This window comes from Scleropages formosus, chromosome 24 (genome assembly GCF_900964775.1).
Source record: "Scleropages formosus chromosome 24, fSclFor1.1, whole genome shotgun sequence".
Taxonomy (NCBI): domain Eukaryota; kingdom Metazoa; phylum Chordata; class Actinopteri; order Osteoglossiformes; family Osteoglossidae; genus Scleropages; species Scleropages formosus.
This window is the reverse complement of record NC_041829.1, coordinates 9,567,797-9,636,452: the sequence shown is the minus strand read 5'-3', so window position 1 is coordinate 9,636,452 and position 68,656 is coordinate 9,567,797. Positions and strand designations below refer to the sequence as shown.

Here is a 68,656-nt window from a genome sequence, read left to right as displayed (position 1 = left end):
CACCTACGTGATGAGCCTGACGGCTAATGACGCCGACGACGACACAACGGCCAATGGCATGGTGCGCTACCGCATTTTGTCACAGTCGCCCCACAGCCCCATCCCCAACATGTTCACCATCAACAGTGAGACGGGCGACATCGTCACCATGGCTGCCGGCCTGGACCGCGAGGTCAGAGTTCAACAGGCAGCGGCCGTGATTGGGTAGCATGTAAAATAAGAATAAGGGAAAGCATACTTTTATCCTAATATATTCTGTTGATTATCTTCTATTGAACTTTATATTCCCAGTATATGCGCAGTTGTGTGTCTGCAAGAAAAGCTCTGCGGTGCCTAGATGTCTTTGAACCACCCTATGTGTGACGGTGTAATCGCTGCGGCTCGTGGGCAACCGACAGAGGAGCACGCGCAGAAGTGTGTGCTAGGAGAGGGCCTTCACGATGCACAACACCCACAGAAACGCAGTTGTGACACACACTCGTGCGCGTGAGGACAATGGGTTGTAACTTTGCGGTCTGATGTTTTTTGCTTTAAATCCTATTCTGCTGTGATGCCCTTCATCAAAGTATTTACCCTGCATTACCCGGCTCCACAAATGGGTAAGTCAGTAGTGTGAATAATAACAGTAATGTGCGGACGCTCTGCTAGTACTGTAGTAAGTGGGTTCTGTCCCTCCGCAGAGCTGTTGAGGCACAAATGAAGACGCACGGCAGCCTGTGTTTGATGATGCTCACACAGGGCTTCTGTGCCTCGGCCTCCATCTGCCGCTACTTCGCACACGATCGTAAACACGCACATTAGTCTTGGGGTTGTTGCGTAACCCCTCAGCGGTTATGGCGCCATCCTGTCAAAGGGTCTTTAGCCATAAATTCTTTATTTAGATGTTTCATTAGGTCGTTCGCTGTCAGGGATTAAATCTGGCGGATTCTGAGGCCGAGCGTCTGCAGAAGTAATTAAATTTATATTTATTCATTTCTGCAATACTTTTCGCCAAAGTGACGCACAACTCAAAGTGCAGCAACGACTGGCAATTCACTTTAGATGCAGATACGTCATCAAAGCTCGGTCAGTCACTGGTTTGTTGTTTTTACCTTGACCAATGAGACAGTGGGGAGATCTAACTGGTGGAAACAACCTTCGCTGAAGCCAGCCCTAGGGTTGACATTCAGCCCTCGGACTTCCCAGAATGCATTGCTGCAGGCGCGCCCAGCTCGGCCATCGTTGTTTTGATCACAATAATACTACCTGCTTTAAAGGAACCTGGGGGTATTGTTCAAATCTGATGTGAAATACCCTAACTTGTAATTTTACAATTTGTTGTGAATTTGGAAGGAGTCTGAAAAATTTTTCTTTCCGTTATGTATTTTTGATTGCATTTTCACTTTCTTTTGATTAATTTTTTATCGCAGAACGAAGGCGACCAACCCAGTCAACAAATCTCAGTAAAGCACCAAAGCAGAAAGGAGAGGGACCGCCTTAATTCACCTCACTTCCATAGCATTGACAGCTGTTACCCATGTTTATGGGATAAATTGGTCAACAATTGGCATTGAATGTTTGCTGAGAATCAATTTTTATTTGTTTTTAATTTTTTTTAGCCCATTAAATAATAGTCTTACAAAGTATTTTCATGTACTATAGCTGTATGGCAAGGACAGTGGTGCAGGAATGCAGATATAGTACCATGGACAGCGGTGCCAGGTAGCAGTTAGTGTCATGGATACCACTAAAGGAGTGCGCTTTCGGAAACCTGTCAAATGCATATTCGTCATCTCCCAACCAGCTTGTTTGTGAAGGTGGTCGGGTTGCCAGAATCGTAAGGCATTTCCTGCATCACGTGGCACTGTAAAAGTCCGTCACTGCTGAGAATGTGTGCAGTCTAGTTCCTTTTTAAAGTGCCAGTGCTACTATTAAAATGATGGATGATCTCGCGGCGGCGCAGACCTGACAAGACCCCCGTTAGGCAGTAATAAACGGGCCTCTTACTCATAACCCCCTCCCATCCGTCACAGCTCTCGCGTTACACTTTGCTTTACATTATTTATTTGCTTAGCAGATGGCTTCACCGAGAGCAGCTTGCACTTTTCCTGCCTGGATGTATAATGAGAGTAATTGTGGGTTAAGTGCAGGGCCAGCTGCGGTGAAGGTGTAACAGAAGCTGTCCTTCTGGAACTAGAAGCTGCAGTTAGTTCTGTAGTTAAGCGCACGTAACTGACGAAACTGTGTGTCTCCGTCCAAAATACGGGCTCTTGAAAACCTGGCTTTGGTGTCACCTGTTTAGATGGATGCGGAGCTTGTGTGGGTTCAATCAGGACGGAAACTCTAATTGTGTCGGCTGCCCAACTGAACCTCGCAATTGGGACAGGAAGTCGGTTCGTAGCAGATTTTATTTGTAACTCCGAAGCTGCATTTATCACCGAGTCAAAATCCGTGAAAAGTCAATAATACAGATACGTCTCGATTTATTGACAGATCGTATTGTGTGGAAAATCTTGCATGGTGTCACGATGAATAAAAATGCTTCGTCTCTGCAAGCTCCTGTTCAGTAACGATCGTTCTCCGATTCATTCCATGAACGTGTGCAATGTTACCGGTCTCGCTAATGATCGCTGGCGCTCAGGAACACTAAACGTGAGCTGTGAACGCTGGAAGTGAGTTGAACTAATCTCAGCCTCACACTCCTACTCTGTTTTGCTTCTATTTATTACCGTTTGTCATTGCGAAAAGGAAACGTACTTGTTGTGCTACAGACAGATTTTAGAAAAATAAACAAAATGCTTTTGTTGTCTGTGAAAATGCCCTAGATAAACAGGAAGCCGGTGTATTTAGAAAGAGCTCAGGGGTAGAGAAACCTTTCCCTCCTTGATTCCGAAGCTTTATTGTACTTTATACCCTGACCTTTGTGCTCATTTATTTAATTGTGCATCGATGTGTTCGTGAATGGGCGGAACTGAACGCAGATCTTTTGTTATGTTGCTGGGGCTGGTATCCCTTGCAGAAAGTGTCCCAGTACACAATCATCGTCCAGGCCACGGACATGGAGGGCAACCTGAACTTCGGACTGTCCAACACAGCTACTGCCCTGATTTCTGTGACCGACGTCAATGATAACCCGCCGGAGTTTACCAGCAAAACGGTGAGTAGCTGAGCGAGCAAGTGTGTGGGGGGTGGTAGAACCCCAAGGGGAAAGAGGGCACTTTGGACCGTGCGCGCCGTCTTCCGTGCGTGCGGCAAGTACCTCGACTTGTAAACGAAAGACGATAAGTTCTTATCGGTCTCACGCTGCCCATGTGTACACCTGGTCATTTTTTGCTGTGTCAATTCAGGATACTTACTTGGCTCAAGGCAGCAGGAGCAGGGTTGTGCGCATGTTTGACATGCCACCTTACAGTATACAGAGACCGTTCGGGTGATCTGGTCAGGTGGATTGGTTACTGGTGCGACAATGGAGCGACTGGAAAATGGCCCCATCGTCGTAATGTCAACATAGCGGGAGAAGAGTAGGGAGAGTAGGGAGAGCAGGTCCAGCATTGCGCTGCGTGACACGGCCAATTGCTGCGTACGTGGTGAGCCACAGGTTCCATTCATCCATCACCCCCCCACGAAACACCCACATACAGAACGGCATCTGGCACGCCAGACTAATTGCTGCTGGAGACGGGGGCAGCTGTGGCTTCACCAATACTTATTTCCCACCCACAGCTCAGGGGCAGGCCTGGGCAGACGCCGGTCTCCTGCGGTGATGGTGCCCACAGCAGCTACGAAGCCTGAACGGTCACGTTCCGATCTCCCCCGCCGGTTCTGACCTAGAACTGTCTGCTAGACTTTAGGCAACTTCTTATTGCTTTGGCAGCAGCGCAACCGAGGAACGACTTCGGTTTCCCTCCTTTTTTCCTACCAATCCGTCAGTTGTGATATTCTTAACGCCGTGGTTAAAGAGCTGACACACTGTGGCCTGAAAAAACAGCAGCTTTCACTCACACGGTTACACAGAGGAGATGGAAAAGGTGGATGAGTCATCTGAGCTGCCATATGTGTGTCTGTTTGATGTCTTAATTCCCAGGTACGCTGTGTGTTCCTGGCATTTGCTCTTTTTTGTAGCATTTATTTATTATATTCTCCAAAGCAGCTTACCAAGATTTACCCACTCATACAGCGGGGTAAATTTTACTGTATGAGCTCAAGTAACTTGTCTACAGAAGGTGGGATTCAAATCCAAGTCCTTCCAGTTCAAAAGCAGCAGCTCTAACCACCATGCCACCTGTTGTCCACATCTCCTTGGAGAAGAGCTAGAGTTCGTGAAGCCTTCCAAACCCTGTTCTCGGGTTTTCGTTTCTGGTCCTGCTTCAGGCTGCTGTGCAAATACGTTGTCACGCGGTGTCCACACTGTAAAACGTTAGAATGCGAAGGGCTCGTGCGCGGCTTTTTTAATGCGAATATTTTATCGGATCCTGCGTGTCGAAGTGTGAAATGCTGCGCAAAATATCCGACGTGTTAATTACGTTTCAACCCCTGAAGGATTTTTCTGGCGCTACTGTTTTGGCTCTACCCCTGCCATTGCATTCTCTGCTCCAAGCATTCCCAGGATCTTTAACGCTATTTTGGAACTTACAAGGAGAGCAGTTCAGGTAATGAATGTCGCAACCCCTGGCCTGATCCTGCCTCCTGCGCTCTGCTGTCCACCCTTCTCAGAGCTCAGTGCTAAGTCATGAGACTGAACCTCTGGCCTGTTTTTCTTTTCTTACAAGTTGCCGCTGCATTCTGCCGACTTTTTACCCCACCTGTGGTGGGCAAGTATGCCCCTCGCTGACACTACCGGGAAAAAGAACCAAAAACACCGGTGTTTAGCATTTAACGATGGTTGTTGGTTTACACATGGTAGTCATTGATGTCACTGCTATAAAGGCTGTTTAGGCTGAAATGTTGGCAGGATTTCATAGTGATTTTTGTCAGTTGGTGGGGTTCCGGAGAATGGCTCTCCTTCAGCTCTGCACGTATGCATGTATGACACATGTAAGGGATGTAAATGATCAGCCCCTTGCACCCACAGTGTCCTCGTCTCTTGCCTCTCAGTTGCCAGTGATTCACAGGTTGCTTCTGGGAAAGCTGGCAAATTAAGGTTGGTATCGTCTCAGGAGTCCTCTGGCCGTCCTCCTCTCTGGGCATCCTCACGCTGAAGTGGTGCAGCGTGCCATCATTGCGGTGCCCACATGGCCTTTCGGTGTGCTTCTGTTACCGGGGGGTGCCAGGTGTCCCAACAGTGAGGGAGAAGCCAAAAAAAAAGAGCACAAGTTTGCCCGTTCAAAATCCAATCTTTTTTGTTATCGTCAATTTACATGAGACCAGTCTCCAAAGTATCCATTCCTGTTTGAATGCTAGGCTGTGTACCTTGAGTCACCATTTATTCTGACTTCCATAATTCACAGAAACAGCTCTGGAGAAACAACAGAACAAGGAGCTTAACCCCAATGATTCTCCTGAACGTGTAGCTGTGTGATGAATGAGCCACTTGGGCCGTTTCCTTTCTCCGTGTTTGTGAACAGCGGAATCGGCCGGGAAAATTGAAATTAAAGAATCGGCACGCAAAGATGATCTACATACTTAATTTGTTTACCATTTGTCACAGCAGTGTTGCTGTGGGGGGCTTGGATTCAATTCCAGAAAGATGATGAAGCTATTACCGCTAACAGCGGTCGGCAGACACGCTCATCAGCATGCGGTTCGGTCGTCGCAGGAGAATGGAGACCCACCGCTCTGAAAAGGGTCCCATGTGCCAGGCGCTGCCGGCCACCCCGGGAGAGGTTGCAGCGTAATCGGCATCGTGCCACGTTTTCCGGTTCCGCCGCCGCTATAGCATCGTGCTCAGTGTTAACTTTGGTCGGTTGGTGTCAGTTGCTGCTCGTGTGTCCGGACCCAACTTCTACAGTCGGAGCGACACCGAGAACGTCCTACAGTCTGGTAATTTATATTCTAACAAAGCTCTTTAAAGTCGTGAGTGCAAATCCAAAGAAAAGAAAGAATCTGCAGGCTGTGCTATTTGTGCAAGATTAGGGTAAGTACTGAGAACAATGGCGCTACAGCAGAGATTCAATCCCAGGACCACTGAATGCACAGTGGTAGCTCTAAATTCGGTGTTAAGTTGTTACAGTTAAATAATTTACATTTTAAAATCTTAAAAGCACATAATGAAAACCTTTTTAAATTCCCCCCCCCAAGACACCCTACAATATTGTCTTTTATTAACCACTTTGTCCTTACCCATTTAAACTACTAGTTTTTACTGTATCAGTTTGGGGTAAGTACTTAGATCATGGGTGCTGCAGTAGGAGAGGGATTTGAACCAAAAACTCTGTGATTGCAAAATACCATTCATATGCACTACACCACCTGCTGCCAGTGCTTTGGACTCGCAACCTTCCCCGCCACAGTAACAGCTCTCACAACAAATGCTGCCTATTGCCATGTTATCTGCTGTCAGTCTTTTCCAAATGAGCAGCGGATAGAAAATAACCGTAAATAGTTATAAAAAGGATTTATTTTACTCTAGTAAATAACAAAATGCAGTGTATCTCATGACAACAGTTCTGCAGGTCAACAAAGGGACCTGTGGTTCAGATGAGCATAAATCTGTGCAAGAATCAGAGACTTCCCATGTGGACCCCCCCTCCCCCGCTGTCCTCCCCATGCAGTTCTCAGGGGAGGTGCCAGAGAACAGGGTGAACATTGTGGTGGCCAACCTGACGGTCACCGACCTGGATAAGCCACACACCCGCAACTGGAACGCCGTGTACCGCATCGTCAGTGGGGACCCCTCGGGACACTTCATCGTCCGCACCAATCCAGTCACCAACGACGGCATGGTCACCGTGGTCCGGGTGGGTGTGTCCACAGAGCTGCCTTGTCACTGTGTGTGTGTGTTGTAAAGACTGGGGCCGCAAGGAAAGCAGGTAAAGGGAAGGATACCACCAATGAGGTATCAGTTTCTCAGTATGTGTAACACTTGATCATATGCAATGGCTTATGCTTTATTAGCAACACACTCAGTCTGTAATGACTCTGTCAGTCTGTCAATCCCGCTGACGAGCGAGCAGGAGGTCCTGTCCACCCCCCCCAGCCAGGCTGCAGGTTGTGACGACAGTAAATGCTCACTTACATTTTGCCCACGTCTCCAGCTTGACCTCTGACCTGGTGATTCAGTGATGGGCAACAGCAGAGAGACACAAATGGGCATAGAAAAAGTGAGTCATGTGACTGTGTTTTTCCGTCGGGGCCAGCTTTCAACAGCGTCCCCTCACATCTCCGCGCAGAGGTCGAGTCCTCGGGACCGTTCTTTGGGAAAGCTTTGTTAAAGCACTTGTATCCAACCTCCTCGCCTTCGCCGACCAGCAGATGCTGTGGTTTTGTCAGCCTGTTGAGTAGACGCTCCTGTAAACCAGTTCACATTGCAGCCGTATTACCCCTTTATACACAAGTGTAATTTTTACTGTGTCCTTTCACTCTAAGTACCTTGATTGGGGTGCTACAGCCGGCAGTGGTATTTGAACCGCCACTTACTACCCTGTAAGTTGCTAAAAGCACCTGTATGTATCGAGGGAGGGGACAGCTGGTAGCATTCAGAGCTGCTGCCTTGGGACCCAAATGTCACTGGTTCAAATCCCACCTCCAGCTATAGTACCTTTGCACTAGGTACTTATTCTAAATTGCTCCAGTATTAAAAAAAAAATACTGAAATATGCTGCTTCTTACATGTTTACATTTATAAATTCAGCAGATGCTTTTTTTTTCCCCCCAAAGTGACATACATCTCATAGAAAATACAATGTGTACATTACATTAGCAGAAAAACTTAGATGCAGACGCGTGATTCTGAAGTACAGTTAGTTTACTTTCCACCATATCAACCAATGTACATCACAGAAGTAGCTGTTATGAAGGTTTGTCCAATCGACAATTCTTAATCACATTTCTAATTTTTTTTCTAAACATTTACATTACACAAGTAGCTGCGTGAAAGTTTGTCCGTTATTCAACAGTAATGATCTCAGTTATAGAGCATGAAGATTTACACATTACATGAACTTAAGAGATGATGGGAGAAGTGAGTCCAGAAAGAGGTGAAGATGTATTATGAATACATTACATATGTATTCAGTCCCTAGATTCCGTACACATTAGTGGTTGGTAGAACCGCTAGCAAAATGAAACATTTTAAAATTAACAATTATGTCAGTGGTTCAGAACAAGACACTGCGAGTGTTGTGTTCTCATCCCGATAGAACAGGGAACTGAGAATAATTGTTTGTCAAACAAATTAACAAAAAAATAAGAAATCGCACATAGTGAGCTCTTGCTCGCTTCTTGGGCCCAAATGTGTCCTGTTCACTTCCTTATCCCTGTCCTCTGTCCCGCCCTGGGTCAATGCTGCCACCCAGCCCGTGGACTACGAGATGAACCGAGCCTTCATGCTCAAGGTGGTGGTGTCCAACCAGGAGGACCTTGCCAGTGACATACAGTCATCGCTACAGTCCACGGCTGGCGTGACCATCTCCGTGGTGGACGTCAATGAGGCGCCCTTCTTCCCCTCAAATCCCAAGGTGGTTCGCTTCGAGGAGGGCGTCCCCGCCGGTACCACGCTCACCACCTTCGCCGCCACGGACCCCGACCGCTTCGTGCACCAGATGGTCAGGTACGTGAGCGCTTGTGAAGCTGGAGGCCCGTCCGGGGCGGTCGGCTAGGGGGTGCCATCGGCTCCCTCTTGGCAGATCAGCCGGCCACAGCACCACCTGCTGGAAACTCCTTGACATTGCAACAGTAGTTCTTTTCCTGAGTGAGACCAGCCCCCCCCCCTTGGAAGGACTAAAATATCATGTGCCAAACCAATATCCAGTGCTGCGGATAACCAAATTGGATGTGCAAGTAGTCCTCGACCTAGGACTTAAAATTCAAGAACAAAGTAGCAGCTCATGGTTTTCTTGGAAATGATGGGCATCCTTCCATGACTTAGTCAAATGCACCAGAATAGTCTGAATCCAGAGAGCTTTGTTAGCTAGAGATGGAACCCAGAGCCAGAGGTAGACGAACACTAAGAAAAGAACCATGTGGCGTAGTGGTTAGAGCTGCTGCTTTCTTTAGTCACAGAACCCAGGGTTGGATCCCACCTCCTGCTGCAATACCCTTGTTCAAGGTACTTTCCCTGAACGTGAACGATACAAATGAACCCGCCATACAAGGGGGTAACTGGTGTTGGATCATTCTGGAGAACAGGAAGTGCAAAGCTCATCGTGTTTCTAACTCCATCCCTCCTCGTCCCAGTGTGTTAAGCCCCTGAGGTAATTATCTCACTTGAGCCTTGCGGAAGAGTGGGAAGCGAGGATGTCGAACGGCAAGAAGGTCACTTTGTTACAAAAGTTTTTGGGTTTTTTTTCTTTCCCCTCTCCCCCCGCCCCCCATCTTCCTTGTAATGACTTAATCAGCGCCGTGTTTAACGATGTGAGCAATGACTTTGGAAATCATGTCCTACAAACTGCCCTTGTTCCCTTGCTGCCAAAACCACCTCCTGAAGGAGCAGGAGCCTTTGAATGTTAATGTCTTCTTTGCCGCGGTTAGAAACCTTGCGCTTGAGAGCAAATGGGCTTCGCTATTGTTGCCGTGACTTACATATGAATCCTAGACATTACTTGTTTTCTCAGTCGATTTCAGCCATTGAGTCTCTTCACAAACTGACCAGCTTGAGTTCTGTGATGTGTTTTGGTCATTGTACTCTATTAAGAATTTGCATTTGGAATGAGTTGGCTCCTCGTGTTCCATCTGTTCGAGTTATGAATTTACAAAGATACAGACATTTCCTAGATTATCTTTAAATTCCATTTTCCACACTGATCTAACTCTAAAATCTGTCTGTAACAGAATGACCAAAGCCTGTGTTTAACCACCAAATCAGTAAATGGCAGTAAAGGGCTCCCAAGACAGAACAGGAGTATCAAACTGCCTTAATTCAACTCACTTCCGCAGTGTTTACAGCTCACCTCTGGTGCTCCTCAGAGTGTTGGGGACCAGTAACAAGATCAGGAACGTTTCACATGTTTATATTATGAATCAGTCAATAGTTGCTGTTGAATAGGAGTTCATGGAAACCACATTTTATTTTCAGTGATTTTGAATTATTTTTAATTAAACATAGCTTGAAATTAATTAAAAAAAAAAAAAAAAATTAACCATCTTCAGGCAGATGTTGCAAATTGGGGTAGTTGGTAGCGTAGTGGTTAGAGCTGCTACCTTTGGACCCAAAGGATTCAAGCCTCACCTCCAGCTCTAGTACCCTTGAGTAAGGTACTTACCCTAAATCGCTCCAGTAAGATTACCCTACTGTAAAATGGGTAAATAATTGTCGGTAAATTAACATTGTAAGTTGCTTCGGCGAAAAGCATCAGCTGAATGAATGAATGTAAATTAGCATCAGCTGCTGCACATTCTTCCTGTTGCTAGTATTAATTGGGCCCCGAGAGGGTTAAAACACATTCATACAAAATGCTTTATTTACTGTTGCTGTTTGCAAAGTTGTTAGAGAACCTAACCAGGGACTTGTATTGATAAACATCTGTATTTTTGACCTGGCGCTGATTGTTACTGAGTGGTAAAAATGAATTTTGGAGTTATGAACCAAACTAAATACAAGCAAATATGCGGTGGCCCTCGTGTTCTCAAATGGAGGAATTGGCGTATAGTAGGTTGCTAGTCCGAGCGACTCTGAAGTTGGCTGTTGTGGACTGAGAACGTGTGCCGATCCCCGTTGTTTGCAGGTACTCGAAGCTGAACGATCCTGCTAGCTGGCTGAGCATTAACGTCACCAATGGACAGATAGTCACTACAGATGTTCTGGACCGCGAATCAGTCTTTGTGAAGAATAATGTCTACGAAGCCACCTTCCTGGCAGCGGACAACGGTGAGTTCCCGCCCGCTTCCCCCTGGGCCAGCCCCCGCCCGCACTGGCAAAGCTGGCTGCTGGTGGCCAGCTATTTGTGTGTGAGACGACATAAAGGAGAGGTGCCCTGTGTATTAGTATTGGAGTAAGTGATTTGTGTAACTTCGGAGTCTGAAACCAAAGGAACGCGGGTCCCGTGCTTGTAGCCGAGACACGAGTGGGACTTTTCCGAGGAGAGCCGCTACGGCGTTTATACCAAAAGGAGGAAAGTTCGGTCCAGAAAATTAGGGTTTGCCCAACGGTAGCACAGCTCGTAGCACTCGTGTCCCACAGTTCTTGAGCCTTGGGTTCGAGTCGGGCTGAGTCGCTCTGGATTTTGCACGTTCTCCCCATGTTCGTGTAGCTTTCCTCCAGGTGCTCCCGTTTCCTCCCACAGTGCAAAGACACGTGTTTCAGGTGGACTGGGGACTCTACATTGCCCATAGTGTGTGTGTGTGTGTGTGTGTGTGTGTGTGTGTGTGTGTGTGTTACATTCCTGTGGTGTACAGATGGGTGAATGATTGTAGGCAGTTTACTGTAGTGTGTCTAATGCTGCAAGTCATCTTGGGCAAAGCGAAAACACTTGTTAATATTCACTGCGCAGCACTTTGGACAAAGGCATCTGCTAAATGAATAAATGTACCTTTAATGAACATAGCTCATAGTTGAATAATTCCTCAGCTGCATGTTTTGCTGATGTAACTGAGTTTAGGTCACCAATCTTTAACCGAAATAATTCATCTTTGGCTTCTGACGTTAATTCTATTTCATCCAATAAGTATTTAATGTGCTGCGCTAATTGGAGGATTATTTTCTATTATAGTTCTATTTCTCTGCTTTCCCTGTGTAATATAACTAGTGAACAGCGGTTGCGATATAACAGTCATCACAGGCTGAGAGTTGTGTCAATCCCCAGGAAAGGACTACGGCGTGTGTCATATGACTCGACAGCACACGCCCGCGATGTCGCTGCATACACCCTCTCTCTACAAGGCAATTAACATGACGACTTATTCATAATCCCGCCGTCACCGTGAGGGAATAAATGCCAGTGTGCCGTACGCATTTAGTCTCCGCTGCTTGCCTCTGGATTATTGATGTTGCTATATTGATAGTGGCGCTTGTTGAAAAGCTTCATTTTATCCCAGGGTTTCTGTTGCATAATCCAGGCCTGTCTGCACTTGGCCAGAATGAGAAGGCGCTCCAGGGATGATGGTACCACGCGAGTCTCGTATGCATCTATCTCCACGTTCGACTGAACTGCAGTGATTGGTATTAGTGGCAATCTGTGGATGTGAACATTGTTAAAAGAACATTTTTCCACAAGATATTGAGTGTCTTATACAACACTTTAATCAAACGACAGACAAGAGATGGAACAAGACAGATTTCTTATGCTACTTTAAATTCCAAACAGTGAATGCAATGTGCATACAAATATGGATGTTTCTACAGTGAGGGGAGAGCAGTGATTCAGCTTTGGCAGCAGCAGTCTAGTTTATTTATTATAAAGCAGTTTATTCATTTGTCTTTCAGCAGATGCATTTTTGCAGGGCAACTTAAAATTGGTACAAAACGTTCCTGTAAAAAATGTAGGTGCTTACAGCATATAAATAGGACAAGTGGCCCTAACCAGGTACAGAGGAGCAATGACAGAGCAGCGCTGTTAGTTGGCGCAGTTGATAGTCCAACAGCCGTCATTAGAAGTGGAAATGATATGTTCATTGAGCTTATCCTTTTATAAATAACTTTAAATGTCAATCTACTTTTGATTCACCCATTTATATTTGAGTAATTTTTACTATATTAATTCAGGATTAGTGGCTCTAGCCCCTACACTACCTACTGCCCATGAGGCATGAAATACAAAAATCGAGAAAAACCCAGTAAATCCAAAAACAAAATGGGCTGGAAGGAAATTCCGTAAATTCCAGTATCAGCTGCATGTTTGGAGGCGGGAAGTGGCAAAACCTCATCCCGTATCTGAAGCATGGTGGAGGGAACATAACGGTCTGTGGGGTAGCTTTGCTGCCTCGGGAAAGACTTCTAGTCATTGAGGGAACAACAGTCCAAGATGCATCAGGAAGTTCTATAGGAGAACGTCAGGACTCCTGTCTGTGGTGTGAAGCTCAAAAGAAGGTTGGTCATGCACTGATGACCCTGAACTTATAGAAAGGAGTAGATCCACAATAAAGTGGCTTAAACAGAAGTAAGTCCTGAGCTCAACCCTGCGGCGGTGCCGTGGTGTGATCTGAAGCAGGCCGCTCAGGTGGGACACCCCAGTAGCAGAAATGAACCGAAGAGGAGTAGTCCGGAATACCTCGTCAGTGTTGTGCTCGTATGATCAGGTCCTACAGAAAGAGCTTGGCTGAGGTTATTGCCGATTCATCACTAAATCGGGGATCAGATACTTTATCCATCCTTGACCTTGAATATTATCTGTATTCATGTTCCTAGGAATAGGATTCTATTTATTAAGTTTCTCTGGCATTTAATTGTTATGAAATAATGTTATTGCATCTTAATTTTAACTGTGTAAACATGTCCAATAAAAAATGAAGATGTGCGGACTCTCTTTATTATTATGACTTTGATCAGTTCACATTGTAGCAGCAATTCCTGTAGAAATCCAGATCAGTTCATAACCTGTTTCTCACAGCTGTATACTCAGCAGTGTTCAGTTTTTACTGTCTTTACCTTACACTAGAGACTGTTGAGAGATGAGACTCTCATTGTCTCTGTGCCACAGGGTCTCCCTCCACCACCGGCACAGGCACGCTGCAGATCTACCTGATTGACGTGAACGACAACGCTCCGGCACTGGTGCCCAGGGAGGCGCAAATCTGCGAGAGGCTCCGCAGCCACAGCAATGCCAACGGAAACAGCATCAACATCACGGCATCCGATGCCGACGCCGACCCCAACGTGGGCCCCTTCATCTTTGAGCTGCCTACCCACCCACCCAGCATCCGCCGAAACTGGACTGTGTCTCGCTTGAATGGTAAGGGGCAACGTGCTCTTTTGACACGTCAAGTAGAGTATCGGATGATGTATCGGAAGTCGGGCCACGGTTTCCCCATCAAGCCGATGCTTCTTCAAGGTGTCGCTCCCACGTCTGTGATGCAGCACCCTCTGCCCGGTGTGCCCCCTGCAGGCGACTACGCCCAGCTGAGGCTGCGCATCCAGCACCTGGATGCGGGCGTGTACGACGTGCCTGTGGTCGTGTCCGACTCCGGGAACCCACCGCTCTCTAGCAGGTCCGTCATAAAGGTGAAGGCGTGTCCCTGTGACGAGCACGGAGACTGCACCGTCGCGGGGGCTGTGGCGGCCGCCGGTCTCGGAACGGGAGCCATCATCGCCATTCTCATCTGCATCATCATCCTGCTCAGTGGGTGTCACTACATAAGCACACATGAATATGCCCAGACGCACACGGTGTCGCATACGTGTGCACAGTCACACGCGGAAGCTCCCGTTTTCGGTGTCCCTGTGGTGACGCGTCACTTCCGTCTCTGCAGTCCTGGTGCTGATTTTTGTGGGCTGGATCAAGCGCAGGGAGAAGGAGCGTCAGACCAAGCAGCTGCTCATAGACCCCGAGGATGATGTGCGGGACAACATCCTGAAGTATGACGAGGAGGGCGGCGGCGAGGAGGACCAGGTAGCCCTCTGTGTGTGGCTAATGCTCTCATGGGAAGCACTTGCATACGTACATTCAATCCACGGGTACAGCGCGGCGCCAGGAGGAGGAGGCATTGTGTAGACTTGGGGCTTTAGCTGTAGAATATGAAGGTTTTATCCAGGTCATCAGCTTTTGGTCACATGGGTGCCTCAAAAACAATGCATCAGAGAGCAGATCTCCAGATTGGGAGGGTTTCTGTGGCTCTGCTGACATGCAGGATGTTACCTCCTGATCAGATGTTGCATGACTGGTTGACTTAAGATATACGTGCCAAGGTGCGTAAATATTTCTGATACAGGCAGTGTTGATACAGGTGTCCTAATGTTTGTGGTTTCGTGGCTGTGTGGTTTCCTGGGTTCGGACCTCCTGGCTTTAACTTCTCGGGACACGTAAGCCACCTTGGGAGTCACCGCCCTCAGAAATCTGTTCGTGATTCAAAGCAGATCGCTCGGCGCACTCGCACGCGTGTTTGCTTTTTCAGCCGCTTCGCCATAAACTGACTTTGTTGGAAGTGATTTTCCAGAATGAGTTGTTGTTTCAGTGGTGGTTGACAAGGTTTTACCGGCCTGTTCGAATCTACACTGTGGGCTGCGTTCGAGTGCGAGGGGCTTACTGACCTCTGACCCGCTACAGGACTATGACCTGAGCCAGCTGCAACAGCCCGAGTCTCTGGAGCACATCATCAGCAAAGCCTCAGGGGTCCGTCGCGTCGACGAGCGGCCCGCGGTGGCCGAGGCCCAGTACCCCACCCGGCCCACATTACCCCACCCTGGGGATATCGGGGACTTCATCCACGAGGTAGGAGTGCGTACCGTTGTTTCACGTTCGCACTCGGGGAGCCCCCACAGTGTAGCGGCTGAAGGGGTTCGCTTCCACCCTCCCCACCCGCAGGGCCTGCGGGCAGCAGACAATGACCCGACGGCACCGCCCTACGACTCGCTGCTGGTGTTTGACTACGAAGGCAGCGGCTCCACGGCCGGCTCCGTCAGCTCCCTGGACTCGTCCAGCACCGGCGACCAGGACTACGACTATCTCGACGACTGGGGGCCGCGCTTCAAGAAGCTGGCTGACATGTACGGCAGCGGGGGCGATGACTAGGGGTTGGCCCGCTCGAGTCCGGCGGACAGAACCCCCGCAAGAAGAACACCACTGACATCTTTTGCAAGAAAGGCCAGCACTACCTTAGCAGTGTGACTTGTGGCCCTGTGACTGTATTTAAAGAGCCTCCCCCCTCCTTTTTTTGGTAAGTGTTTGGTGTGTTTTCTTTGCTTCTGACATTTCTCACGTTGCTCTCGCCAGTGTCGGAAACGGGCTGTCCAGCAGCCCGAGAGCCTTTCGCCGCGAGGACGAGATGCGTCAAGAGGAGAGAGGGAAAGTTTTCCCTCCTTTTTCGTCTTTCTCCGTATCGCTCGGAGAGCGTGCAGGGGCGCTCTCCCCTGACTTGAATTCCTTGTAGAACAGAAGCACGGTTGTTATGAAGTGCCTTTCGTCGTGTGTTTCGTCGGAGTCCCGCTATCTCAGGATCGGTGGCCGCTCAGACGCTTCAGCGCAGCACGGCGGCACACTCCTCGCTCTACACCTCTGTTCCTCCCCAGCTTTTTCGGGAATCACGGAAAACGTCCCCATCGGGAACTCGGGGCCACTTTGTGGAACCTGCAGCGTGTGTCTGGAAAAGTTGGACCGCATCTAAGCAAAGGCGGTGGATTCTTAATTTGGGGTAAACGGTGTGCTTAGTGCAAGTTTAACAGCTATTTTTGTCAGTGGGGGCTAATCAGTATATACGGTATTTATTGTTGCGCTGATCCAAACTCAAAGGCATAACCTCATAACAGCGAGGACCTCCTGCCTAGCTGAATGTTCAAAGGAACGCAAACTTTTTACAAAGCCACAGAAACGGTCCTGTACAATAAATGTCTTGCTGTGACATTGCAAAATTAAGTAAAACTTTGGGATTTGTACAAAAGAAAAACTTTGCTTGTTCATTGACGTCACACGTGTGGGAGCATTTGAGCTTGGATGCCTCTCTTTCTTGTACAATTTGTGTTGCTCTTCAATAAAAGGTAAAAGGTCACCTGAGCATGACTTAAGATCGGCAAAAGAGCGGAGTGGAAGAGATGTCTTGAAGACTTTTTTTTTTTTTTTTTGTTGCTTTTTTTTAGATTTAATTTTTTTTATTTATTTTTCGGTTTATGAAAAGAGAAAATGCATGGCTTTTAGTTTATTCTTTTTTTAAAAAAAAAAAAAAAGAGTGTCGACATAGCACTCATTACTGTTCCACCAGATTGGAGAATGTCATGTGATTGGTGAAACAAATATTTAAACTTTAAAAAGACTCAAAGGACAAAAAAGTACAAAGCTGCTTTTTGGAAAGTATTTAGGGAAAGCAAATAGTGCTGATGTGTGTTAGTTTTGCCTTTGGGCAGAATTGCATTGTGGGATCTGTGTGGTTTAAAACCTTGGCTTTTCTCCCAGACGCACTACGTTAATTTCACTTTTGCAAAATGACGAGTGTTGTACAAGTTCTGCTGTTTTTATACCGGAAATGCATCTCCCTCTGTCGTCGTGTGTCACCGCGTCGCGTTTATCCGAGGAAGAGCACCAGAAGTGACTTTGACGGTCCTTGCTGCTGATAGGTGTTTGGTGCTTTTTACTCCTTCCTTTTCGTCCATCTAAACTGGATGTGTGCATTATAAAATAAAACAAAATGTTTTGAAAAAAAGCTCTATCCTGAACTTTTGCATCAAAGTGGTGTCTGTGGATAAAACCTTTTCTCACTGAGGGAGTCTGTGCTGCGCAGGGCTCCTGGAATGTCTTCGTATAACAAATCGGCACCGGCGGGAGGATATCGTCCTGAACGGAGGTCGGCGCCGTTGGCAGGAAATTTTCTGGGGTCGGTACCGCTCTGACTCGGACGGGTGTCGTCGCTCACCCGGACTGGGGTCGGCGCCGTTGCGGTGACCTAGACGAAAGTGCGAAAAAGTTGATCGGTTTAATGGAATGACCGCACTGCCTTCCTCCAGGTGCGACACTGAAGAAGGGGCGTTGCCTGCCCGTTAACCTCTCTATGCTGCTCCCCCTCCCTCGATGCTGTGCTGGTGTCCCGCCACCGTGGGGGGCTGTAATTCCTGGAGGTAATCCTGTTAACTGCATCGGCACAGGAGGGGGGTGGGCCGTCGATGCCAGCATGGAAATATATCCATGAACGCACCTCTGCAGAAATCACAGGCGTGTCTTACAGGGGGCGATGGGAAGGCCGAGGGAGCGTCTGCGGCGGGGGCTGGAGGAAGAAGGTGGCTGCGGGAAGCAACGTGACTCCGTTGAGGGGTCTCGCGAGAGGAGATCACCGCCTTCCAGAGCACTGGGGCACGGCAGAGTCCTCCAAGGTGCTCTTCTCCATGCAGCGTGTACCTCTCCACACCTCTGCTCTGACACCGCTTTCTCATGTTTTGCCTTCTCTTTGTGAAAAGTGAATTCATGAGTCGCGTTCGAACTACGTGTGTTGTTTATTATTTATTATTTTTTATTTTGTTTCACGCCATTAAGCCTCGGTCTGCGTATAGCGACTAGTGGTTCGTTGTCCTGGAACAGATATAGTCCGTGATTCCCCTCCACACCAATAGACTGCCTTGATTCAGCTCGCTGTCGGTGTTTACGGCTTGTGTCCCGTGGTCCCGAGTGTTGGCGATGACGACGTGGTGAACGTTATACGTGTTTATGGGATGAATTACTCAACAGCTGGCATTGAAATGGAGTTTGCACATTTATGTCGTCTTTGAAATAGTTTTAATGCAGTTCAAGGTTAACAAAAATTAGGATTAAAAAGTCTTGAAAACAGTTTTTCATTATAAGTGTTATGTATTTACAGAGCTTAACCAGTTTGTCTGTAATATCAACTTCTACTGACTGTGACTTAAGGTATAAATGACATTTAAGAACAAGTCGAGTTATGGACAAAATTTTGGCCCCAGTCATGTTCATAAACTTATGAGGTGGTGTCCTAAAATCAACCTGAACCCCTTTCATCCCCTCCCATAAAGGATGACTAAAGTGCCATTCGTCCAGGATATTGAATTTCTCGACAAATCAGTGCTCAACACGCTGAGTTGCACAAGTGTGAACAAGGTGTTCATATGGGGTTGAGGTTTCCCCAAGGGGTGATTAGCATCCCTCCAGGGATCTACTGTAAACGTGTAACTTTATGGTCCCACTTCAGTTTCTTAACATGTATAAGTGAAACACGTGGAATGATGCCATTAGAATTATATACACATGGTCCCCGATTTACGATGCTTTGACTCGCGATTTTTTTTTGACTTTACGATGGTGAGCTGACAATAGTCATTCAGTAGAAACCGTACTTCGTATTTTGATTCCCCCCCCCCCAGGCCAGCGATACGCAGAACGATACTCTGTCACGACGCTGGGCAGCGGCAGCGATCCGCATCTCCCGCTTTGCCATGCAGAGGTGCGCATTAGGTGTATTAAATGCATTTTCGACTTACGATGGATTTCGGGGAACATAACCCCATCGTAAATCGGGGACCACCTGTATTGTTGATGCGAAGAAGGTTCGAGCGAGACCATGATGTCATTTGCTGTTTTGTCTCAGCTCCCCGGCGTTCGCTGCAGCCCTTCCCCTCACGGCCGCTCCTGTGTAAGTGGGCCACAGTTTCTTCTCTAAACACGGAAATCTTGACCGAAATGGGGCAGCGGGAGCACGTGGGATCCCTGCTCTACGTGATTTGGCATTTACAAAGATCTCAACATTTTTGTTATGGTGCGCCTTGTTTGCTTATTCATTTAGCTGACACTTTTATCCAAAGCAACTTGTAATGTTCAAACCTGCGACCTTTGGATCCAAAGGCAGCAACTCCAACCACTGCACCACCTGCCATACTTTGCGTTACACTTCTTACAGTGATTTCCCCATTTATAGAGCGGAGTAATTTTTACTGCATCGGTGACGTACTCCAGCAGGAGGTGAGATTCAAACCCATAACGTTTAGATTGCAAATAAATGTGCATATGCAGAATTTTTTTGCTTAGAGAAGTTCTTAATAAGCACCAACTTCAATAAATAACTGGTGTAAATGTGTTTTTCATGTTTTTCATCCTGTCCTCAGATCAGCTGAGACTGGTTCTCCTGACCTGTGTGCGGGAGCCCCGCCGTCACTGCTGGGGACAGGCGCTGTCCCCCCCCACCACCCCCTGCCATGAGCACCTGCACAGTTTCTCACTGAGGCTTGTTTCACTTATTAACCACAAATGTGTTTAATTGCTCTTTGTGCGGCGTGTTCGTTTTAAAGTGTAAGGGCAGCGCAGTCATGCGCATAATAACTCATCAGACATGCAAATTAATACCCACTGACAAAAAAATTAAAAAAAAATACTCTGTGGCAAAACAAGGCCAGCAGGACCACCTTAACCCCCGAGCCACCAGTCCGCAGTGGCTTTCAAACCAATAACTGCCATACTGTATATGGGTGTTGGGTAAAAATTACCCAGCTGTATAAATGGGTAAATCATTGTAAAGTTGATCAGTATTGTACATTTTTTGGGCAGACGTGTCAGTTAAATGAATAGTAGCAACATCATACTGTGCGCGCTGCTGGGTAATTCGGACTCGGCACAGTGCGCGCAAGAGCTTCCGTGGTCAGATTCTGCTAGGCTTTATCGATAAATTCCAATTGTGCGTGTATTGAACCTTAGGGATCGATAAATGGTATCGTCTTTACTAAAATAGTGTTATTTGTTGCCGTTAATGGCAAATTTCACATGACGTTGCGGCCGTTTGACCCATTTACTCTCTTCACGTGCGAATTCCAAGAGATTTTCCACCGGAAAGTTCCGGAGCGACAAACGGAATAACGCGTTCGACCGGAAGAAAAGCCTTTATGGCTGTACTCTTCTTGACGAGTCGGGATGTTTGTGTTTAGCGTTTAAGTGGCGGTCGATACACTCCGCATCATCTTGGAAAATCGGCGCCCGAAACAAGTCCCCGTCATGGAATACGGCCTGTGTTTCGCGGCTCACTTCATATGTTTGAGAGGAGACGGGTCCCTTTACGCAGCAGAGCAGAGGCGCACGGTGTGTTTTTCACAGATGGGCGTGTGAGAAAGCGCTGCCAGCCGAACAGCGTAATACGTGGTTCGTCGACAGATTTAAACTCCTTAACTGTCCTATTTCCAGTCCGCATTTTTCACACATCTTTAGGTGGGTTTTCAGACACAACGCTTCACCAGGGGAGCTGAAAATTTCAACGGGGAAAAAAAAAAATCACTTCCATTATTTATTTATTAATTTTTTATTATTTATTCACTTTCTGCTGTAACCAGCTTGTACTCATTTACCCATTTGTACTGTATCAGTTCAGGGTAAGTACCTTGATCAATAGTACTACAGCAGGACTGGGGATTTAAACCAAGTCGTCTTGATTGCAAGGTGGTCCCTCTAGCCGCTGTGCCACCTGCTGGCCCGAATACATAATAAGTGGGTAGTGGTCTTTCGAGAGAGGATCTTCCTCCAGCAGCCCTTGCCAGCGAAAGGCAACCGGGTGCAGTCATCTGCCTGCGAATGGGTTCGAACCCGGGCTCGCGTCATTGACTCCGACACCTTCGCGGGCTATTTAGGCCACGGAGCATTCAAGAGCAGATGAGGACGCTTTCTTCCAAACGGAACCTGGCGGAACGGAGAGTCCGGCGCATGTGGCTTCAAGCAGCTAGAAACAGGAGGCGGGAGGAATCGAGCTCTGGGCCTCAGATGGAAGGTACCAGATGTTCTCGCTTTTTTTTTTTTTGCTCCAGTCTTGGGTTCTCTTGTAGAGCCAGGACACCGCCATCGAAGAGAGGTCTTGCAGGACCCGTGCATCCCCTACAGAGCAGTCACAAACCATGTTAACTTGGTTCAGGTGAGCACAGGTGATGGGAGGTGAAGCGATACCCGACCGCTGGCGTCTGCTGTTCCTCGTAAACAGTGTAAAAATAATATCGATGTACGCAGACAGAAATAGAGCCGTCGGGTTTTGAAACGATCTTTTAAAGAAGCCAGTTTACCAACACGCCGAATAACACCGTTTCTTATCTGTATTCCCCCTCAGCTCCGGTTCGGAAGCAAATTATTTATACATTCCGTATTTGTGATTTTGTTTCTGCTGACGTTATAAATCAAGGAGGGAAACGGGATGCAGTAAACAAATGAAAAATAAATGGGATGCGGAGCTCGCGTGCGCTCGTCTTACATGCGTGTCCGTCGGCGTCTTTGCTCGACGAGGTGTAGGTACGATTCGCTGTTTTCCTGAGTTTTAAGCCTAAAGAAGATTTTTAAAAAAACTGGCGACTCTTCAAATTATGGACAGAATTGGGATGGAAGTCCGTTCGTAGTTCTTTCGCTCTGTGATTCCAAGCTCGCTTGTATCCACAGGTTTGCTTTGTCAAAACTTATTTTACCATTTTTTTTAAATTATTTTCACACCGTATTAAATTTAAACTCGACGGGAAATAAAAATAATTATCTTCCCGCAAACTCAAACTGGGCCGATCGTCGATCTATTCATCCCGTAAATGTGGAGTTTTCCTCGTCTTGTCACGCATCGTCGACGCTTAGAAATGCCACAAAGGAGCGGTAAACGCTGTGGAAGTGAGTTGAATGAAGGTGGTCGCACACTCCTCTTGTGTTTGGTTGCTCTTTACTGCCCTCTTTTGGCTTGGGAGGGAAAAAATTCGCATTCGGTGGCGAAAATGCAAATCGACGTAAATAAATAACCAGGAAAATGTTGGCCGTCGGTAACGTGAGGAGACTGCGAGTGTTTCATAACCAGACTGCGTCGGTGTGGGATGAAGCGTCGGACTGAAGATTTTAGCTCCGGGACTCTGAGCAGAAATAAGACCATCTGAAATTGTTTACGCTCAACGAAGTCCATTTCGGGGTCCGCGATCCCAGACGTCGTATTCTTCGTATTCTTCGTCGTCTTCTGATGATTCAGTTGCGATGGGCAGCGTGCGGAGGTGGAGATGCAGCGTTTCTCCTCGGTTTGCTGCTGCGAGCAACGCGGCTCACGTCCGCTTCGACCGCGATGCTCTTCAGCCGCTTTTCAGACTGCGTGCAGATTGAAATGAAAATGAGTTACTCATCGGTGTTTCCGCACAAATAAAATCTGCTACAAACCGTAACTGGGAAGGAAGGGTGTGTTCGAGCAATTCCGGGGACCGAGACCGACCGAGAAGTCGTGTGTTGCCGGGAGGTAGTGCGGCTGTTAGGGTTGTCGCCTAGCGACCAGCAGCTGAAGGTTTTCGGTTCAAGTCCCTTCTCTCTGTCAAGGTGCTTACCCAGAATGGATAGTCAAAATTACTGTATAAATGAGTAAATCGGTGTAAGTAGCTCAGTGTGCAAACCTCACACCGTAAGTCGCCTTGGAGAGAAGCTCTCGCACTTCGTTGCGTTTTATCCGTGTTGCGAAACACGAACACGTCGAGCGCGGCTTTCACGTTTCCATGTGGACGTGTTAAAGGGTGGAGGGAGCAGAGGGCGGTGAGATAAACCCACACCCTCCCGTCCTGCTCCGTGCTCTTCGTTTCGCTGCCTTTTTGTTTTCGGTTCCCTTTGGCTCCCAGTGGATCTGGAGGAACAAACAAACACTTGTTAAATACATCGTTGATCGTTACGTTCTCTGAAATTCCATTGGCGGCACAGCAGATGGCACCGGTGCCTCTCAGCTCCTGGGCTGTGTGAGTACATCTGGGTTCGAATCCAGCTCGGTCTTCCGGGTGCTCCGGTGTGTCCCCCCCCGGTCCAAAGACACGCTTCGGGTGAATTGTGACCCCACGATGCCCGTAGCGTGCGCGTGTTTGTCACCGCAAGTGTCGCCGCGAGTCTGTCCTCGTGTGCGACTGCCTTGTGATGGACTGGCGAACCGTCCGGGGTGGTACCCTGTTTCTTGCCCTATGCTTCCAGGATAGACTGTGGATCGCCATGTAACTGCTGGTAATGAACGGATGGGAAACGGTTTCCTTCAAGAGTCGAGGTACCATTTCTTCCCATTTATCCTGTGCATTTTAACATTTTTATGTTCAGAAAGATGGACCTGCAGCGGCGCCGTACAACTGCTTCCTCAATCCGCTTGCGATCGAGCCCCTCGGTGTGTCGCTGTTCAACGTGAGGGGTGTTCTTCAAACCGCACCGTTCGCGCCCGCGTCCGTCAAAGGTGCGAGTCGGCACAGCGTGCGCAAACGCGTATCAAATCCTCCAGTCCGAGATCCTGTCATCGTTGTTTCCTGAGATTTTAACTTTCAGTTGGTAGCACCACTGTCTGTGTGTGTGTGTGTGTGTGTGTGTGTGTGTGTGTGTGTGCGCGCGCTTTCCATCCTGTCTCTTTCACTGGGTCCAAGCGGCAGGAAGTCCACTGCAGAATACAGGAACTGTCCGCCCCCGCAGTTTGTTTGTTTCTTTGGTGTTTCACTCAGTCAATCTGCAGCTGTTTAGAGTTAGATGCAGAGATACCGGATTCAAAGACCCAGTTGTTTATTTTACTTTCTAGCGATTGTTTTTGTTTTATATTTATCTGACTGAAAGATGACATCGGTAACCACTACACGACCTGCTGTCCCACAGGGAGTTGGAGGGATGCGCGTCCGATGGAGCGAATGGTCACGAGGATCATTATTACGCGATTTAATTTCCCGAGGCGGCCGAAACGGTGGACTTTGTTTTTGTGCGTGGCGCAGATGAGGTTTAGGTCGAGCTCCTTGGCGTCGAGTCATCGCCGTGCTACAGCTGCGGGACGTCTCGGGTCGCTCCGAACGGGCAAATTAGGAGGGAAATTAATAAATCGTATCTGAGCCGAACAGCCGTGCGGCAGTGCATTATGGGAGGTTTGCCAGGAGATGCTGCTCGCAGCAGAGGCGGCGAACAGGCGAGCAGGTGAAAAATGTCCAGAGTGGTCGTTTGCCGTCAGCTCCCAGCACGCGCGGTCATTTCCTGCGTCGGAGGTCCGGGTCGGCCGGCCGCGCAAACCGCGTGGGTGAACGTGGAGCGACCGCGACCGCGGCTCCCTCCACGAAAGCCAGCTGTTGCCGTTCGTGTTCACGGCCTGCGGACAACGTGCTTGCGGAGCGCGGCGAGTCCGCTCGTGGCTGCGGACCCACGTTGTCGTTCGTGGTGCGAAAAAGAGCTCCGAGTAGTAGGACTGCGGGAGCGTCCTGCCGAAGCGGCTTTTTCTCAATTCGTCTGTGAATCGAAGTCCACGTGCTCGGGGGTGGGAATGTACATTTCTTCATTCCCGCGGAGTCCAGGGTGCAAACGAGCGTCTCGGAAGCGGCTCGAATCCCCCGGGATGGGTGGAGCTGTTCACGGGGACATATTGAGGCGAAGCCGGTGTTGCTGCACAAACAAAGAAATGATCGTTTCGCTTCCATATAACAGCCCCCCCTCCACCTCCAAATATATCAGGCCTGCGCTAAAGGAGGAACCTGCGTTTTAAGAATTACGTACCCTAAACGTGAGGTCGTGCCGCTGCCGAGGGCTGGCGTCGGGTGTCCTCGTCCTCGTCCTCGTCCCGCACTTCGTCGCATTATTCCACACCTCCGCCGTCCTGCTTTTCCTTGGAGGACGATCGAAGCGTCCGAAAAGCCGCCGGAGCAGAACCGCCACGAGCGCAGATGGACAGAGGACGAGCCGCGAAACTTAAACGAACCTGGAACTTAGAACATTTTTACTTACAGTAAAGGAGCATTCTGTGTGTCACTCGGCTCAAAAAGTGACAAACTGTAGGTGGAGTCTCAAGGCGCCGATTCGAAAGCATAGTTGCTGTGGCCCCTGCTCTACGGAAATGTCCTGCGCCTCCATTAGACATGTTCATGGCACCTCCTCCTGGAAGCAAGTAGCACACACCACTCAGGAGTGACTCTGTGGCGTGTGCTACTTGCTTCCAGGAGGAGGTGGTGACCAGTGGTGACCAGTGGTAGCCGGGCCACTGAAATCCTTCCACTCTGCAGTGTGTTCAGCCAGGACCATCTTTACATGTTTTTTCTGCTAATTAAACTACGAAATTAATAATTTAAATTTCTCGATAATTACCTGTTGGTGTTCCGTCCAGGGCATAGCTCACTTCACACGTTGTGCTTAAAGCGTAAATGGCCCCCTGCCCAGATTGAATAAGCAGCTAAAGCTCACATACATGGGGGGGGAGGATAACACTCGGGTGTGGAGACGTGACTCATGATGAGGCGTACAAATGAGCTCGGTGGTGCAGCACTGCCGCCTGATGGACGCCCTTTTCAACATATCTTCAGTTTTTACATGCGGTACTTTCCCTTCTGCCAGCTGTATTCAGATGTAGAGTATTTTAGAAGCAACTTTTGGACTTCTTCTGTTTTAGTGTGAACGCTGTGATTGTTGTTCCATCATCGCTGTTATTACATCAGTGCTCCCCTAGTTGTATTTAATCACCCAGATACTTTTCATTCATTTCTCTCAGCTGATTTCTCACCTGAACGATTAACTACACTTTGACTCCAATGCATCCTCGCATTTTACATTTATTTAGCAGACACTTTTCTCCGAAACGAATTCCAGTGAGCTATATGTAGTGCTATCAGCCCACATCCCTTATTCACCAAGGTGACTTACACTGCTAGATACACTACTTACAATGTGTCACACATCCATACATCAGCGGAACACACTCTGTGTCACTCGCACACCTGAACGGCATGTCTTTGGACTGTGGGAGGAAACCCACGCAGACACGGGGAGAACATGCAAACTCCACACAGACTCAGCGGGCATCGAACTCATGCCCTCTCGCACCACCCATTTGCTGTGAGACAGCAGTGCTACTCACCGTGCCACCCACGCATTGCCGCGTCTCTCCAACTGATCACCAGCTACAGTTCAGGTTCTCAAAGACTGATCCTCCATCTCCGTGCGAATAAATCCACCTTGAGCTTCCTGTCAGACCAGGCGACTCGCTTGTCTCGTCCACTTTGTCCGTCAAGAGCTTAGGAGAAACGGCCGAGTTAAATCTCTGCTTCTTAGAAACCAGTCAATTGCAGGGACAGTGACCTGGGCAACAATGTGGTTGAGGTGTCCTGCGCTACGCCACTCTTCTGTCTGGACTACAAGCCCACAGGGCCGTGTCCTCTGGAGAAAGACTGTCTGCCACACTGCACCTGCTGGGCTACCAACGCTGAGGATTCTACCTGAACTGCTACACCTGGGCCAGCTGGAGGAACCCATCCACCCTAACCTACCTTAGCAAAAACTGATCTTCAACCTCTGGCCCAACGCATCCTTGGGAGCTAAACGAAGTCTGGTAATACAAGTTTCCTCAGTATCACCCACACGAGCAGAGACGTCCCATCAGGACTACAGGCGGTAGGTGGTGCCTTCTCGTCCCCTAGTGCCGCGCCATAAAAACTGATGAGTGTCTAGTCGTTCTGCACGATACACATATAATGCAAAACCAGGAAACCGAAACAGCAAAACTACAAAGAGATTTTTCATTTTTAATGAATGCGTTAATTCTCTTTCAGTCCTATATAAAAACAATAGCAATTAAAAATTTTTTTTTTTTTAGGTAAAATATTTACATATAAACAAGTGACTGTGCAAAATGTTCAAGAAAAAGGGGAACATCTGGACATTGGGGTTTGATTTTCTGTAAAATAAGGAACAATTATTAAGCGCTGGTACAAAATACTGATTTTTCAGGAGTAATTTACAGGGTTTACATAGCAAACAAGTCCATTCAATGGAGAAACAGCATAGTTGCGTGTTATAAAGGGCAAACAAAATATGTACAATATTACTGTCAAATAATACAATGCTTGCAAAAAAATAGAGCCAATTAGTATATTTAATAGAAAAATAAGTAGAAAGTTGGGGATTTATGTCCAGATGACCATGTGACAAGGAGCAGGCCTGTCATTGAATGCAGACCTTTATCAGCAAAAGTAGTACAGTTTTCACCAGGTGTGTATGTCCTGTGTATGAGGTCATACGTGGAGACTGGCGATAGCTTCCGAACACCGAGAACGCCGGCTTGGTCTCGGCCGTTCCGCAGAAACCCTCCTTTCCTTTCCGATTCCAAAAGTTTTTTTTTTTTTTTTTCCTTCCTTCCGATCCTAGTCGAGTACAAAACCAACCAACAGTGCAATCAAAAGTACATTTTGTGTCATTAAAATAAAGCATTAATTACATAAATCTTAGTAGGAAATGTACCAAATGCTCTTGTCTAAAGTTATTTCTTCATCCCAGTTTCCTGCTCTTCTCAAAATATTTGGAAACAATAGACTCCTTCTCCAGCCGGCAGCCGGTCGCTACTGAGATGTGCCAACTCAACAAAAGAGAACAAACCGACGTATAAATAAGTTACTCCTAACTTTTAAAATTAAATAAAAAGGTAGTTTAAATTATCCTACAGTCAAAATCAACCAGCAAGGAGGAGACAGGTGTCACCAGCAACTCCAACTGTCCCGGTAACCGCATGATTAATTGCTTTGCCTTTGAAAATACAAATATATGGCTTATTTTTGGCAAGAAGGCAACTCAGTAAATGATGAGCAAAAGTCTGGTTCCAATGAAAGAATCCACAGGCCCTAATAACAGTAACAAAATAATTATTGTAACAATTATGTCTCATAGAAATCTGAGTTCTTAAACAGCTTTTTGTATAAACGGAAATAGAAAATGGATCGACGTTATGACTTCCTTTGTACATTTGTTCATTTGCATGTTACAAAAAGGCGTTCTCTTTAAAATGTATAATTTTTTTTATATATATATATTTATATATTTATATTTGCTAAAACAGGGAATTAAAAAGGGGGGAGGAAATCCAACGGTTGCTGAAAGCTGCCAGCCATTGTGTCCATGAGGGGGCGCTACTTGAGAAAGGCGCGATAGAGCAGGTGCGAGTGGCTGGTGCCCTTCTCGTTCTCCAGGCAGAAGAGCAGGTCCCTGAGGTTGACACGGGTGATACGCTGACGGGTGAACTGTCTGGAGGCTGCCGCACCAGAGCCGCCCGACAGAGAGGGGCTAGAACCCGAGCCCTGGGGGAGAGAGGAGGCTGGTGAGAGGGAGAATGCCGCTTCTTCCCTGCCTCTGTCTCAAAGAGCAGCGTGCTGGCTGATAAGAAGAGAATTACTCGCCTCCGCTCCAGCCCCACCCCCAGGCCAGTCCAGCTTCCGCTTCTTCCTGGGTCCGATGGCAGCCAGCGCTGTCAGGTTCGCATCCCGCTGCCTCATCTGAGCCAGTTCCTGTTGTTGCATCTGGTCAGCGCGGAGAGAAGGATGGGTCAAATACACACACGTACGGCCGTGTTATGTACGAAGCATAAATACGCAGCGCGCTCGTGTGCCGTCTCCTACCTCCTTGGCCTTCTGCTTCAGCCGCAGCTGCTCTGGGTCTTCCTGCCGCGATCGAGACTGAGCACAGAGAAGACACCAGGACATACCGTCAGTAACTTACTGTGCAGCCAGGTGTCGGCTGGACAAACATTGTCATTAAATTCTTCGCATCGTTATTAAGAGGATTCCTAAAATTACCGAGTGCTCATCACTCCTAACGCTAGAGGGCAGCAGAGGGGCGTGCTGTGGGTCAGTGCGCTCATAGAACTGTCCTCCAAGCAGGGGGGATGGGGGGGTGCACGGTACCTTTGCCGCCTTCAGGAGAATCTCCCTCTCCTGCTCCTCCTTCTTCTGCTTCTCCATGTGGTCCAGCTGCTCGAAGAACTTGAGTTGTGCACGAACATCGCTGATCTGCTCGTGCCGGCTGTCGTCCTGGAGCCAGAGAGCAGGAGAAAGAGCTTCGGCACTGACGCGGGACAGCGGCGAAATCAACGCTACAGTTGTCACCACACAGATACCCCAAGACAGTCAAAGAAAAGGGATGGGCAGGGGGTGCTCAAGCCCAGGTGCCCTTACCTTGAAGGAGATGTTCTTCTGCTGGGCAACCTGGGACACCTTCTCCAGCAGGTCCTGCAGCCTCTGTTGTGTAGCGTGGGACACCAAGTTCACCACCTCAGGTCCCAGCTCCACGATGCCATACTTCTTACCTTCAAACACAGGGACAGAGGAGGGTGAGTAGGCATGGACCCCACTGAATAATTAAAAATGGAACATGAGTCCATGAGATACGGCAGGTAGCTGGTGAGGAAACGGCGGGGGGCGCATGCCGCGTTCCCATTACCTATTTCGAGGAGCCTGCGGTGCAGCGTCGCTGTATACAGGAAGGCCTCATCCTTGCAGGAGCGCGTCACAGCGCCGACCAGCTCCGAGTTGGTGGCCAGGATGCGGGCGCTCTCCTCCGACAGGTTCACGCCGGCCATGGACGCCACGTCGTTGATGTCGTCGTCATCCCTGGGACAGACGAAGAGGTGGGGGACGGGATGATCAGCCACCACTACTGACCGTGACCCCAGTTACCCGTGGCTCACAGCTGAAACTGGCTTAAATTTATAAAGTGTTTGTATATAAGATGAGCAAAACTGTCGAAAGCAAATAAAGCGTTCAGTGGAAACTCTACACCACGTTGTTTTTCTTCGGTGTTGACCCTCAAAGACAAGACCGACAACACGACGCACCAGTACCACCAGCGGTCCTGTAACTCCGCCCCCGCAAACTCACCGAAAGGTGCCGCCCCCCGCATCCTTTGGCTTGTTCTTCTGGGCGGCAGACAGCGTGGCCACTGGGGGCGCCGGCACCTTCGCCCCCGCTAGGGCACTTTGCTTCACTAAGGGCACTGTGGGAAGTAGGGGATGATATAACTGGGCAGTTTAAACTCATCACATCTGGTGGTCAAAGAAGCACTTTGTCTCTCTCACACACACACAGAGGGGGGCCCTTACCTGTTTGAAGCGGCTTCACCTGCACCTGCGGCTGACCCAGCACGATGCGACTGTGCGGCGGCCGGAGGGTCACCATAGGGGTCTGGGTCAGCGTCACCTGGGGCGGTCGTACCACGGCCCCTTGCTGCTGGGATTGGTGCAGCACCTGCGGGGAGGAGTTTACCGTCAATCACCGGTTGTCATGGCAATGTCCATCACAGCAAAAGGACCATTTGATCCCAAGACAACTTGAGACTGCAAGCTTCAATCATAAACTACAGTTCTGCTTTTTTTTCTGATACAGAACTTGACAGGTTTGGTGAACAGTGAACTTTGCAAAAAAAAAAAAAATCATTCTAGGAGGTGCAGCCCATCACTGAGGTGAGCAGCTTTGGCGCAAATGTTTTGCTCAAAATTGAGGTTATGCTGTCAGCATGTAGAAAAGAGCATTGTCATCTACACAACACCTGTCTATAGGAACAAACAAGAAACCAGGGTAGAGTACAGTAGCAGTGTAAAGTGTGAGAGAGGGCGAAGCCTGCACTGGGGCAGATGGGATCAGAACATCCAGACACTCCAAGAGGTGAACGAGGGTCAAGGTCAGACGCAAACCAATCAATGGTGTCCATACCCTCTTCCCGTCTGCTGCTGATATTTCCACGGTAATGAAAAATTTGTGCCGAAACTGGTGACCAACTGAGCCAAACGACCATGTTATAATACGGTAATTCCAAGGGTTCGATCTGAGTCAAAAGCAGCGAAACGAACGAGCAGTAAAAAGCGAGATGCTTTACCACGGCCGAGCCGGCGGCAACAATTACGTTCGGGGGAAACTGGGGAGGTCAACGACAACGACACTCCGTGGCGTTCAGAGCGCCACACGCACCTCGTCCTCCACGATATAAACCGTGCGTCTGAGACCCCGAACGCTGTAATAACCTGGTAATTATCCAGGTAACAAACACTACAAAGAAGCGGAGGCACCGGGGGCCGGGCAGTTACCAGTGGCGCGGTCTGGCCCGGCTTGGCGTGTCCCGTTTGGGGCAGGCTGATGACGGGCTGCTGGAAGGTGCCGGCAGCGCTGACGACGCTGGCGGAGGCCGTCGAGGGGGCGGGGGGCCTTTGCACAGAGCTGCCCAGCACGACGGTGGTGAGGGTGGTGCCGCTCGCCGTGCCGCTCGGCTGCTGCGCTTGGCTCTGCTGGATGAAGGCCGCCGAGTCGGGAGTCATCGCCCGGAGGGCGGGGAGGCTCCTCTGCGGGCGGAGTTTAATTAGTTATTTAAATTGACCAAGTATTCCTGCGGAAAAACATTCTTCACCAGACACTGTGGCACAAGTCGCTGATGGATCGTTATAGAAGTCACTACATTCGCCATTCCTTGAAAACATCCCTTAAACTCCCTCTTCCGTGTACACACGCAAACTACCGATAAAAATGACAGGATGTTCATCGCTGCACGCGACACTGCGAATCCATGAGGAACGAGGACTTGGTTAACTAGACGCCCTGAGTTGACTAACGCAGTTTTGTGAATGCGACACAATCCCAGAAAAAGTTAGAACAAGGAGCCAGTGGCTTTTCAGAGATTATTTTCAATGGCATTTTCTTCATTTGCCAGAATATTTACTAAAATTTTTGTCTGTAGCGCAGTGAACGTGACCTGTGTTTACCCTCCTAGCCCACAGAGTGTGAGGCCACCTTAATTCAACTCACTCCCACAGTGTTTACAGCTCCTGCCTGGTTCCTGAGCGTCGGGGATCGATACCAAGATGAGGAACGCTGCTCATGTTTAAGGGACAAATCAATCGACAATCTACGCCGAATATGAGTTTGCAGAGACTACGCATTCTTATTTTCAGTAGTTTTAAACTTACTGTAAATCAACACTCATATACAGGTTAAAAGCCTTACAAAATACACACACACGCATATTGTCTGAAGCCACTTGTCCAAAGCCTAACCCGGCAACACGGGGCGAAAGGACACACCCAAGACGGGACGCCAGTCTGTCGCAAGGCACCCCAAGCGGGACTCGAACCCCAGACCAACCGGAGAGCAGGACCCAGCCAAACTTGCAGCACCACCGCATATTGGCTATGCTCAACATTTTTGCGCAACTTAATCAAGGAACATCTGTAGCTCAGCATTATGCTTTTCTCAATTGTCAGTTAGTGGGAAAAGTGAGTTTGCAGTTACAGACAAAACAAGTTATGAACAGACTTCCGGTCCCAATCACGTTTCTAGGTTCAGAAACACCCCACGCCCGCCCGCCCGCCCTCCCCATGCCCTCGACCCCCTGCAACGCGAAACAGAGCTCACCTTCAAGAAAGGCACAAGGTATGGCTGAGGTGACGAGTTGAGCTCCCGGTATAATCTGCTCGTGAAATCTTCCGCTTCGATCTTTCCTTCCTGTGAGAAAGGATGTAAACGTCAGGACGGTGCCGACGCTCCGCGACACGCTCGTTCTTCTGTTTTTCACACATCTCTGCTCATGTCGTCGTGTATTTTACACACTCTGAGGGCAGCTCTGTTCACCCCGTTCGCCACGCGTCACCCAGCCAGCCGAGGGCTCGGGACTCGAACCCGGTGCCCCACGCAGGACCGAGCGGCACCCTAGAGGTGCATCAGGAAGAAGACGCCTACCAAGAGGCTCTTCACCAAGTCCTTCACGTTGGCCGCAGTTTCCGAGGACTGCTTCCCACTGGAGGCCAGCTTGATGAGCGTGGACAGGAAGTTCTTGCACTTCTTCACATTCTCCATGGTCTCCTGGGCACGAGAGAAGCACCCAAGTGGGAATTTTAACAAGCGTTTGATCGCACGCCCTCCCGTTTAAGAGCGCGGTCCAATGGGTTCGGCCCAACGCACCGTTGTCGTGGTGACGGTAGCCCCAGGCGTCGCTGCGACCGCCCTCTGGGCTGCGCCCGGCTGCGCCGCCGCCGGGGTGCCGATGGAGGTGGCTGTGGCTGCGCCGCCAATCACAATGGGGTTCTACAGGAAGTGAGACAGGAAGCAGCAGGTCAGACTGACAGGCCCACGAGCAGGGAGACAGGTGGGGAAAAGGACAAGGACAGACGCAGAACAAATCACGACACGTTGGTCAGAATACAGGCTACATTAAAGCTGAGGCTCCACAGCGGGCAACTACATAACTCATAACAGTTATTACAGCTAATTAATAATCAGTCGTGACGCTGCACTTCAATAGTCGTCTTTAACGGATGCCTTTGGACAGGGTGTCCTGCAACATCACATAGTCACTATACTGTGATTTACCCCTTTATGCAGCACAGTGTTTTATATACTCGGCTCACAATAAGTATGTTGATCAAGGCAACTGGAGCAGGAGTGGGATTCAAACCAATAACCTCCAGACCGCAAGGCAATAGTCCCTAATGTCTGCGCCCCCTGCAGCACAACTTGGAACTTCAATGTTCGAAACTGTACAAGCTTTGGCAGACAAACGTAATTAAAGGAAGTTATGGTGTCCGTGTCACACGGGCAGGCGGCACAGGGACACGCAGCAGAAACAGGACACCCATCTGGTGCAGGTGGCAGCAAGCCGGCGTTCAGCCCTATGAGCTCAGATGGCACACACACACACACACACGCAGCACCAAGACCAGGCTTTCACCAACAACCTGGCGTGTGGAGGAACATGCCATGGAGCGACAATACAAGGAGGGGATATAAACCCAGCCCTTCCCACAACGCTGAGGGTCCTGACTGCGTACCTGCAAGACAGGTGGTCTCTGCAGCGTGGTAGTGGCCGGCACGGAGGCCTGGCCGGGCGACGTCTGCTTGATGATGGTCGTGGGGGTCATCTGCCTAGTAAGGATGGAGGTGCCCGGACCCTGGAGGAACGACATAAAGCTTTACCTTCTTAACCAGTCTTCTTTACCATACACCCAGGTAAGTTCCCAGGAGTCAGAATAGCGCCTGTAAGGTAACGGTACGAGACCAATACTCTCGTTCGGCACAAAGAAACTGGCAACACGGTCACTTCTGCAGCCAATGTTATCTTTATTTTTATTATTACTTATTTCCGTGATTAACTGTTACTTAGCTCGCAAGTTTGTCCAAGGCAACTGCACTGATTTTACCTATTTATGCAGCTGGGTCATTTTTTACTGTGTTAATTCAGGGTAAGTACCTTGATCGAGAGTTCGACGGTAGGACATGGGATTCAAACGCGGATCCATCCGCTTTAAGGTAACTAACCACTAAGGGAGCTGTCCAAACTGGAGCGTACTGCACAGAACCAGAAGCGAAGGCCACTCACTTGGACTGGGGCGATCTGGACCTGGGGGGTGCTGGTGGGCGTGGCCGGCCGGGGGGTCATAGCGCTCTGCGACTGCGACTGCGCCTGCATCTGGGCCAGCGTCTGCTGGTGGATCATCAGCAACTGCCCACTGTCGCTGCGCACCAGAACCATGCCTGCGCAGACGAGAGCCACACATCGCTTAGTTGCAGCATACGCACACGCAGATACCTGACGCCCCTGCAGGAAACACTCTCACCCCGCAAACACTACCATTAAGCAGGAGCTCATCAGGTCAAACACACACACACCCTCAAAAGTAAGAAACTTTCCACTTTAGAGGTAAATAACATAAGACCCTCCGGTAACCGTGGCAACCAGGTGAAGAGGCAGCAACTTGTCATTAACTGACAGAGTGAAGCCGACTATAAACCGCGTGCCGGTCAGCCTTCCCTGAGGGGGGTTCGAGAGGACTTGAAATCAAAACAGTGTCAGTAAAGACGCATGGCGCTGCGGGGCACAGGGGTTGCGACCTCACAGCCTACAGGACAGGGTGCAGCTGCAACAGGTCTTCTAACAAACAGATGAATCCTGTAGTATCGCGCACGCGTACCCTCACTGCGTTTGTGCAACACACTCGACATGCACCTGAGGCAAGTGCACTCACACACCTGTCAGTATCACTCCCCCACCGTGCTGCGAGCAGCAAACCACACACAGAGTAGGGGGGTTCAGGTCCTGAGGGCAACACCCCCAGACATACACGGTCCGTGGCGCGAGACCCATTTGACAGCTGCGCACCCAAAGCCCACCGTTCAGGTAAGCTGACCGCACACTGCCGGTGCAAAGGTCGGGGACGAGGGCCACCACGGGGTCACCAGTTCAACAGAGGGAGGGGGGAGCGTAGAAGGAAGGGCAGCTGGCCCCAGAGCCGCCATCTGATGCGGGACGTGAACCAATCAGAGGTTACTGCAGCGGGGGGGGGGGCAGTCACGTGACACGATAACGACAGCAGCGGCGAGAATGACCGCAGCCGATGACGCGTTTTCTCCGTGAACTCCTTGGCTGCGGACAAGGGGTCGCGACCCCGCGAACTATCGGGTCACCTGGGGGCAGCTGGATGTTCTGGATGTTGGGCGGGTTCTGGGTCGCCTGGGGGAGCCTCGGGGCCAGCACCTGGGGAGCGATGGGTCGGATCCCCGCAGCGGGGGCCGCCGCAGCCACCGCCGCTACGGGCGTGGGGGTCGCAGTCCTCGGGGAACTCTGCAGCACCGGGCTTTTGGAGACCCCTGCCGGGGCCGCGGGCTGGGGGACCGCCGGGGGGGCGCCCTTGGGCGACTGTCCGCTGCTCAGCGCCGCCGTCTGCACCATCTGCGGGGTCGCACCCGTGACGCAGGACGCGACGACCGCGCCGCTGCCGTTGGGTGTCGTCGTGCCCGGAGCCGCCGCCGCCACCAAATGCACGGGCGGCCTCGCGAGCGCCACAGTGGGTCCGACGCTCGAACCCGGCGCCGAGGCCGCGGCGGGGGCAGGGGCGGCGGCGCTCTGCACGCTCACGAAGGAGGCCTGGATGACGGAGCCCTGGGGGGTCGCGCCCGCTCCCGGGCCGTTGTTGACAGGTGTGGCGGCGGGTCCCGCGCTGTCCGCGCGCTGCTCCGCCGCGCGCTGCTCCGCGGCGCTCCCCGAGCCGTGCGAGTTCGGCACCCCTCCGCCGTTCAGCGTCTTCACCCGGACTGACACGCCGGGCTTTCCTCCCTGTCCGGGCGCCGAAGCCGAAGAAGCCGAAGAAGCCGGGGTGTCGGGGGCGGCTGCGAGTGCAGAAGAAGCAGGGACCCCCGGGGCTCCGGAGTCGACGGCGGCTGAGGCTGGAGACCTGGTGCTGTTGATGACACCTCCCTGCGGCTGCGCGCGAGTCCCTGTGGGAACGGAAACAGCAGGACAGCGCTCGAGTCGAGTCGAGTCGAGTGCACCGCGCGCGCAAGTAAGTAGCAAAGTACACAAGCGCGCGCGCACTCGTTCGCTCGCTCGCTCGCCACACGTACGCGTACGCGCACATGATGATACACAGACAGGCGCACACGCGCGCCCGCACACACAAACTCGGGGTCCGAGCGGCCGCGCACGCGGCGCCGCTTCCGTTTGCCACACTTCAAAAAAAAAAAAAAAAGGAAAAGCACGCGCTCACCTGCTTTCCCCGCCGCCGCTGCCTCCTGCGCCGCGAGACCCGCTCTGCTCTCACGGACATTCGCGCCCGCTGTGGGGCCGCCGACATGGTTGGCCAGGGCCTGAGGCCGCGCGCCGGCGTTTGCGTGTCCTGGCCCCGCGAGTTCGCACTCCAGAGACCCCACGAGGTCACTCACTACTTTCTCGTCCACCTCTGTGTTGAAGAAAACCTCGTCCAGCAGATCGGAGCCTGCCGCCATCTTTACTCCGCTGTGTTTAGTGTTGGGGGGGGTAGGTCTGGAAGGTGGTACCGCGCATGCACAGTGTAGACGCGACGTCATCGAAAAGGGATCCCGCTATGTTCTGATTGGCTGCGTCCAGATTTAAAGGGCGGGACAAATGGCTGAAAGCGTCATTATCGAGTAAGGAGAGGATGATACAGCACCGCTTTCAGAGGAGCTACGGGGCTTGGAATTGAGTTGAAAATGTGTGACGTTATTCGGTTTCGTTTGTGATTTGAGGGGACCAGATGATCTCAGAATTGCTTCCTTTAACGTTTTCGGGTGGGCAATTCTACTTCGGAGCAATCCGACACGTATAAAACGAGTCGGACTGCAAGCCTCCGCTGTGCAGGTTTTGTACTTGCAGCCCAAGATGGCTGCGCTGTTTTTGTTCAGCGAGTCCGAGGCGCCTTTGGCAGAGAGCGCCCCCTCCCGCCCCTGTGGTCAAACAGGAGAACTGCACGTACCCGGCGTCGCTGTGGAGTGAGAAGAGCGGCATCGTCTTAGAACGTCGACAGAACTTGAGAGTCTCTGAACATCATGTTGACGTGCAGTTTCTGAACTGCCTTCTCATACACACCAATACAAACTGAGATCTGAAGGTCGCCAGAAATAGAAGTGTGAAATGTTTACTTGGTAAATTGTCAGCCTTAGTAAACGACTCGTTTAATCTTATATAAGTTAATATGTCCTAACTTGAGCATAATTTATACACTATAGTGTATTTAAACATCCTATCTGGGCTTCTAATTGCGTGCATATATTTTGGCTAAATATTTGTCCATCCATACATGCTTTTGCACAGCATAGCTTAAAATGATGTTAGTAGCTCAGGGGCACAAGGAGCCCTGACTCTCATACTGTCATTTTTACACCTTTAGCCAGACTCCTACGTGCTGCCCAGCGCTACACAATAATCATTCCCAAAAGTGTCATTTCAGGGCAGCTTCTGAAACGTATCTTTTGTCAGCGGTTTCTTCCAATTTAACTCTCTGAAATGTGCTTTTTTTCTCTAAAACTCAACTAAATATATATGTGTATATAATTATTTACCAGCGGAGGAAAACCTCCGCCTTCTGTAACATAAAATCTTTTGTACTCGCTTAACGAGGTAAGCCCTACACCAACACTACTAACTAAGGACTCGACTTTAACTGACATGGCGGAGCAGGGAAAGGGTTAAGTCTGTGCGGCTCTGACTTTGAGCACGTATCACGTATGCAGAAATAAAAATGATGATTATTGTTCCTGTATTAAATATGTACGGCTTCCCATTTCTGCGCTGAGCGGGTGGGCGGGGCCTGCTCGTTGGAAGGGGGCGTGTCCGCACTTGTCGGAACTGGTGGCCCATAAAGCGGAGCGGCGCGGCGCAGCACACCTGGTCCTCATCGGGACCTGTCGGTCGTCGGAAGTTGCTTCGCGAGCTCCTTCGAGGTCGGCGTCTGTGCGCGACACCTCCGGCATCATGAGCGGTGGGACGCCCTATATCGGCAGTAGAATAAGTTTAATCTCGAAAGCGCAGATCCGCTATGAGGGCATCTTGTACACGATCGACACGGACAACGCCACCGTGGCTCTTGCAAAAGGTGAGCCGGAAGTAAGGATGTCAGCCTTCCTCCCCCCCGATGGAATTGTTTTTTACTGCATTGCACTTTGGGGAGTGTTCTCTGCAAATTTGAGGAGTGGAGTGGGTCCACCTCCTCCTCCTCATCAGCATTTTGTCATATTCTTGGTTGAGGCTTTGGACTGACCCATAAATGAATGGTCGTGTTAAAAAATGCCACCAAACAAACTCGGGAGGTTTTGTCTTGCCCTGTTTCAAAACCTCCCAACCCCCCTCCCCCGTTTGCCCAGTGAGGTCGTTTGGGACCGAAGGGCGCCACGCCGAGCGGCCTGTGCCCCCCCGAGATGAGATCTACGAGTACATCATCTTCAGGGGAAGCGACATCAAGGACATCACGGTTTGTGAGCCCCCCAAGGTCCACCACAGCCTGTCCCAGGACCCTGCTATCGTGCAGGTGAGGAGGAGGCGAAGGAATCGCCACCTGAACCGCCTTTGAACCTTTAAAATTGGGATTCTATCGATTCGCAAAGTAAAAGTGCTTCTTGTTGTCTTTAAGTCCTCCATCAGCAGCAGTTCGGCGCCCTACAGCCCCTACCGGGCCATGATGCCCCCCTACGGCCAGCTGGCCGCCAGCACTCTGCTCAACCAGCAGTATGCAGCAGCACTCCACCTCGGTGAGTGGTGACCGGTGGTGGACTGACCGCTTCTTGTATTGTTAGACTCAGCTGAACTGAAGCCCAGTTTGTTCAGTGGGGAGCAGGTGGCATAGTGGTTAGCGCTGTAGGTTTGGGTTCCAACTTGTGCTCCACCACCTTCAAGCAAGATGCTTGCCGTCAGCTGATGCACTAAAAATATTACGTACCTTAATACCTTGCAGATGGGTAAATCGGTGTAATGGTGACTAATGAAAGGTGTTGTCGCTTGAATAAGTTCAAGTTATACTATTACATAATCAGTTTAAGTACCTTTCTTAAAGCTGCGGGAGCAGGGAATGGACTTGAATCCGCTACCTTCGTGGCCTGGCAGGCTGATTTCCTAATCGTTCTATGAACCACCCTTTTAACTAGGAGACTACCTTTGTAGTCTTTTCCTTAGAATGTGTCATTTAATGAATTAACTTCTGTGCCTTAGTACATCTCTCGGTTGTTTTTGGAGAAAAGTAATGTGAGTTAAGCTACTTGATACTGATTTACCAATTTATTCAGCTGGTTAATTTCACTATTGTATCTTAATGAAGGGTACAACAGCAGGAGGTGGCATTTGACCCTGGGTCCTTCAAGTGTAACATGACGGCTATAACCTGTCACCTGCTGCCTGTGGTAGTCACGTGCCTCTTTGACATGGTACTCCCCTGTCCGCAGGAGCAGGGCTTCATGGGCTCCCGGCAAGACGGGCTCCCACAGTGGAGCAGGCCGTGCAGACCATGCCACCAGAGAGTGTGCCGGCAAAGGGTCCACCCACCGTCCAACAGCAGGGCCGTGAAGTCCCGTGGCCACCCCAGCAACCCTCCTCCCAGAGGAGGCCCAGCAGTAAGCGGTGCTGGGTTTGGGGTTTACTTGCCATTACTGCTGGCTTGGGTCTCAACTGATTTAGCCCTCCCCATTGTAATTTTTCTTCCTGAAGATCCAGAAGTAATTCAGCAGGTGGACGCTGCTCGCATCCAAGCACAGAACAGTGAGGACAACCGTAGACCACAGAGACGACGGCAAGGTGAACATCCAGCAGTTAGCAGTGAATCATCGTGAAACTTAAAGTAAACCTTCAGGGGTTTTTTTTCAGGGGATGGTGGTCAGTAAACCCTGAACTGAGGTGATGTTGTTGCGGTGTCCTGACATACTATAGGCTTGTCATGTATTAATACTGATATCAAATTGGACCACTGATCAGGTGGTGGAGGATCACTTTTCTGAATCCTGAAACTTGTTAGAAGTTGCCCGTTGTTTCATGGGCGGAAGTTCCCATCTAGCCCAAGTTGAAGACAAATTCATTAATAAATTATTCATTATCAAATTAAAAATGCTGTTTGTACACGCGCTCCTCAGGAACCCGGCGCTCCCGGAATCGTGGGAGGGGTCAGATTATTGTTGGAAATGCGAAGCCCAGCACTCTCCAGTTTGACTCAGACTTCGACTTTGAAAGTGCAAATGCCCAGTTCAACAAGGAAGACCTCGAGAAGGAGTTGCAGGACAAACTGACTGTCAAAGGTACCAGCGGGTTGCCGGTCGCTTCGTGTTTAGGAAGTGCACTGTAAAGCAGGGTAACAGTTTTTACCTAGGTCCCAGGAGTTCAATGTATAAATGATGTGGTTCTGAACTTGGGGATTCAGCAGGTGGTGTAATTAGAGCTGTCATCTTGCAAAGGACCTGGGTTTAAATCCTTATTCTTGCTATAGTACCCTTGATTGAGATACTTTGTGCTGAATTGGTTCTGTAAAAAATGAGTGGACTAGTGTAAGGTTTGTACATGAAAGTCCCTGGAAAAAACAGCCAGACTAAATTCTGGGTCCAAGTTTAGTGTTGAAATTGGACAGCACGTCCCACGGTGAAGTGGACTTGTCTTGCCGAGCAGAGTCCGAGGAGAAGATGGACTCCGGGGTGGACACACAGAACAGTGAGGGAACTGTGGAGGAAGACCCCCTGGGACCCAAGTGCTACTACAACAAGTCCAAATGCTTCTATGACAACATCTCATCAGAGCTAAAGTCCAGGTACATCTCGCAGCCCTTTCTCTCGCACTGAGCACATTCTCACGTTCAGTGAGAAACTACCTGATTTTCCGCAAGGCTTTGGTTTGAGGCGAACTCGCTGAGGAACAGCATCACAGGTGTGCTCTTCCAGCTTATTGGGTTTCTTCCAGGAGGACAACCTGGGCTGAAGAGAGGAAGCTGAACATGGAGACTTTTGGCGTCCCCGGCAGGTTCCTCAGGGGTCGTGGGTTCCGCGGAGGTTTCCGAGGTCGCAGGGGACGGGGCATCGCCCCACCTGCGCAAAAAGCAACCAGTGGCCGTCTGTGAAGGCGGGTGAGCATCTCCCATGTAGTCCCTTGGGAATGCATCTGGTGTTTGTGCAGATCTGCCTGTGTGTGTGTGACAGATGTATGTGTTTGGAGTGGCTGTGACTACAGCTGGAATATTATTAAAAGGTGATGTTCCCTGGTCCCCATAGACACTTTAGAGGCTTTATTTTGAGATCAAGCTTATTACTTTGTGCACAACTGAATTTTTTTTTTTTTAATATTAAAAGTTGCCCCATGTTTGTACGGGGACTTGAAGCACTTTTTTTTCCCCCGTCCCCATTTAGAGTAATTTAAATTACTTCGTACTATAGATGAGGCACACCACCTTCAGACAGGTGAAAGTTGTGCTGAACACCGGCTGATGTTCAGCCTTGTTGTACAATTGTAAATACTGTAGTCATGCGGTGGAATGATTTGACAGCATTAATAAGTTTGACGAATGGAGTCATATCCCAATGTTTATGGCTGAGTTGCTGTCATTTTGAATTTTGTTTACTGTGGAATTGTAGTGCTGATCTGTCGCTAATAAATGGAGTATCTGGTGCCATGTTTGAGTCCTCAGTACTGATGTGGTTGTGGTAAACTTGGTGTTTGGATATTGCATAACTTTTTTTTATAAATGTATAAAACCTTGATGAGAATGACATGCAGAACAAAACTGGAACAGTGTCACCTCTTTAGTTTTTATTGTTCTTTAAAGAACTGGAGACCCTGCTCTAGGGCCTGAAGTGTCCAAACCCTTTTCCCCACACTAAGATTTCTTTTTTTTCTCGCTCTCCTCCTTTTCCTTCTCAATGTCTGAGACAACCGCTTCAATTTCTTCTGCACTCAGGATCTGTGGAGGCAGTGTTAAAGAACACTTATTGTTTCACTGTTAAGGAGTAGCTGCTCAGTGCAGCTTATAAACATGGTGGAACAGTTACAGTAAGTATTGCCTGTGGTTTCATCTAGACCACTGCAGCACTAAGTTATGAATACTAGAATGTAATGTGTAACATTTCCATAAGTGATTGTTCATTCTCTTCCAAAAACCAGAAATGTGCCACAGTAAACACATCTTTAAACCAATTATCCTAAATTGGTTAGTGCCTTCAGTCTATAAAGTTCAGATATAAATCCTCCCTAATCAATATGCCCAGTGATCAGTTTTAAGCAGCATTTATGCTGCAATGTACTTTCTCTATATGGTCCCTAGTTATAGTATTTAGTGGGGAGTAAAGCTGTATACAAAATGTTTCTAGTCATGTGTGGGACCCATGAAGTCCTTCTATATTGGTGTTTAACCAGTGTGTGCCTTCCAGTGCATTACACTGCAAACCTTAAATCCTTAACCTCTGCAATTTGAAGATTTAATAACCCTTAAACTGATCAGCTAGACTAAATGGCTCAGTCCAGCTAAGACAGGGTGGAGTTGACATGCTTGCCCTGCCTTTGTGTAGGTACATTACACTGAGCACCTGCAGAGGTAGACAAGTAACTTCAGGTTTACTGTAATGTACACTTGCTTTGGAGAAGTGTCTGTAAAATAAGATGCTGAGCAGATTTCCAACAGACCTTCAAGGGTTCGTCCCGTTTCATGATGGCAAGTTCGATGTTCTTCCCGCCTGATTGCACAACCTATGAAAACGGTAACAATTAAAATCCATCTTTACCATAGTGTCTGTAAGCAAGTAATTACCTGTCATTCTGCCCTCTCCTTCCTAAAAACTAGTTGTGCCACATGGGAACATGCATGCTGCCTTGAATAAAGCAAAATTTGGCAGCAGTGTTGCCCTGAATGAAGTGGCTGTAAGTTTATCCATTGCTGAGTAATGGGTGCTAATTCCACCCCAACGATGCATTTTGGTCTAATCCAAAGTCAACTGCTGCTCTTGCCTCAAGCAGTGCTCTGACCCCCAGCTTTATGGTACCGCTGTCAGACTCCACATCTTCCTCCTTGTAGTTCTTCTCCAGGAACTCCCGTACAGTCTTCGCAGACCTCCCAATGGCATTTGCCTGCCACAAGAAGCACGCGGGAGTGACCACAGCTGCAGGAGCTCTTCCATTCCGGAAGTGTTATACTCAGGTCAAGCTAGTGAGGCTTCTCAATGCAGCAAGTATATGCAATAAGGTAAAATCAAAACAACTGGATTTACGTTTTGGATCAACTTACCAGTACATGAGGTAGTTCCACATTATGAACATAAACCAAAGTCATGAGTGTTGAAGATTTACCTTAATGTAGTCTCTGTGTTCTATAAAAACCTTCAAGTGGAATATTTAAAATGCCGTATTTCATCTCCGCGAACTCCTAGTCAGGGCCGACTGACACGACGGGAACGCTGTTGTCCTGGAACTTACTTTCCACGCGTGGTATGTTCCAGAAGGGTCGGTCTGGTACAGGCGAGGCGTCCCGTCAAAGTCGAAACCCATGATGAGGGCAGAAATGCCGAAGGGGCGGCGCCCGTTGCTCTGAGTATATTTCTTAACGAAAAGAATGTGCAGTGTGAGAGAGTGCTTGATATCCCCCAGCAAGCCAAACCTGCGACACACCCTGCTGCTTCATTGACACCACTTTAATAAAGCTGCATGTTGGTAATATACGTAAGCGCAACTGCTTAAGCACAAAGTATGTCTTTATTAACTACTGGAGCAGATTTTCAAAACACCAACATCTTTTGACAAAGTCAAAAATTGCCACCAAGATTACAGCAAGCGGGTCACGCAAGTCTTTGCCATTCACTCGAACCTGGCGGGAGGCACCAGAGGGGCCTCGGGACAGCCGACTCTCACCTGTTTGAGGCTGGAAATAAAGCGGGTGATGTACTCGATGGTCACGGGGTCCTCCACGGTCAACCTGTGACTCTGACATTCCACTCTCGCCCTGTTGATCACGATCCTGGCATCGGCTGTCAGGCCTGAACGGGAAATAAGACATGGCTCCGTACTACGCACCGCACGTACGGAAGACGCACGTCAAGTGGACCCGGGAGCACTGACGCTCGTACTGTGTGGGCAAGATGATGATCTACGTGCTTTCGGTTGGCAGTACGATTCCAGCATTTTGGAAGGGATCTGACACGGTGGTTCGAGTTCCTCCTCGATGTCATGTTCAGGTGTCAAAGCCCTCTATGGGAAAGTAGGGCAGGTGTGTAGAAGCTGTGCTGTGCTTGGTTAACTACAGTACACGTGTGTTCTTCGACAGAGCGAGCGGGAGCAATGATGGACGCACGTATCGACGGTTCGATGGAGGGACGGGGTAAAAGTCAGACCTGCGAAAGCCATGAATACGTTGTCATCCAGGACGCAGATCTTGCGCACCGTCCTGTCATCCTGGAGTTTGGCCACCGACTTCTTCTCCACTCCAAGCGCGACGATGTTCTTGCCTCTCACTCCCACCTGAAAGCAGAGAGCGGACTGAGGAAACTGCGTCCCGGACACGCTGAGCGAGAGCGGCGCCATCCGGCACGCGGCGGCCTCGCGAAACGGCACTATTGTACCATGGACCGAGAGGGGTTCTGAACACTGAGACAGTCCAGGCAGGAGGAGACTTCCACTGTTCTGTCCTCCGCTGATCTGGGACCAGTTTAACTGCACCAAACCAGCCAGGCAGCAACAGACACAGTCAAGGAGGAGGAAGGGAAGCGGCTCCAGTCCGCAGAGTGAAGAAGACCCACTTGACGGTGATATGATGAGCCATAACTGATCACATGAACTCTGAAAGCGCCGCGCACTCTGCACGTTCTGTGAGGTAGAGCTAAAGCGGTGCTTCCGGTGCGAACTCACCGCCGTGGAGCCCTTCTTCACCGCCTCCTGCGCGTACTCCACCTGGAACAGGTGTCCGTCCGGCGAGAACACCGTGATGGCGCGGTCGTAGCTCATGATTTTGAACCCGAGAAAATTCACTAAACTGAATTTGTTCTCCTTCAGTGAGGATTCGGCGGCGCTCGGCGAGCGGACACGTTCGCGGGGAAAAGCGAAAGCAAAAGCGCGATGAGCGCGCGAAGGAGCCGAGTCACGGCGCGCGCCGCCTCTTCCGCCACATACGCTGTCACGCTGTCAGGCCGGCCGCGCGGCCAAGGCAGAAGGGGAGCGCGCGGGCGCGACGGCGAGGATTCTCCGCGTGCGCCTGCGCGACAAAAGCGAGCGGCCGCCTCACTGCTTCTGAATAAAAAGTGTGTGGCAGCAGCTCTACTACAGTGTAGTAATACGGGGGGGGGGGGCTGTACCAAAGGATGAGAGGGGGGGGGTCTGTCATTACCCCTCCTCGGGCGGCGGGGGGAAGAGGGGGGGTCTGTCCGACGTCACGGAGTGGATGGAGCGCGCGTGTCCGTGCACTGCAATCACGCCTGTCACTTTCCAGACCATTAAACACGTTGGACATCCAGCGACTGTGCGCATTTGCATTTGCAGCCCACCCCCCACCTCCCCCACGCGCCTCCAGTAACGGGAACCGTAAATCTCCGAATGGGGGGGGGGGTACTTACCATAAAACATAATCAGGAATAAGGGAGTGAGGGAGGGAGGCGTTCCAGAGAGCATCAAAACATCAACACCATGTCGGTGGCGTTCGCTTCGTCTCGACCCAGGAGCAAAGGGGAGGTGACCCAGCAGACCATACAGAAGGTAACGACGCCGGTCATTATTCACAGCTATTCATTTTCGCCGTGGTTACGTCACGAGGATGATAATTGCGATGATGCGCGCGATCACTGGGGTGGAACGCGGGCGCTGCTGATGCTGATGCTGCTGATGCTGATGCTGCTGGCTCGGCGCCGGGGCAGAAAACCGCTGGGGGGGGGTCCCAACATGTGGACATGATGATGTGGGGAGGGCGTGGAGGTGTGTCCGTGGGGCGCGAGACAGGACACGAGGCGTCACACCGGTTCACCAGCCCTCTCCCTGCTGCTGAAAGGGACCACAGTAAATTGATCCGCATCATTGATTAATTCATTGATCGTTCGGACTGTGGGTGTGTGTGTCTTCCACACTTGTCTGTCACACTAGAAAGCAGTAACATTACTCTGATGTGCCGTTTCGTTTGTCACGCGACCCCGATTTGACAGCCTGCTGCTGGACCGCGGTTTTGCCTCTGTATGATTTACGTCACACGTGCTGTACAGTGACACTGCTGTGCGAGGAAAGGAGTCCGGAAAGAGCGCATCGCACCTGGGACTGGGAGGACCGCGTGGTAAAGCCGTGGTGAAATAATGGTAAATGTGGCGTGCGGTGGGGTGGAGCGTGCGCGTGCTGGGGACGTGCCCTCCGCGCGTCTGGCATCCCCGACGCGGCGCCGCACCGTGTCACCGTGTGAGCGTCGGGACCTTTGTTCGTCGCCTCGGGGGGGGGTGTGAAGGGGGGTGGTGGCGCCCGCGTGCCTCTGCACGCTGAGCGCGCACGTGCTGTTCGTGTTGCTGCGCAGCGGCGCGTTTTATCCGAACGAAACTGATTTTTCTAATAATTGAGTCGGTTACTTTCCTGAAGACTGCGTGAATGCGAAAGAAGGTAGAAGCAGAGCATGAACCTTAGAGGGATATTGACTCCTCATCACTGCTGTTAACTCCCCACCACTGCTATTGACTCCCCATCAATGTTTTTGACTCCACATCACTGCTTTTGACTCCCCATCAATGTTATTGATTCCCCATCGCTGCTATTGACTCCCCATCAGTGTTGACTCCTCATCACTGCTCTTGACTCCCCATCAATGTTATTGATTCCCCATCGCTGCTATTGACTCCCCATCAGTGTTGACACCTCATCAATGCTATTGACTCCCCATCACTGCTATTGACTCCCCATCGCTGCTGTTGACTCCCCATCACTGCTATTGACTCCCCATCAGTGTTGACTCCCCATCACAGCTATTGACTCCTCATCACTGCTATTGAATCCCCATCGCTGCTATTGACTCCCCATCACAGCTATTGACTCCTCATCAGTGTCATTGACTCCCCATCACAGCTGTTAACTCCCTATCACTGCTATTGACTCCCCATCAGTGCTACTGACTCCCCATCAGGACTAATGAGCTGTAGAATGCGTTGTTCTGTAAATTATTTTATCATGACGTATTCATAACAGGGGGTGCGGTGGCGCAGTGGGTTGGACCGCAGTCCTGCTGTCCGGTGGGTCTGGGGTTCGAGTCCCACTTGGGGTGCCTTGCGGCGGACTGGCGTCCCGTCCTGGGTGTGTCCCCTTCCCCCTCTGGCCTTACGCCCTGTGTTGCCGGGTAGGCTCTGGTTCCCCGTGACCCCGTAAGGGATTAGCGGTTCTGAAAATGTGTGTGTGTGTGTGTGTATTCATAACATCGCAGAGCAGACTTTGGTCACATGGCCATCTTTCTCCTCAAAGATGCTGGATGAAAATCATCACCTGATACAGTGCATCATGGACTATCAAAGTAAGGGGAAAACTGCAGAATGCACACAGTAAGTGTCTTCATTAAAAATACACGCTATTAAAGATTAGACCACTCAAAAACGTGTATTATTTTGATCACACTATGTCTTGTTCCCTTTTTTTACAGATGGGTTTTATTTTTTATTACCTGTACAACTCTATTATGACACGTGCCACCTTGCTTTTTCCAGGTATCAGCAGATACTGCACAGAAACCTAGTCTACCTGGCCACAATAGCAGATTCCAATCAGAATATGCAGTCCTTGCTGCCTGCAGTAAGTACTGTCAGTGGAACTGTAAGTGTGTCTTAGTTTGTGCTCGTGAGCGCCCATTAATGGTCTCAGCTCTGCCAACTGTTGTGGAGATGATCCATCTGCAGCCCCGTCCAGCTCCCTGTGGGACACATTGGTATGACCTACTCCAGTCTAGTCTGTGCTAGCAGGACATTCCTTTACCTCTGCGGTTCCTTCACAGCCTCCGTCCCAGAACATGAGCCAGAGTGGCGGGGGCCAAGGCTTACACTCCCAGGGCAACCTGAATGAGAGCATATCCTCCAGCCTGCCATCGAGCTCTCTCATGCAGAGCCAGATGAGCAACGGTGAGGGGCCTCTCCTCCATCTCATCATTAAAACATTTGTAACCCTTTTTAACCGTTAGTCCGGTGCTTTCATCCTTGTCTTGCTGACTCCATCACGTTGTTGTCCAACATCTGCCACCTATCCTTACTCTTCTGTGTTCCTTCCTCTGTTTTTCCTGTGTCGCCAGGGCCGAACCACACCCCCATGCAGACGGCGAGCCAGACAGCTCTGCCCTCCACTTCCATGAGCCTTCCGGTGAGCAGCCATGCCTCGGTTGCAGGATACAGCCACGCTGTGCCGTCTTCGCAGGGTCTGCCCATGCAGAGCCAGGGCCAGTCCATGGGCAGCTACAGTTCCCGCGGCAACCTCAACATGTCCTCCAGCCAAGGTGGGCTGTACTCTTTGGTGAAACAGTGAATCCCCTGGTAGATGGGTTTATACCCCATGTGACTGCGGGGATCTCCTGGGGTACCGGAGGTAGTTTACATGGTCATGTCACTGCAGATGTCTTATGGGCCAATTCCTAAATTGTACGCTCAATTAAACTGTACATTTATAACTCTTTATCCTTTATTTGATAGCTCTGTTCTTTTCGTTGATTATTTTCACTAAAAACATTGCCATGACTCCCCAGCTACCATGATGCACCAGCAAGCGGCCACCTCCCATTATTCCTCTACTCAGACTGGAAGCCAACACTACCAGGGCCCCCAGTCCCTCAGCATCCTGGGACAAGGTAACCAAGGAAGCAACATGATAGCTCAGAGACCAATGGGATCATACCGAACTTCTCAACAAGGTGAGTAAGTATGAAAAATCTCATCTTAGGTCAGAAGTTAATTATCCATTGAATGCAGAAGGAAATGTATTTCGAATTATTCATTTAAAGACAGTTCTTAGTTTCAGCTTGGTGTGCTGAGTACCAAACTTTATCCTTCTGACACACTCATAGACGACACAGATTTTTAAAAATTCAAATTAAAATTTTGTTTGTCACATACACAGCCATACACAGTACGACGTGCGGCGAAGTGCTTTACACAGCTGTCCGACATAACAATTTAAAAAAACAAATAACAAGTACTAAAATGTATATACAATCTATTTATGCATATGAAAAAGCAAAATATATAAATATCTATAAACAGATGTGCAATGAATTATAAAAATTTGTGCGGCATAAGATGTAGTGCAATATGGTTTGTGCAGGATCACACAGCTAGTTCAGTTTGAGTTCGTATATATGAAATGGAATAGCAGAGGTGGAGTGGTTCCTGGAGGTGACTGGTATTTAGTCCTAGGTGTTATACTGGTTGAGGGCCCGAACAGCCTGAGGGAAGAAGCTCCTCTTCATCCTCTCTGTATTGGCCCTTACGGAGCGGAAGCGCTTCCCTGACCGCAGCGGAGACAAAAGTCCGTTGCTAGGATGGCTGAGGTCTTCCTCTATTTTCCTGGCCTTGTTCCAGCACCGCTTGCTGTAGATGGACTGCGGGTCAGGGAGCTCCATTCGGATGGTACGTTCAGCTGAACGCGCCATCCCCTGCAGAGCCCGTCTGTCCTGCCGGGTGCTGTTCCCAAACCAGGCTGCGATGCTTCCTGTCATGATGCTCTCAATGGTGCAGGTGTAAAAGTTTCTTAGCACCTTAGAGGGCAGTCTGAAGTCTCTCAGGCATCTAAGGTGGAAGAGACGCTGCCGGGCCTTCTTCACTGAGGTGTTAACACGATAGGACCGTGACAAGTCCTGCGTGATGCGAACACCCAGACTGATAGATTGTAGACTTTTAGATTGTAAAGTCGCATTATTTACAGTGATCCAGATCCCTCCTTTAGCAGCCTTTACACCTGGATGCACCGCCTTCAGTTCAGTCTTTTTAGAGTGACCCCACGCAGACCCCCAGTCATATAGTGACACCCACATTCCCACGTAAAGAGACTACTCGCAGTGACCTGAACTCCTGCACGGCCTGAACCCAGATGCCCCGAGCCGGTGCCTATTAACTGCGCTCCCCTGTCTTGCAGGATCTGCTCTGCAGTATTCGGGACAGGACGAGTTCTACGGGGAGCAGTACGGACACGGCCAGAGCTCCAGCGAGCCCCTGAACCAGCAGTATTACCCTGACGGTATGATTTGGTGTGCCAAAATCGTAGATGTCTATGTATCCGCGGTCCATGTCTGTCCGCGTGTTAAAATCTTCAGCTACCAGCGTTGGGCTCGGATCGCTTGGGAGAACGGATTCTGTACTTTCGGGGTACGCACTCCGACCGATGTTGTGTTGTTTGCTTCTGTAACCCTGCAGGACACGGAGATTATGCCTATCAACAGTCATCGTACAGCGAGCCCGGATATGAAAGGACATTCGATGAGTCCTCGCAGCACTACTACGAAGGAGGTACAGACGGTGTGGGGGGGGCAGCTGCAAACAGGTTCACTCTGACTGGTCATACGCCCTTGGCTGGATGCCAGGTTGCCCTGAATTCATCAAACCAAGAATGTGTGCGTTCAAAGGGGTCTGCGGGAAATTCAAAACTGGGCACCTTCAGTATTTATACACGTAAGGCACCGTCACGATCCTCATTGCAACAGGTGGTGCGGGAGTGTAGCGGACAATGGTGTCGGGAGAACAAATTGAAGATTTGCTCGTCTGGAATACTGACCGTATGTCCCGTTTGCAGCCAAGGACACAACAAAATTGGCAACGAGGATGGGGCCGTGCGCAACATCTGTCAGCATCTGGACACTTTTAGTTTGCTTTATCATCTATAGACGCAAAAAAAACATAATAATAGACATGTACTTCTGTTTATTTGCAGGGTGGCTTCTGTAAAAGTCTTGGGTATAGCTATAAAAAATATGCAGAGCAAAATCAGTCCTGTGAAGCCGCCCCCTTACAAACAGCATCGTTGCGTTTTTGTTTTCCGCCTGCCCGCGTTTTGCTGCAAACTGATGGCGGCAAGTGGAAACGCGGGCAGAACATTTCAGGAAACAGATCCGTGAAGATGCAATTTCGCATAAATGAAGCGGGAAGTTTGTTTGTCATTTTGAAACCTAATGTGGATAGTAATTCCACGAAGACGCGGCAGGTGGCACTTTGTAGGGAAATGTGCGCCGTTCCTCCGTCCTCGTACTCAAGTAAACAGTGCCTGTCTGCTGTGGACCCCCAGGAAACAGTGCGCAGTACAGTCAGCAACAGGCGTCCTACCAACAGGGATCGGGCCAACAGCAGCCGTTCAGCCAACAGCAGTACCCTACGCAGCAGAACTATGGTGGTCAGCAGCAGGCCTATGGTAAGACACACCTACATCTGGACAATGATAAAAAAAAAAAATGCCCATCCAAGGTCTGTCTCAAGACTGTCCAACTATAGGTCTGGATGGCCTCATAGGTCCAGAGCACATCCATGGTAACAAAAAGTCAACACTAAGGATATGTTTGGTAAAGTCATGTTCACACTAGGATTATGGTAGTGAAAAGTTTACACTGTGCCTCTCATTAGTCCATACCAGTATTTTTAGGACAGATCAGTAGCTCTGTGGTCTAAATGTCCACGCTTGACCTAAAGTAAGCACAGTTCCACACTAGGTGTGTGTTTAGAAAGGACCAGTAGCAGATAAAGACTGGCTTGGTCTGTGGTAATAAGAGGGTCATCTTATGGACAGGTCTAGTTATATAGCATCTACCTGAACTGAAAACCAGACTATATTTAAAGTATCATGTCCACTCCCCCTCATCTACCGGGACTCTGATTGATCACTGATGGACTTTCAAGTATCTTTTCCACCCTTTCATTTCCTACACCTTGATTATTGATTGATCGTTTGACTGGGCTTCGGACATCTTCTTCGCATTCTCAACCCCAAGGCATGCACCCGATCGTTTGTTGAAATTTCAGATATTTTCTCAGTCCCTTTCACCTCTCAGGCCTTCGATCATTTGATCAGGTTCCAAGTATCTTCTCCAGCCCTCTCATCCTCTGGCCCTTTAGCTGGTGGTCACTTACCTGGCTTCCAGGAATCTTCTCCACCACATGCAACCCCTAAGGCCTTTGGTCATTTGAATGAGTTTTACACATCTTCACCCCTCTCTTACCTCAGGCCCAGGGCAGGGCACCTCCTCCCAGTACTCCAGCTACCAGCAGGGTCAGGGACAGCAGTACAGCTCCTACCGTTCATCGCAGGCTACCCCGAGCGGGCAGACACAGAGGCCATACACCTATGAACAGGTAGGGGCTCCCGTGGTTTAAAATCTCATCTTCCAAGCGCACATTTCTGGGGGTTGTATTCCCCCGACAGCCCACTGACTCAACCTTTTTGTGTCCCCCCATTAGGGCCAGTATGGAAACTACCAACAGTAAGGTGTCGAGGGCCCTGCAGCTCTTCCGCCATCATTTTGCCTCCACCCATCTTGACATTTCTGTACTTGTGGATCCAACCGATAGTGTGTGATAGTGCTCATAACTGGGAAGGTATGGTAGCTCAAGGTGGAGCCTTCCGCGTCTCGTTTCCCTCCGTTTCCCAGGCCGAGCGATGCCGATTGGTTAAGTTAGACTCCCGTAACGCTGGGTCCCCCCTTTTCTCCATGAGGTTCGCGGTGATTGGTGGACATGTCAGGAACACCATATGTGCTTTTGGAATTATTTAAAGACCGTACTTAAAACACCGCTGGTCTATTACAGTTAAAAAAATGAAAAGTGTGCTGCTACCTTGCACTCAAACAGCCCAGGCTCAAATCCCATCTGCTGTGGGTACCCAGAACTGAAACAAAAAAATTCTCAGCTGTGTAAATAGGTAAATTACTCCTAAGTAACTTGACATTGTGAGTTGCTTTGGAAAAAAACTGCCAGCGAGTTGAATCGATGTAAATGAATGTATTTTTCCCCACTTACTATTACTTAGAATGAGAGATATGCTTAAGTAAGGATGAGTTTTGAGGTTCGGGTTTTATTTAAATTATAGTAGAATAAGTGAGTGCTGAAGTGAACTGCAGACTGGTCCACTTAGTGTTGTTGTAGTCGTGGAGGAGTGTGGGCAGAGGGGGGAAAAAAGGCCGCTGTTAAGGCAGAATCATCCTGTATTTGAAGTCTCTGAAAAGCACAATGAACTCAGTGTCGCCCCCTACTGTCCATAACTGTTGTCCCCTGCATTCCAGATAATGCTTCCTTGAACAAGCACAGTAGTGTGTAGCAATATTTTTGGCCCTCTTCACGGAGAGAGAATTGAATCGCAAACTGCCTTTTTACGCTTGGAGCAAACGAATGTCAACCTGTCCTCATCCGGCTTTTCGGACTTCTCTCAACTCTCGGTCCTTCGGCTCTGCAGCAGTTCAGTTTTCGAGTCATTTATGTACCACTCTGGAATCCAGCTGTTTGTATACTGGCTCCTTGCGCTGCAGATGGTTCACACACACACACACACACACACACACAAAATGTCTACAACCGCTTGTCCCGAGCAGGGTCGCAGCGAGCCAGAGCCTCCTTGGCAACACAGGGCGCAAGGCTGGAGAGGGGAAGGGACTCGCCCAGGACGGGACGCCAGTCCACCGCAAGGCGCCCCAAACAGGGCTCGAACCCCAGACCCGCCACACAGCGGGCACCAGCTGTTGAGTTACAAACTGGTTTTATTTCCCAGTTTATTGGCTTAGTTTTAAATGTATTTTTCTCTTTTACCTATTCCCTGAAATCTCGGTCTGCAGCAGATTGAACGTGACCCGTGTTTACGTCTCCGGCCAATAGACGGCACTAAAGAGCTGCCAGTCACTACAGGGACCACCTTAATTCAACTCATTTGCACAGTGTTTACAGCTCCTGTCTGGTGTTCCTTAGTGTCATAACAAGATGCGAAGTTTCACGTTTATGGAAAGAATCGACGACAACGAGCGGAAGCGTGAGGCGGTGGCGTTTTTTTTCTTTTTATTTTCAATGCATCTCAGAGTTGGAAAAAATAATTCAAGTCTTACAAAATATTTGTATTTATCATAGGTTTAGGCAAGATTTTTACAGAACCTGTCCTGTGAATAAATTCAGCAGCATCTGTATAACCTTGTGCTCATTCTTTAAGCTGAAAAAATGTGATGAAAGCGAAGGGAATTTGAACCGCGAACAAATCAAGTTAGACTTCCAGTCCCATTTGTGCTCATAAGCCAGTCTGCTGCACTTTTTATTGTTTAATTCTATGGTACTGAATGTTTTTTTTTTTTTTTTTTCCCCCATTTATGTGCCTCGGTCGATATATCAGATTTTTTTTGTCCATATGAATGTATATATGATTGTTTGAATGTTTTTTTTGATGAATGTTTAGTCTTTTTTCAAAAGCAGATTGTCCATGCGTACGCTTCCATCCCTTCCGCGCATAAGTCAGTCCCGAGTCACCCGCGATGTTTGACACCGTGTTGCGTTAGCGGATGTCCGTAGGGCGATACCTCCACCTGCAACGGCCGCCAGGGACAGGCATAGACAGTCAAGGTTTGTGTGAACGCAGGTGTCGTAGGTGAGTGAGTGAGTTAGTGGAGACCCATTCTGGCTAAAAAAGGGGTAAATATGACCTTGCTCTGATGATGAACACAGTGCTAAGAAAAAAAAGGCAGTATTGTAGCAGTTAACAGAAGTTGTTCAAGCACATTTGCCTTATTGTTTCTATGATGCTGTACAGTCTGACCGGTTCTGTGTCTGTTTTTTCTTGAAAAGGTAGCAGAGCTGCAAGTGTTGCTAATTACGTATCAGCGTGTATTGTTCGTTACTTTGGAAACTGGAGATATTAAACGGATTTTCATATCTGCCACTTTAACCGTGGTTAAACACGGTTCAACAGTTTACCATTTTGCCGCTTTACATTTTTCAATTTAGCGACGTGCATCTCGGAGATACATTCACATAGACTTTAACGCACACACACACACACACACACACACACACACACACACACACACACACATCATCTGAAACCGCTTGTCCTGAGCAGGGTCGCGGTGATCCGGAGCCTAACCCGGCAACGCAGGAGGCAAGGCTGGAGGGGGAGGGGACACACCCAGGATAGGACGCCAGTCCATCGCAAGGCATCCCAAGCGGGACTCGAACCCCAGACCCACCGGAGCGCAGGCCCAGGCAAAACCCGCTGCGCCACCGCACCCCTCGCAACTTTAACACGGGAATATTAATACATTTTCTATTTTGCAGTTAGGGTTTGGGGTGAGAACGTAACCCAACAAAAAAGGAGATCACAATTTCCCATCATGTCGATGTTGGGAAACGCCGAAAATGAGTCTTGTGCCCATCGGCTCGAGCACGCGTCTCCATCGTGTGACAATCGTCGGCATCCGCTGCTCATCTCTTCTCCGGTTCCTGCGAGACAGCTACTCTCTGCGTGTTTTCATCGTTCACGGTGTGTACCTAACGTTGTCGCCGCCCAGCTGGTTGCGTGTGCATGTGTTTGAGAGACAGGAGGAACAAGGCTGCAGCTGTATTGCCGATCAGTTATGAATGTTTTATCTGAAATTATTCTGTATCGTGTCACTTCTTTGATATTCTTCCCTTCTATTTGTTACTCTTTAATATAGAAAAAATAAATATTCACCATTTTATTTGCTTGGTTCACTATGAATCCACTATTAAATGTATATACAGTATATATACAGTAATGTTCAGTATAATGAATATACCGTATTGAAACAAATTGAAACTCTCCGAGCCCCTTAAAGAGCCCTTAACTTTTGTGAACTTCTTTTGGATGAAAGAGCTCTTTGGACCTCACCCCACCTGTCCAGGTGTCACAATCAAGTGTCAAATTAACTGCTCCTTTAGCTATAGCTATATATACTCTCACAAATAAACACTTCGCTTTTGGACATAGTAAAATACCACGATGTTGAGGTGTACCACGATCCAAGTAGGATTCCAGTGTGGTTCTCGTTTTGTCGATATTCTTAATGTTCGTACACTGAGCTCCATCCTGTTTCGCAGCCCCTGTTGTGTTCTTGCGCCGCAGTTTTTCTCCTTCCAAAAAAAAACCACCTGTGAGCTGGATGGCTGAGCCATCGCCCAGGTAACGCATCCCGTCCCGCCTCCTGTTGGTCAGAGGGTAGCGCTGTGGGACAGCGACCGCGGCTCCGGCCTGCACGCAGCGGCCAAGCCGCCGAACTTCGGGCCTAGGTCGAGCAGCGCATCCGGGTCGAAGACATCCCCGGAAATGGAGACGGCCTCAAGGGCGGGGTCTGTCGGCGGGGGTCCCTCATCTGCATACGCGTGGGGGGTGTAGTCTCTGAGCTCCTTACCGGGCTCTTCAATGGAGTGGATTCTCTGCAGGGGAGAAGGAGCAGCTGGGTAATGCATAGATTCAAGGGTATTAATTCAAACCTTATAAATCTGCAAAACGAATAGCAGGCGTGGAAAGTATTACTGAAAATATTAATCTGACATGTCATGTGTAAGTAGTGCTGGTGTTTCAATGTAGTAAAACAGTAAGTACCCCAACAAGCTTCTGAACGTGCGGTTCAGGTTCATTCTGTGGGAAAGGGCTTATGGAAGCAACGATATGGAATATTAATTTCTCATTTTCTTCTGGCTGCTCATCCTGAAGCGGAATACTGATATTTATCATTGATTCTTTTTCTTTTTAGTGAATACATTGATCGCAGTCCTCAATCTCATGTATAGATATAAACTGTTTCTGAATGAAACAAGGGAGTCAGAGAAATATGCCAGGGGTCACAGCAGAAAATGACTGAACAGATGGATAAATGGGTGATTTTATTGATCCCAGAGGAATTTCCATGCAGTATGAGTGAATTACCCGACTGTGCAAGAGGTTACAAAGGGTTACTAAGTTATGTCAATACGATCATATGATTGAAAATTGCATAAGGGATCATGTGAGTAAATTACCATCTCAAGGGAGACAGCAAACCCCCACGCGGTCCTTCGAGGACATTAACAAGTCGCGAAAAGGGTCATATAAAGAAATTACCCACATGGGAAAGAAAAAGCCATATGAGCAACTTGGGGATCCGTGTAAGCGAGTCGCCCGACTGAGCCGTATCAACGTGTTGGCTCACGTGAGCTAATAACCCAACGGTGCAGATGGTCGTACGAGCCAACCGCCTACGTGCGTCAGAGGAGCGAGTTTCCCATCCGACACTTCGTGGCTGTGAGGTATTGTCTGATGACAATGTAACTCGCTGTGTGTATTGCAAGCAGACACACACAGTGGGACAGGTGAAGACAGCTTCAGCCAGGCAAACACCCGGAGATGCATTCTGGGACACCGCATATCAGAGAAGTTCAGGCTGCGCGGCCGTTGGGTCCGTTCAGGGTGGACGAACATACCTGGGACAGCAGCGAGAGCAGCAGCTTGTTGCTCGCGAGACCGTAATTCCTCATTGAAGAACACGTCTCTCTCCAGGCTGATGTCTGCTCACCACAAATCTGTCAGTTTAATGGTACAAAATACTGCTGTTCGTCGTCCCGAAGGTACAGACAGACAAGAGCCCGAGATGCCCTGAGACACGACCGCTGGACCACGCGGGTGGTCGGTGGCTCCCGTTCAGTTCTGTCACGCGATGATGGCTCATCAGTGCCCTTTACCTGGTAGCGGTCCCTCCAGCTGTGAAATCGCATGGACCCCTTATGCACGGGACAGAACAATGGGGAAAAATATTAAAAACGTCCGTTAGCATCAAAGACTACACGACTATAGAAAAATGACTCCAGCACCATCTGCTGCGTATTTGCTATTTGAATGTCACTTCTATAGCAGCTACTGGAGGGATGTGAACCAGCAACGTAGTGGTGTCACACACACAAGCGGTGGGTGCGTCCACGATCCTGCGTCTTTGTCTAAAGCTCTTCGTCTCGTTTCGAATTACGCGTCGCTGTGGAGAAAAGCATCTGCAAAATGTATTCGGCGCGGTGTTTTACCTGGCAGCGTTCCCTCAGGCCGGGGGGGCGTACAGCCCCCTTAGTCACAGCGCAAAACGAGAAACAGAGAATCCGCCGTTAGCCGCGATCAAAAGCGCGAAACGGTCCAGGATCGGAGGTACGCGCACATCTGGTACCTCGCAGCCTTCGTATCCGTTCTGCCGCTGGTACGCCTGCTCCTTTCTGCTTACGGAGAACCCTTCGTAATCTGACACTTCCGGCTGAGCCTGTCGGGGTGCGAACAATCAGTCCGGCACACTCTCCCGAAAGGCTCCTCGCTTCTCCTTAACACTGATGATGTAAAAATTTCAGCTGAACCTGCTCAATAAATAGGGGTCTTTATAAGGTATTTATGGTTGTTAATTTACTCTAGTGGCTACGTCACATGCTGTGTTAATTTCCCACATTTACACACTTCTGTCGAGTCCGGTACTGAGGGAATTGCACTGGAACGTCACGGTGACGGAGGTAGCAGCTGCGATGGACTCACCCCGTAGCCCGTCGTGATCCCCTGAGCGCACGGAGCCTGAAACGCTTCTCCTCGGTGTTTCACGGCTACTCGGTAAACATGAGGCACCTTAAGAACAATTCGGTCAAATTTTAATCCGGCTACATTAAACTGTTTGTTTCCAAACATTTTTTTTTTTTTTTGTTGGAAAAAGCAACTCTCTCCAGACTACTAGACACTGACAAATGTTGCGTGGATTAGACTCTTACCTGACAGTCAGTTCCCGGTGCTTCGGTATTCGATTGAAGCAGGAAGTTTCCGGAACCCTGCTCCACCTGGAGGGGTTCCTTCCCGCTCCCGCAGGACAGGAAGACGACGAGCAGCGGCAAACCTGTCGGCGCGTTGCAGGAAAGAAACGCGGCCCTCGTCAAATGTAATATCGCATATGACATGGCGCACCCCCAGCCCAGACCGTCCGCACGCTAGACGAAAAGACTGCACAGGCCACAGAAAGAACGTGTCTCCCTGAATCAAAATAGCGCACTACACAATAACTCAGTCCTCTGCACCAAAATTGGGCATCACCCTTCAAAAATCTACTTGAACATTTATTTCTTAGTATACACCGCCGCCTCATTTATTGATTGTGCTCTTACCTGTCTAGTGTAAATTATGTCCTGTATAGTTTTCTTGTGCTTTATATTATATGTGAATCACATACACACACACACACTGGCTGAACCACTTGTCCCGTACGGGGGTCACGGGGAGCCAGAGCCTAGCCCGACAACACAGGGCACAAGGCTGGAGGGGGACACACCCAGGACAGGACGCCACTCCATCACAAGGCACCCCAAGGGGGACTCGAACCCCAGACCAACCAGAGAGCAGGACCCAGTCCAACCCACTGTGCCACTTGTATATATTGCCGCCAGACTCTGGCCTGGGTACTGCACTGCCCTGTCTTTGCACTGTCTTGCACTATATGTCCTACGTGGCACAGAGATCCAAGAAAAACGAAATTTCGTTCCCCTGTATGTATAACTCACCTATAGCGGAATGACCATAAAGCTGACATTGACTTTGGATATTGCACAAATGAAATAGATGAACTCCGAGCCCACGGACACAAGTGTTCCCGGCATAATGCTCTAAAAGAAAGCTTTAAAAGAATTTAACAAATTGTCTTAAGTTGTCCAACAATTGTTTATACAAATTGTCATAAGTGTGTTCTAGACCATGTGGCTGTTCAGATTAATTCAATGCAATGTATTTTCATAGAGCTCTTCTCACATAGTGACGCGGAGCACCGAACAGTGGATCGGCGCCTTAGCACAAATATAAGGTTGGCTATACATTAAATTACTGAAATAACTATATTATTATTAAAGCAGTATGTAAGCCTATTGTTCACGGAGCAAAGGAGCAAAAAAACTCCCAACTGAAAGATAAGGGATAAGAAAAAAACCCTCTGGGGGTCCAAGTGCCAGTGGCTGCCCATCCCTCCTGGGCATTCTGGATTATCAAAAAGATTTTTAATTGTATTTACAGCTACGTATAACGCCGTCGTTAAATGCTAAGAAATGAATACGGCCTGCGAAGGGCAGCGTAAGTGTTCCTGACGACCGCGCCGCCAGCCCAGGTCGCTTCCATACCCATCAGCAGGAGGAGGACGCCGAGTACGACCCCAATGGCTACGCCCCCGGCTCTGCTGGAGGAAACCCTCGGGGCGTGGCAGTTGGGTTCAAAGGAGCAGTGACACACGGTAACGGAGACGTTCCACTGGGAGGAGAGGCCCTGCATGTCGGAAATCTTCAGCCGCAGCTCGTGGTGTCCGGCGTGGACCGCTCTCTTTGTGACCAGACTCACGGTGGTCCCTGTGGAATTCGTTCACAGTCCAGAACCAGCAGGCTGCACTCTGCACTTTATAATATTGAAAATAATAAAACCGCGGTAATAGTGGCTCCACAACTTGCATGTACACGGGGGACCAGGCGTCTGTTTGTAACTTATTTTGTTTGTAACTACTAGGTAACTTTTTACTCTAGGTCATAATCAATAAAATATTAATAATAGAGACATTCCGCAGTTCATCGCCGGCTGCTGACCAATTCATCTCATAAACATGTGCAGCATTCCTCATCTTGTTATTGAGCCGTGACGCTCAGGAACGAGGAGCTGTGTACACTGTGGGAGTGAGTTGAATGACGGTGCGAAATGCTTTGCTGTCTCACCCAAACTGGGCTGGACCGTCCACTGTCCCTCAGCATTGTCCAGCAGCTCAAAGGTGAACGGTCCAGAATAGGGGTACCCATCCAGGTCAAAGGCGGTGATGCTGACCCTGGACTCGCCCTCCATCAAACACATGTCCAGCTCAGTGACGGTCAGCTGGGGGATGTTGTCGTTCTGGTCCCTCAGGTGGATGTTGAGAGTGGCTGTTCCGGTCATGGGAGGTTGCCCTGCGGTTCAGAGAGAGGTGGCTATTTCAGGGTAGGGTAAAATGACACCTATATTTGGGTCAGCTCATTTCCTCTCGCTGTTTCTCTTCAATAAATGGTTTCTTGTTGCTTGAGCGCACCATTATCGAGGGCGATTATGGTCATGGTGTAGGTTCCATTGACCACAAACGGAGACTCTCTGTCAAAAACTTTTGCTGTGCGAATTTCACAGGTTCTGGGGTCTATGTCAATCCAGCCTGCAGGGTCTTTGCCTCTTCTGCACCTGTTTGAGTGATGGACACAATAGAATAAACACTGATCGGGTGTTGATTTCATTGATACCGCACTTCTAAAAGGGTACAGTTGTGTCTCCTCCTGGAACTTGAACCAACAACCTTTGGAAATGAGCTCAAGAGGCCAGACACAAATCAGCAGGAGAAGAGTGTCGAGCAGCCCCAGAACGACCAGCCTTACACAAAGTTGCTGGCGAAGTGTGTGTCCTCGTCTTCAACAGTGAAGTTTACCAGCAGGGATCCACTCTCTACGTTCTCGTCCACCGTCACATTCTTGGTGCCGACGAGGAACTCAGGGGGGTCGTTGACATCCTCCACAGCGATGGAGATTTTCCTCATCCTGGGACGGGCCGCTTCTCCAGAGCTGTCGACACAGGTCACGGTCCACAGGCCCTGGGGGGGTCGGCCTGTCACCTCGCAGGAGAAGAATGGGCTCTCGTTCTCCACGCTGACAGATAGGTTCCTCCACGAGCCCTCCTCATAGTCCAGCGGCTGAGAAACATGACGAATCTGAAGGCAGCAACCTTAACCGCTAGATGATCATCTATCCTGCCCCATAGTATCGTATCACGATCTTAACCCTGGCTTGTTGGTAGTCATGTCTTGTCTTCTCCACTCTTGAGGATTTTTAAGGCTTTTTATGACACAATGATAGATAGATAGAAGTTTCTACTAGTACTATTGTTATTACAATATCAATGGAAGGATCATTTCCACGAGCATATGATGCAGCTCAACCCACCTTTATGACCGAGAGGATTCCCTCGTTCGTTTCCGGGTCCGTGTCAACGTGAAAGCTGTCGCTGTCCTCTCCGTGTAGCGTGTACCTGGCCCTCCATGCCGCAGTCTTCCTCGAGTCCTTGTCTGTCACTTGCAGACGGAGAAGCTGCTTTCCAGCCTCCCTCTCCTTCACTCTCCACGGCCCCTTAAACAAGTGAGAATAGACTAGACGGTCATACGGGCGACATATGACGTTCATTCGTTGACCGCCAAAGGAACCGTACCGCTCTGTCAAAAAAAGTTTGTGGAATAGTCAGCTCACCCTGTGTCCAACAAACACGGGCATGTGGTTGTTCCTGTCCTCAACATTGACGATGACGGCGCACGAGCTCGAACGGCGCTGAACTTCTCCGCGGTCCTTGGCCTCCACCACCATGGTGTACACCTTGGCTTTCTGAGAGAAGAGCACATCTGACGAAACATACACACACTGCAGTCCTACCGCCTGCCGTTGGACTTACGGTCACAAAGAGCAAAGCATCATGGGAACGGCCTTTGTAGGTGCCAACCAGATAAGATCCCTGTTCGGATGTGGTTCTACACCAGTGCGATGGAGGTGTCTGAGTGAAGGATTGGGAGAAATGTCTTTGTGGCATGACGGGGCATGTTGGGAGCGCGGAACAAACAAGGACGACACACGCGAGCCTTACGAAACACACGAAGGAGAGGAAACAACAAAAGGACAAAGGAAAGGCCTTTTGGAAGAGGTCAACATGCAACTCAAAGGTCAAGAACCAAACCTCAAACAGGCGTTTTCTCTCCAGAGTCTCTCTTGGGCGCTCATTGGCCACACACATTGAGCGTGTGTCTCTCAGTCAGGTGGACGGGGCTGTAGCCCACCAGCACGCACCCAGGTAACCTCAGACACCATGAATACTGGTGCTTATTTCCACTGTTTTTAAATAAGAATTGTAAAAATCTCCCCGGCAAATAGTAGGAACCATGCTTATGTGTGGCTGATACTCTGACAGCATTTTTATTACCAGCGTGACTAAAGTGCTGATGCAGTTCTGGGAGCATATATTTTTTGTAGAAGCTTTGTCCTTTTGGTGGTTCCACTCACAAGGGATTCAAAACTGAAAGCCGTAGGTTCTTGGTTTTGGCCCCAACATGATGGAATGAGTCCCTCAGAGCTGCTGAATCCCTCCCAGCATTCAATTAGGGTCTCAGATCCATGCTTTTTTACACCCACTTCTGTCTTGATACTGATGTAATGCACTTCGCTGCCATTTTACACTTCGCTGCTGATCGCTGAGGTCACAGAGTAGCAGAAATTGCATTTCTGAAACACAATCCAGACTGATGCCCCCGTTTATTGGAGCAGAGTTCACTAACCTCGTAGTCCAGACATCCCTTGAAGGATATTCTGCCGCTTTTTTCTATATAGAATTGCACATTCGGAGTCTCTGGTTTCACAGACACGATTCTGTAATCAATGGTTGAATTTGGGCTGCCTTTCTTGTCATAATCTGTGGCCACCGCGATGAGTACAAGCTGTCCTGTAAAATAAATAAATGAATGCATGAATAAATTTGTAAAATAATTATTAATTAACAATTAATAAATTGTTAGCCAATAATAATAATAATAATACACACACCATCTGAAATCGCTTGTCTCATGCGGGGTCGCGGGGAGCCAGGGCCTAACCCGGCAACACAGGGTGAAAGGCTGGAGGGGGAGGGACACACCCAGGACGGGATGCCAGTCCATTGCAAGGCACCCCAAGTGGGACTCGAACCCCAGACCCACTGGAGAGCAGGACCCAATCAAACCCGTTGCACTACCGCACCCCCATAATAATAATAATAATAATAATAATAATAATAATAATATCTTTTTTCTACATACAGAATTTCACATTTTTGAAGCGTATTTTCTCTAACCTTGTTGCCTTGATTCCTCCACTGTGGTGTTGTAGACTTCTTTCTGAAACGTTGGTTCATTGTCATTTATGTCCAGAATGTTTATCTCCACTCCGAGCCTCGTCTCGACCATCTCGTTGGAGGCGTTTATCGCCTCAAACATGAGCTGCGGGCACATTTCCGAATGCAGTTCTTTAATGCTTTTATACATAGGAGGGAAGGAAACCCACACAAACATGGAGAGAACATTTGACATTTCCATAGCCTGAGCCAGGAGCTGTGGGGCACCAGCGCTACCTACTGTGCCACTTTGCCACCCAACAAGACAAATGATGACAGTGAAAGGGAAGAGAAAAATGGAGCTAAGTAAGTGTAATTACAAGGAATTTTAAACGTACCGGTCCGAACTCTGGATTTAATGGAGTTCAGGGCAGTTCTGACATTCTGGACTTGGTTTTCAGATGGATTCTCTGTGTTTGTACGGATTATCAGGAAATAGCCGTGATGTGTACGTGTGCGACGTGTGCACAAGGCAGCGACATCATGAAGTGTAACGTTTACTGTATGAATACAAAACGGAGGATACATTTAAGAAGGTAGAGGAAGGAACCGCCCAGTTCAAATCCCACAAATTGGAAGCTTCAAACCCACAAACTTTGAGTTTCAATCCACCTAGAAGTGGAGCTCCAAACTCCCAGACCCCCCGTGGTCTGACGGGGCAGCGGTGCCCTTGATGTCACCGCCCCGTCCTCAGTCCTAATGGGAGCCGTGTGACCTTTTCCGAAACTTTTCTGTGAGCCGTCTCACCTTCAGATGCGGGAAAAGCTCGTAATCGACCTTGCGATGGACTATGATGTTTCCAGTCTCCGTGTCTATGCTGAGGACGCCGACGGGGTCTTTGTCCACACCGCTTCCAGTGAGCCTGAACCTCAGTTGGTAGTTCTGTTCAACCCTGATCTGCCAAGGAACACAACACTTATGCCATTTTCGGGAACACGTTTATCGGCTTGCTGCCTGCCATCAACAGCTTTGCCCCGTTACACGTCTGTACAGTATATTTCGGAGGAGCAGTTCAAGTTACGCATCTTGATCAAGAGGACGAGGGCAGGAATTAAAAGGCTTTCCTTAGCCGCCATGCTACTTGTGGTCACCCGTGTTACTGCAATGTGTGCGACGTGTGAAAAACCAAACCGTCAGTCGGGTTTCGCAGCGATGGGACAATAACGGTAGTCACTTTAATTATAGTTGCATAATCCTTCCAGTCCTGCTTGAAAATACGCTAACTCCTGGTGTCCCATAGTTTTACCACAAAACGGTTATTTACTGAAAAGCACTCTTTCTCACCTGACATAATTCCACGTGTTCCACACAATTCCACATTCCAATTCCATACGTTGCTCTAAAGAAAATCACGATTGCAGTATAAACAATGAAGTTGCGCAGACGCAAAATAAGTGAACTCCAAGCTCCGAGTTGCATCGGTTAAACCAAGCGGGTAAGTAGAGTCAGGTGTGTAGATCATCGTCATTTATTCGTCTTACGAGTTTGTTTAAACGTTTAAAATTTAGACTTCGTACGTTTATTTTAATATTTTATACAAGAGTAATGGCCATCCCTGTAGGCTTCACATCCTTTCAAGCAACACTGCCTATTGCATACAGACAATGGGAGGTGAGCGGAGTGAAAAGGCGAACCCTAGGCGCGGGGGACGGCGCGGCTCTCTACTCACAGGTCCGAGTACGAACGGGTATGGACCTGGGTGTTCCTCTTCGATGCTGAAGGAGTCTATGATCCAGGTTCTCGTCTCTCTGGTCAGGGCTTTGGTTGAAGCAGCACCGAGCACCACGAGCTGCTAAAAATACACATGGAATAATTATTATTGTTATTATTGCGGAGCGTGGTGGCGCAGCGGGTTCGGTTCGGTCCTGCTCTCTGGCAGGTCTCGGTCATGGTTTTAATGTCGTGGCTGATAAATGTATGAATGAAATCTTTATATGATGAGACCCACTGAATCGCTTTACCATCTTGACTACCCTCGCACAGGTGAAGCGCCAGCCAATGGTTAAACTTTGTAGTGACTTTGTGATGCTGCGTTACAGTGTTTAGCATCGGACCGACACCTGGAAGCCCAGGTGTGGGGATGTGCTGTGTAGATAAACACTTCGGCATCCCTGCCTAATCATAGATAGTCGTAAAACACAAAAAAAAGCCAAATGTAAGAGTTCATCCGTTCAGTTCACAATGAATTTCAGAGCCGGAAACGTTGTATTTAACATACTGCTCTGTTCCTGCACTTTCTTTCAAAAACACAAACAAACTGAAAGAGAAAGAGCAAATGAACCAATGCAGTAAATAAATCAGTAAATAAAAAAGAAGAAACACGGCGTCTATATATCATCTCTGGATCATTCACTATTTAGGGCGGCACGGTGGAACAGCGAGTAGCGTTGCTGTCTTACAGCACCTAGGTGGTGCGACAGGGTGTGGGTTTGATTCCCACTCAGTCTGCGTGGAGTTTGCATGCTCTCCCCATGTCTATATGGGTTTCCTCTGGGTGCTCTGGTTTCCTCCCACACTCCAAAGACTCATAGTGTGTGAGTGACAGAGTGTGTGTCCCATTGATGTATGGGTGAGTGACCCAGTGTAAGTAGTGTATCTAGCAGTGTAAGTCACCATGGTGAATAAGGTGTGTGGGCTGATAACACTACATAGAGTTCATTGTAGATAGCTTTGGAGAAAAGCATCTGTTAAGTGAATAAATGTAAATTTTCAGCACTAGAAAGGCGAGGTTAACCTGGTAATGTGACACAAAACTGTTCCTGCTGTTCAGGGCGGTGTTTTTATCTTCAGCTCCATACAGTGTAAATGTGACACCAGAGTGATAACAAACTGATTTATCCATTTCAAAGTTGAAGAGCGACATTTCTGATGGTGTTTGACCCCATTCTTTTTTTGTCCGATTCCACACATCCCGTTTGAGAACACACTATCTTTTTCCATGCCCAATTTCCGCGTGCCAAACAACACATGAGAATCAAAAAGTAAAGATCCCCACCATACATGTAATGTACCGCAACGCACAGATTACAGCTTAATTCATTTTTATATAATATAAAGTACTATACTTTAATGTGAAGAAAATGGATGTAATGTAATGCAATACACTGTAGAATCTAATTGTAATATATGGAATATCCTGTACTTTACTTTAATGTACTGCATTCTCAGCCACTGTGATAGAGTAACTCACCAAGGTCCCCAGAAAGATCACCCTGATGGTTTCCATCCTGCAGTCCCAAAGGTCTGATGAGATGGAGACCCCCCTGTGCTTCTCCTGGCTTTTAAAGCACCTGCCCAGCCCTGCCCAGGCCAGCCCCACCCCCCCGGGGCAGTCTTCAGAGGGGCAGTCTAATGCACACACCCGGCAGGTCAGCGTTCGAGTTCAGCCGGCAGATGCAAACTGAGCTTGCAGGACCGCTTGGTTCATTAACCCTCGATGTTCCACTGAAGAGACCGAGGGTCAGGACCCCTTAGAATCCATCACGCGGTGCTCTCGGTGACAGTCACCTTGCCGAAAATGTTCCCGAAAATGAAAATGACTCACACTGAGCAGCGACCCTTCACACACGTACCGTCTCTTTATAAATAATATAAATGATATGTATCAGCAGGTAGCTCTGTGCTTCGGGTGCATTAAAATTTCCTTTTGCATCGTCATAAATGATCTGCCCCATAACCCATAAACAGAGTCCCGCCCCCTCCCCCCATGAGGCTCACCGCATGCGTTTGGAGCAGGACGTTAACTGTCTGGCCCGGCGCCTGATTACTTTATTGGAAGGATCGTTTCCACGGAAAGCTGCTGTCCCTGATGTTTCCAGCGTAAGATGACTCACCGGCCAAAGGTCTGCCTGAAGGTTATGTCGATGGGACTGCGGGCAGAATCGGCCAACGGGCGATCTCACCCCGGCGAGGTATCCGCACGCGAAGCCTTTCACGTGAGTGCCGAGCATCGACCGCAACTGAACCGGGAGGGAGAAAGGGAAGAAGCCGAGGAATCGTCGCCCCTGCTCTCAGCTGGGCTCTGGGAACAGGGACGGTGACGGTGACGTTAAACGTTACTAGGATTCCTCCCGCGGCCAGCGGCGACAAGGCAGGCCAACCGGTCAGAAATAGGACCGCACTGGGAGAGCTGCTTCCTTTCCAGAGAAGCCCGGTGCTACTAT

At 49.2% G+C, this 68,656-nt stretch overlaps 6 protein-coding genes across 6 annotated transcripts in view; 3 read left to right on the top strand and 3 right to left on the bottom strand.

Annotated features, from left to right (window-relative positions):
- The window catches only part of LOC108936528 (cadherin-4-like), a 276,665-nt gene extending 259,907 nt beyond the window's left edge, over window positions 1-16,758 (top strand). Inside the window, exons 7-16 of the mRNA XM_018755940.2 lie at window positions 1-172; window positions 2,999-3,136; window positions 6,690-6,875; window positions 8,433-8,686; window positions 10,800-10,942; window positions 13,710-13,961; window positions 14,115-14,348; window positions 14,479-14,618; window positions 15,273-15,437; window positions 15,531-16,758. The exon at window positions 1-172 is cut by the window's left edge and continues 1 nt beyond it. Coding sequence (XP_018611456.2) covers window positions 1-172; window positions 2,999-3,136; window positions 6,690-6,875; window positions 8,433-8,686; window positions 10,800-10,942; window positions 13,710-13,961; window positions 14,115-14,348; window positions 14,479-14,618; window positions 15,273-15,437; window positions 15,531-15,737 — 1,891 coding nt within the window. The 3' untranslated portion in view covers window positions 15,738-16,758. The remainder of the gene's footprint in view (window positions 173-2,998; window positions 3,137-6,689; window positions 6,876-8,432; window positions 8,687-10,799; window positions 10,943-13,709; window positions 13,962-14,114; window positions 14,349-14,478; window positions 14,619-15,272; window positions 15,438-15,530) is intronic.
- Window positions 16,759-27,182: 10,424 nt separating this feature from the next.
- taf4a (TAF4A RNA polymerase II, TATA box binding protein (TBP)-associated factor) lies at window positions 27,183-37,156 on the bottom strand. Its single transcript, XM_029248593.1, has 16 exons — window positions 36,904-37,156; window positions 35,825-36,634; window positions 34,740-34,894; window positions 34,192-34,311; window positions 33,326-33,448; window positions 33,104-33,226; window positions 32,780-32,869; window positions 31,462-31,713; window positions 30,481-30,625; window positions 30,260-30,374; window positions 29,823-29,992; window positions 29,558-29,688; window positions 29,288-29,413; window positions 29,003-29,059; window positions 28,784-28,903; window positions 27,183-28,684 (listed from the first exon to the last, which is right to left on the bottom strand). Exons 1-16 carry the CDS (start codon window positions 37,139-37,141, stop codon window positions 28,517-28,519), a joined length of 2,943 nt encoding a protein of 980 aa, XP_029104426.1. The 5' UTR covers window positions 37,142-37,156; the 3' UTR covers window positions 27,183-28,516.
- A 936-nt stretch (window positions 37,157-38,092) lies between these two features.
- On the top strand, window positions 38,093-41,912 carry lsm14b (LSM family member 14B). Its single transcript, XM_029248933.1, has 8 exons — window positions 38,093-38,748; window positions 39,017-39,180; window positions 39,283-39,400; window positions 40,088-40,255; window positions 40,359-40,436; window positions 40,769-40,930; window positions 41,295-41,433; window positions 41,583-41,912. Exons 1-8 carry the CDS (start codon window positions 38,628-38,630, stop codon window positions 41,737-41,739), a joined length of 1,107 nt encoding a protein of 368 aa, XP_029104766.1. The 5' UTR covers window positions 38,093-38,627; the 3' UTR covers window positions 41,740-41,912.
- A 493-nt stretch (window positions 41,913-42,405) lies between these two features.
- On the bottom strand, window positions 42,406-45,906 carry LOC108936558 (proteasome subunit alpha type-7-like). The gene is made up of 7 exons (XM_018755998.2): window positions 45,507-45,906; window positions 44,993-45,119; window positions 44,514-44,638; window positions 44,082-44,204; window positions 43,617-43,736; window positions 43,296-43,358; window positions 42,406-42,576 (listed from the first exon to the last, which is right to left on the bottom strand). The coding sequence occupies exons 1-7, from the start codon at window positions 45,600-45,602 to the stop codon at window positions 42,493-42,495; spliced, it is 738 nt and encodes a 245-aa protein (XP_018611514.1). The 5' UTR covers window positions 45,603-45,906; the 3' UTR covers window positions 42,406-42,492.
- Window positions 45,907-46,063: 157 nt separating this feature from the next.
- On the top strand, window positions 46,064-53,417 carry LOC108936557 (calcium-responsive transactivator-like). The gene is made up of 11 exons (XM_018755997.2): window positions 46,064-46,346; window positions 48,075-48,151; window positions 48,314-48,398; window positions 48,598-48,721; window positions 48,889-49,089; window positions 49,336-49,500; window positions 50,721-50,822; window positions 50,999-51,091; window positions 51,864-51,986; window positions 52,794-52,921; window positions 53,027-53,417. The coding sequence occupies exons 1-11, from the start codon at window positions 46,278-46,280 to the stop codon at window positions 53,051-53,053; spliced, it is 1,194 nt and encodes a 397-aa protein (XP_018611513.1). The 5' UTR covers window positions 46,064-46,277; the 3' UTR covers window positions 53,054-53,417.
- Window positions 53,418-55,815: 2,398 nt separating this feature from the next.
- On the bottom strand, window positions 55,816-67,719 carry LOC108936328 (cadherin-like protein 26). The gene is given in 18 exon segments (XM_029248567.1): window positions 55,816-56,992; window positions 58,019-58,117; window positions 58,277-58,315; window positions 58,663-58,836; window positions 59,100-59,186; window positions 59,327-59,539; window positions 59,995-60,047; window positions 60,635-60,934; window positions 61,292-61,516; window positions 61,636-61,970; window positions 61,973-62,280; window positions 62,531-62,713; window positions 62,831-62,962; window positions 63,904-64,067; window positions 64,455-64,599; window positions 65,241-65,390; window positions 66,163-66,285; window positions 67,684-67,719. Coding segments are annotated over 18 exon segments (2,991 nt in total). The 3' UTR covers window positions 55,816-56,767.
- Between the last annotated feature and the right edge of the window lie 937 nt (window positions 67,720-68,656).

What these genes read in the sequence shown, in the direction of transcription:
- LOC108936557 (XM_018755997.2), top strand. Translation starts at nt 46,278, where the DNA reads ATGTCGGTGGCGTTCGCTTCGTCTCGACCCAGGAGCAAAGGGGAGGTG. An exon ending in CAACATGTCCTCCAGCCAAG is followed by an intron (nt 49,090 to 49,335) that starts GTGGGCTGTACT and finishes ATGACTCCCCAG; the next exon opens with CTACCATGATGCACCAGCAA. An exon ending in CCAGCAGTATTACCCTGACG is followed by an intron (nt 50,823 to 50,998) that starts GTATGATTTGGT and finishes GTAACCCTGCAG; the next exon opens with GACACGGAGATTATGCCTAT.
- LOC108936558 (XM_018755998.2), bottom strand. Translation starts at nt 45,602, where the DNA reads ATGAGCTACGACCGCGCCATCACGGTGTTCTCGCCGGACGGACACCTG. An exon ending in CGTATTCATGGCTTTCGCAG is followed by an intron (nt 44,639 to 44,992) that starts GTCTGACTTTTA and finishes TTTCCCGTTCAG; the next exon opens with GCCTGACAGCCGATGCCAGG. An exon ending in GGGTCAGAGCACTGCTTGAG is followed by an intron (nt 43,359 to 43,616) that starts GCAAGAGCAGCA and finishes CCGTTTTCATAG; the next exon opens with GTTGTGCAATCAGGCGGGAA.
- lsm14b (XM_029248933.1), top strand. Translation starts at nt 38,628, where the DNA reads ATGAGCGGTGGGACGCCCTATATCGGCAGTAGAATAAGTTTAATCTCG. An exon ending in TGCAGCAGCACTCCACCTCG is followed by an intron (nt 39,401 to 40,087) that starts GTGAGTGGTGAC and finishes CCCTGTCCGCAG; the next exon opens with GAGCAGGGCTTCATGGGCTC. An exon ending in TCATCAGAGCTAAAGTCCAG is followed by an intron (nt 41,434 to 41,582) that starts GTACATCTCGCA and finishes GGTTTCTTCCAG; the next exon opens with GAGGACAACCTGGGCTGAAG.
- taf4a (XM_029248593.1), bottom strand. Translation starts at nt 37,141, where the DNA reads ATGGCGGCAGGCTCCGATCTGCTGGACGAGGTTTTCTTCAACACAGAG. An exon ending in GCGGGGGGCGGCACCTTTCG is followed by an intron (nt 29,993 to 30,259) that starts GTGAGTTTGCGG and finishes CGTCTGTCCCAG; the next exon opens with GGATGACGACGACATCAACG. An exon ending in GGGGTGGGGCTGGAGCGGAG is followed by an intron (nt 28,685 to 28,783) that starts GCGAGTAATTCT and finishes TCTCTCCCCCAG; the next exon opens with GGCTCGGGTTCTAGCCCCTC.